Raw genomic sequence first — 72,089 nt, forward strand, 5'->3', positions numbered from 1 at the left:
AAAGATGATTTTGGGTTTGATGATAGTAATGCTCCAAGGGAGCCTTAATTTAGAGAAGAAAATATATTCATTCCCAGTGTTGTAGTTCCTGATTGAGATATTATTAATCCAGTAGTTAATGAACCAGTAGTTGATCAGGATGAACCCATCATTGAGGAGTAGAATATCCCAGCTATTGTAGATGCCGATGTGCCTTTGAGAAGGTCACAAAGGACTAGGAGGTCAGCTATTCCTGATGACTATAAGGTTTACTTGGAGGAGCATGATTTTGACATAAGTGATGATTCAGATCGAGTCACTTATGAGGAAGCCATAAGCATTTCGCACTTAAAATTTTGGTTGGATGCAATGGAAGATGAAATGAAATCCATTGCATCAAATGGTGTTTGGGATTTGGTTGAGTTACCATTGGGTAGCAAGTCTATAGGGTGCAAATGGGTCTTTAAGACTAAAAGAGACTCTAATGGTCAAGTAGAGAGGTATAAGGCTAGACTTGTAACCAAAGGATTTAGCCAGAAGGAAGGAATTGATTACACACAAACATTTTCTCCTGTATCCACAAAGGATTCTTTTAGAATCATTATGGCAATTGTGGCACATTATGACCTAGAGTTGCATTAGATGGATGTCAAAACTGCTTTTCTGAATGGTGATTTATTTGAAGATGTGTATATGATTCAACCAATTGGCTTCCAGCAAACAGGGAATGGTAATTTGGTTTGTAAGCTTAAGAAGTCAATTATGGTCTTAAGCAAGCTTCGAGGCAATGGTATCTTATGTTTGATGAGGTTGTCATCCAAAATGGCTTTAAGGAGAATGTTGTTGATAGATGCATATATATAAAGGTTAGTGGGTGCAGTTTTATATTTTTGGTGTTGTATGTTGATGACATACTTCTGGCTACTAATGACACTGACCTGTTGGCTGAGACAAAGTAGATGTTGTGCAACCATTTTGATATGAAAGATCTTGGAGAGGCTTCTTTTGTTTTGGGCATCACGATTGTTCGAGATAGGACTAATTATGTGTTGCAATTGTCTCAAAGAGCCTATATTGATGGAATCCTTAAGAGATTTGATATGCATAGTTGTTCTCCTGGAAGTGTACCCGTCACAAAAGGTGAAAGATTTTCTAAGGATCAATGTCCCAAGAATGATAAAGAGAGGATGGCGATGAGAAATGTTCGCTATTCTTCAGCAATGGGTAGTTTGATGTATGCTCAAGTATGTACATGGCCTGATATAGGTTTTGCTATGGGTGTGCTTGGTAGATTTATGAGCAATCCTGGTCCTATTCATTACCAAGTAGTTAAGAAGGTCTTTAGGTATCTTCAGAGTACTAAAGATCATATGTTGACATATCGACGTACCAACTCCCTAGATGTTGTTTGTTAGAGTGATGTAGATTATAAAGGCTGTGTGGATGATAAGAAATCTAACATTGGGTATATATTTATCATGGCAGGAGGTGCTGTATCTTGGCACAGTGCCAAACAGTTAGTGGCAGCATTCTCGACTATGGAGGCAAAGTATATGGCGTGTTATGAGGCTACTCGCCATGCAATTTGGCTTCAGAATTTTATTCATGACTTGGGAGTGGTTGACTCCATTGAAAGGCCTATTGTGATATATTATGGCAATACTGCAGCAGTATCTTTCTCCAATAATTTAAAAGGAACCCCTGGTGCGAGGTACATTGATGTTAAGTATTTTGTGGTTAAGGAGAAAGTTGAAGAAGGCCTCATTACTGTAGTTCACATGCCTACTTATAACATGGTGGCAGATCCATTGACCAAGACCTTATTTGTAGGCATATTTGATGAGCATGTGTCCCATATGGGATTGTTAGGTAGTTGAGACTGCTGTGGGTCAATGGGAGTTTGTTATATTTTCTACAGTAATATCCATGTTAAGTATTATTTATTATTTTAATGCATTGATGTCAGGACCCGTCGAGAATTCCTTCCCCGGAACCCTAGACAAGCCCTGATCCCAGGGAAATACCACCGAACCTTCCAACGGAAAATCCGGCAGCACCTCCCTAAGGGTAGGACTAACAAAAAATTACCTGCACTGAAAACACACTTCTATAACATCCCCTTATTCCTCCCACAATACTACAGATTGAATCCACAAATTTCAGCACTTCAAAATAAATACAGTAATCCAGTGCAAAATAAATGATAACTACATGTCCAATAGAGTATACAGAGCATTATACAGATACATGTGGAATTTATAAAATGACAGATAAAGAAGCAATACAGGGTCGAGAGGAAAAAGGGAAGAAAACTTCTTGAACCTTCGACAACGAACTGAGACGTTGGGCTCGCCCCGGACAATCAACGTCTCCAACCTGGACCTAGGGGAATGGAATTTAAGAGTGTGAGATGCTAATCATCTCACTGAGTGACCCTATCTACTGTACACCTTTAATATTAATAATATACCAAACAATTAAATAAATAAATAAATAAACATTTGAAGTAACATTTTCTCTCAAATCCTTCACTATTCACTCCGTTAGAAATGTTTCCCTTTTAAATCATTTTCACAAAACCCGATATTCGTACCTCCCGAAAACCAAGGGACCAAACCAATTGATAAACAATAAATAAATAAATACATACCCCAATATATAATTAAAATGTAATAAATTATAGTAAATAATGTTTGAACACCTTTGGGGTTTGAAACATTATTTGCAAATTACACCTGACGCACCACACCATATACCGGTGATGCCCTCCGATACCCAGCGTCCCGAGCACCGACTGGCGGGGGGGTTAAAGAGAGAAACCTGCAAACGGCACTTCGGCATCCCGACAGTACCACTGCTGAAACCATCTCCGACCAAGGAGGGGGGCGGCTGTGGCCAATAACAAACTTGCCTGCCCACGGTCCAATGGCAACAACGGGAGAAATAATAACCGCGCGCTAAACCATATAATACCTGCGCGCTACCACGTGTCCATACACCAGAACACCAATACTGTATGAGTGCGTCTAAAAATAAACATTAATAACCAACCGTACCGTTTTCCAAAATTACCGTGGAAAATACATTAAATTCTCACACTTACCATCCCACATATTTTTATTTAACAAACCGGTACGAGACATTGATAACCAACAAACCACAATTTTCTCGAAGTACGAGATACAACCATAAAAATACCGAGGGCATAATTTATAAAATTTAAACAAATATTTTTGTAAAATATTTAACCCAATTATGCCCGAAAAATTAATACTGAAAACCACGTGCAAATACTACCGAAATACACTTTGCTCATGCATAATAAATAAATTAAACCGCAATAAAACCATAATTAAATCGTACCACATGAGCATAATTTAAATACCACTTAAATATAATTAATTGCCCAAAATAATTTTGAAGGTGGGTCACTCACCTTGAGCGCGTAAATCAACTACGATCCTCCTCGGGATCAACTCCACCACTCGTACGCGCACCTAAACAACCACAGTGCACCAACCAAAAATATTAATATTTTATTCGGATAATTCCCAAATGGGTACCCGGGGAGCGAACACCAAACGATATCTAAAGGTTACGAGTTACATAGCGAATCGAAGCTGGAGTGATGAGGATCATTGATTCGGTCTTACTTTCGGGTGATCGGACCCGACGGGGTCAGAATATCGCCGGAAAGCTTTTTGGGTTTCGGCTCTGAAATTCTCCCAAACCGTCGCGAATTGGTGGAAACGGATGTCAAATTCAGGTTCAGGAGGTCGAACACAGTGGACTGGAGCCGACCGAAAAACTGGGTACTCGCCGGAACAGTAATTTCCGGCGAGCCGCCGCGGTCACGGGCAACCGTCGCCGGCGGCGGTGCGTGCGGTGGCCGTTGGCTGTGAGTTTTTGCAGATTTGTAGATCATGGGGAGAGCAATCTAATCGGACCGGCGGTGAGGCAAACGGAGGCCGGACGGCGGAGAAATCACGGTTTGAAGATTTCCGGCCCCTCGCCGGAAAACGCTCCGATCCCGGCACGTCGGTGGTCCGATGGCCGTGAAACTTGGTGGGTCGGCCGAACTTGAGGAGGTGGTGCTGGCTAGCTGCCACGTGTGGCCGGAAAATGGCCGAAAATGGGCCAATCGATGGTGGCCGGCGGTGGAGGGAAAAGGTCGCCGCCGATCTTCGAAAGTCCGATTCAGGCGCGTCCGGCGGCCGATCGCCGTGAAACTTTGAGGTTTTGCCGGAAATGGGGAGGGGAACCTTGCTGGCCGGTGCGTGTACTGTAGATCGATCGGAAAATTTGAAAAATTCTGACGCCGGTCGGACTCTCTCTCTTTCTCTCTCCTCTCTCTCTTCCTCTCTCTTCCCTGAGAATTTTATCAAATAAAAGCCACTGTGTGACACTGTTCATGCCATGTGGACCAATCAGAAGTTGACACGTGGCATTTCACTATTCATCGACTCAAAAATATTAAAATATTACGGTATCTGGTAAACTTCATGCGTCCATAACTTTTTAACCGGATGTCCATTTTAAGCGTGCCGCTAGTCTGTGAACTCGTATCGACGAGCATTTCACAACCATGCATGAGTCAAAGCTCATTTCCCCATAAATAAAAAGTCAACTCCGACACCCCTTGGACAGTTTGCACTTCAACTTGTTTTGCCCATAACTTTCAAACCGTAGCTCCGTTTTCAACGTGCTACTAGTCTACGAACTCGTGCCAACGTGTACTTTGTAACGGTATCTTAGTCAACCTAGAATTCCAATCGGATCAAAAAGTCAACTTTTGACCCCTTGGGTCAACGGTCAACAGTCAACCTCGGTCAGCGTGCAAAAATTCCGACATGGTTCGGGACGGGGTGTTACAATTGGTGTATGTGGATCATTATATATTTATGAGATGATTTATTACACATATTATTGCTCCTTATATTTACAGGCCTGTTTAGGCTATTAGTCTATGTATATGTGTATGTTGATCCACAGGTGCCATGGTGAGTCCCTACTACCTATTTTGGGTATATTGTTGTATCCTGTCGATACACAATGTGCTCGGATGAAATGGTATTGTGTGTTGGGGGATTGCACATGGTTTGGTAAATCTCTACTACCTAAACTAAGTTTATGGCATGCAAAGTGCTCAGTTGAAATGATATCATGTTTTGTGAGATTTACTGAGAAAATCTCTACTGCCTAGTCTATTATATTGTTGTGTCCTGTCGGCATGCTATATAGTTAGAGGAAATGGTATTATGGTTCGGGAGATTCTGTAGTAAGTGAGTTTGGATTATATATGATGATGATTATGCAGTCCAAGTGGGAGAATGTTAGATAAATAAATAATTTGTGAACTTAGCATAATCAATTACTCATTTACAGGGCCTATTTATGCCATTAATGGGACTAACTTATTTTATTATTTTGTAGTAGGGTCCTTGCTCACACACTCTCTATAAGATTCCAGTTGGCCCATTAGACTGGAGGACCAACTCTCTTTAAAAGCCCATTGACTTACCATATTTTTTCTAGTATTATTATATTATTAAATTATTAGTATTTTGTGTGTGTTAAAATTAATGGGTAAGTGTGACTTGCAGAGACTATAAAAGGTCTAGGGCAAGCAAACAAACACATGCCATATGATATTTTGATATTAGGGTTTTCAGAGATCTGAGAGTAGTTTGAGAGTAGTGTGTCCACAGACACTACTTTACATTGTTTTCTATTTTATAGGATTAAAGATTTAATTTATCAATGGCTGCGTTTAGAGGTTAGTAATTTATGATTTATGGAATTTATTATGTATGTTTAGATCCGTAAAAGTATAACATAATTGTTCCCAAATTTGCATTTATAGACTTGCTGGTGTATTTTGTGTAAGCTTTACTGGAATCCATTGTTGCATGGCAATTGGATAGGATCAATACGCAGTCTTGGCCAAATCTAGAGGTATCAGCACTTTCTGATTGCATTACTATGTTTTATACATAACAGTTTACTTATTGTGAGGCTTTTAATGTTTCAATGCCTTTGATTTCAGATACAAAAAAAAAATTTGTTGGACAAATAAACAAGTAATCTTGACTGCGATGTACTTGTGAAAGTCAACAGTTCCAATGCCTATGGTATTTAGATTTTAATTGAGTTGTTAAATATTTTGCTATTTATTCTCTTTTTACTTTTGGATGCTTCGTTTCTTCTTCTTCTCCACTTTATTCTCACATTTTACTTTAAAACCTGAAAATAGTGTTTGCAATTCCTTTACATTGTTTTCTTATGTTTGGTTTAGCAGGTTAATGATGGCAGTGATGCCGTATATGGGAAAGTAATGCCTAAGGTATTTAGATTTTAATTGGGTTGTTAAACATTTTGCTATTTCTTCTTTTTTTACTTCTAGGTACTTCATTTTTTTCTTCTTCTTTTCTATATTCCCTGAAAATAGTGTTTGCAATTCCTTTACATTGTTTTCTTATGTTTGTTTTAGCAGGTTAATGAGGGCAGTGATGCGGGTACTTTGTAAAGTAATGCAAGTTTGGTCAGGGCAGAGAACAGAAAACAATAAAAGATGTATAAAAAATAGTGGAAAAAGTAGATTTTGAGAGTTCTGAATTCTCTAGTAATTTTCGTAAAGAAAAAAATAGACCTCCCATACCAAGGCTCAGATGGAACTTACAAAGAATCAAAACTGTAATTCGTAAAAATAGATATGTGGGATGCATCAGCTTCCTACCACTTGATCCCCCCCTTGGGTGTGAATTTTCTAGTAATTTGATTTTCTTAATTTCTAGACCTTTTATGTTGTAAAGAAATTTTTAATCTTTGTCAACTTTGATGATATTCATACTGCTAACGGTAAAACTATTAATGTATTTTTATGGTTAAGACATTATTATTATCAACTTTAAACCCAAAAAAATAAATAAATTAATAAAAAATCCATCCGCTCATATCTACTCTTACACATCAATCATATGTATAAACGGTGAAGTAATTACAATAATAAATATGAACAATTTAGAAGGTTAAAAGGATAATAATAATAATAAGTAAAAATTAAAAGAAGTGAGTTACAAAACGTCAAACTCAAAACTCTCAGGATAATTTCCAACTGGCTAAAGGCATTTTCCAATTGATCTTTTCATTTCTTGGGTTGCTATAAGTTTAGTACATAAAAAGTTAGCTTATTTCATATAAGCTCTTGCAGAATCTCTTAAAAACATAGAATGAATCATAAAATTATTTGAAGCATATGCTAATTTACTATTTAACATGGTTGCTAATAAATTCAAGTACAAGAGCAATTAAAGAGCAATCTATACATTCTAAAGGTTATGGTTGTATAAGAAATGAAATGCATATTTACTTTCTATAAGTGAAATGCATGTTTGTGTTGTATTTCTTATTAAACTTTCTTTGTACAGAATGAAATTGAAAAAATCTAAAAATGCTTTGAGAAACTACATCACTACTTGCGTGCACTACAATAGAGACTCAACCGAAAAACAACCAAATTATGGATAGATATTGTTGCATAGGCTGGTTTCTACGACACTATTAAAGTGGAGACTATGTCTGACTTTGAAGTTGTCCTACAATTGAAGAAATTAACGCAGTTTGAACGGAAATTTTGGAAAATTTTCAACAATGTCCATCAAATAATTCGTAAGAAAGCTTATTAAATGGTATAAAAGTTAAGGGCATTAAAAACAAGCTGGAAAGTCCAAGATATCTGATTATTGTTTTAGTGGAATCATGGACAAAGAAAAAAATTTTACTTTGAAATATCTGATACTGGATGATATTAATGTTTGATTTTACCTTTTGATAGCATTAGTAACTATGTGGGTTCAAAATAGTCTTTTACATTTGCATAGTTCCTAATGCTATCAAAAGATAAAACCAAACATTAATATTATCCAATATAGAACATTCCAAAGTAACGCATTCTTCTTTGTACATGATTCTACTAAAACAAAAACCAAATCAACACAAAAACCAAATACCATCTTGGACTTTCCAATCTATTTTTAATGCCCTTTTAACTTTTATACCATTCAACAAAGCTTTTGTAACAGTCCAGACTACCCGCATGCGATATTGTCCGTTTTAAGCCTAGCCCTCACGGTTTTGTCAAAATGCATGTCAAGGGAAAGGTATTCATACCCTCTTATAAGACATGCTTCGTTCCCCTTTCCAACCAATGTGGGATCTCAAAATCCACCCCTCTTGGGGCCCAGCATTCTTGCTAGCACACTGATCCAGATACTGGCTTTGATATCAACTGTAACAGCCTAGTCCACCCGCATGAGATATTATCCGCTTTGGGCCTAGCCTGTATGGTTTTGTCAAAACGCATCTCAAGGGAAAGGTATCCACACCCTTTTATAAGGCATGCTTCGTTTCCCTTTCTAAGCGATGTGAGATCTCACACTTTCTCACGAATTACTTGATGGACCCTGTTGAAAATTTTCCAAACTTTCCTTTCAAATTGTTTCAATTTCTTCAATTGCAGCACAACTTCAAACTTAGATATAGTCTCCACCTAAATAGTGTCGTAGAAACCAACCTACACTGTAGCCCTATCCATAATTTTTCTTATTTTTTTTTGGCTGTATCTCTATTGTGGTGAGCACAAACTGACAAGAGCCACCCCGAGAACCTTCCTAGGATCCCCCAGGTGGCCCCGCCTAGTGAAGTCCCACTGGACAATCCCTAGAGAATATCCAATGGAACCTCATCTTAAAACGTGGACAACAAACACAAGCGATAACAATAATACCTCAATATGTATATAAAAAAAAATAAAAATAAATCCACAACAGCGTAAAGTCTACAACCGGCCTACTGTACACGCATAAATACCATGATCTTTATTGAGTCCCACATCTAAAATCAGAGCATTCTAAGAGTATCAACAATGTCCAGGACTACAAATAAGTAATAAATAAATCGAGAAGATAACAGTAGATAAAGGAAAGATAAATATGCTGCTGTCGTGGAAGGAACAAAATGATAAGCTGTGCGCCTAGGGGAACGAATTTAAAACAATAAAACGTGAGATAAAGAAATCTCAGTGAGTGGCATAGTATAATAAAAAAATAATCTTTCTCTCAAGACCTCTCGTTCCACCCGTTTGAAAAGTTCTCCATTTAAAAATCATTTCACAAAACCCAAACTTGTATCCCAATTTACTATATCATAAAACCGATACTCAAATATAAAATGAACAATCATTGTAATATTATAAAATGTCTCAAATCAAGATATAAATATTTGAGCATAAAATATAATAAATATAGTTTCAGCAAATAAATATGAAAATGCAGAAATCACTAAAATGTTTGTAAATCAACAATATGTTCAAACGTACACAATGTACCAAATGATGTACCAATCTGCAACCCGTGGGAGACACCCATCTCATGACGCTCAACATACGAAAGGTGTTGTGGAAATATCAATTAACAGTCAGGACATACCTAACCTCATGGTCCGTGGCAATAATAAACCGTTGGATGATACCAACCTCACGGCACCATAGTAATAATAATAAACCGTCAGATAAACCTGACCTCACAGTCCGTGGTAATAATAGATAACCATTGGATGAAACCAACCTCATGACACCGTGGTAATAATAATAATAAACCGTCGAATAAACCTGACCTCACAGTTCATGATAATAATAGATAACCGTTGGATGAAACCAACCTCACGGCACTGTGGTAAACCCAGCGCGCTGTAAAATAATATTGAACCAAACTCCGGTACTATGCGGTACATCAATTTAAAATAACTGATATAATATCCTACCGTATCATAAATTATAATTTAATATTCACATTTAACCGCTTGTCTAAATATTTCAAAAAAACTTCTAATCATTATTTCTTACTAAAAAAAATACCACAGTGAAATATATTCACCATAAACTAATTTTTAAGCATATAAAAATTTATAAAATATTTGAACATACTTAAAATCATATAATTTTCAATATGCCTTCTCAAATCGATTAATTTCCAAAGTGATTTAAAACCTCAATTTAAATACCAAAATATTTAAATACCACAAGTCATTCATGAACTCATTAGAATTGCCAAATGTTTAAAATATTGACAAAAGTCATATAAAACGATAACACATATACATAAAAGCAGATCCTCATGTATCCATAGAATAAACATTCAAATCAAACGATAGGTATAAGTAAAATACTCGAACCACATATATATATTATACTATATACCTAAAACATTTTTAAAACTAATAACCACTAACAGTACTGTAGATGCTCACGCCTGCTCCTCTACAGGATCACCTCCAGGCTCAATTCGAGTGCTTGTAATATAATAAAATATTTCTCAGGCTCCAAACAACTAAACCAGAGACACTTGTATAGCCCAAATGTCTCAAAATGATTTACAGTACCACAAAATTGCATAAATTAGACACCGGAGAGTCCAATTATACCGTGTGTCCTTAGGATCTGGCATATAAAATTGGGGATTTTCACCTGAAGCCTAATATTTCGAAATTGAACCACCTAATGGGTCCTAATCATATCCAATTTCACTAATTCAACTCCAATTTTAACTAATTTGACCCATTTTGTCCAAAACAGTCCCCAACTTATCCGAAAATTAACTAATTGACCCAAAAATGGAAAAATTATCAAACAACCTTCAAAATTCACAAACTTTATACTGATGGAAAGCCCAAGAGACAAGGAACCTACCAGTATGCTCACCTTGGTCCAAAGTTTCCTCCAGTGGTCGGAAAACACTGTTGAAGTATAGCCCGAATTTCCCATTGTCGGATCTTTCAAACGGTGAGGAATCTGGACAAAATAACCATGGAAATGAGCTTAGAGGGGTCAAAAATAGTGGAAAAGGTGTATGGGTTGGCCTGAAACGGCTAAGAAATGAGAAAATCTTGCGACCCACCTCGCCGGCCGCCGCGGACTTCGCCGGCCCGATCTGGGCGCTTCCGGCCGCTTCTTGCTGTGAAATTTCATGGATGAGCTCGCCTTCAAGTGACCTTTCTAGTTGGCTAGTTCGAGTAAGTGGTGGTTGGCTAGAAATGGGCAAAACAGCAGTGACCCAGTTCGACAGTAAACGGGTAGAAACGACCAAGTTCGAACCCACGGGTCTGAGGAGAGAATTTCTCGGGTTTTGGGGAACAAATGAGTATTTTGGACTTTTTTTTCCTGTTTGACATGCTTACCTAGGCTTATATAAGGCCTTGGATCACTAACAGACAAAACTGGGAACTTCTCAGAACCATAACTTTTTATTCGTAACTCAGAATTTGGCATGCCGCCAGTCTATGAACTCATATCGACGAAATCTACACAATGGTACCTCATTCAAACAAAAAATATTCGCTCTTAAAAAAGTCAACTTGAACCCATATATTGTTCGCTTGGTCAAACTTGGTCGAACTTAGTCAATTTAGTCAAACTTATTTAATCATGTATATATTTTGGTACGGGATGTTACACAAACAATAATGTAGTTTCCCAAAACATTTTTAGATTTCTTCAATTTCATTCTGCACAGAAAAAGTTTAATAAGAAATATAAGACAAATGTACATCTCATTTCTTATATAAGACAAACATACATCGCATTTCTTATACAATCATATCCCCTAAAATATAAAAAATATGTAGATTACTCTTTAATTGCTCGTTGTACAGAAGTTTACTTAGCAATCAATACTAAATAGTAAAATAGCATATGCTTCAATAATTTTATGATTCATTCTATTATTTCTTTACAAGATTCTACAAGAGTTTATATTAAACAAGCTAACTTTTTATGCACTAAACTTATAGCAACCCAAGAAGCAAATGGAAAGATTAACTTTTGTCCTTGTGGTTCTTGCCATCGAGTTAGAAATATATAGTCCACTGGTAGTCTCCTGCTGTGAAATTGTCGCTCATAATGTGCTTTCCAACCCCATGCCTTTAACTAAAGAATAGATTTGGATCACAAACTTGTGCAAGCCATCCACATTATTGATGCTCAACTTCACATTCCTCTTTCCATTGTCCACCATTAGATATTCAGTGAAACATAAAACATAAATTTTCAAAATGAGTGTCAGAAAATGTAACTACAATAGTGTAGACATAACATTAGCAACATAGCATGCTGTGTTCATGTCTGAGTACTTCCAGCACATATTTAGCCCCTAAAATTAATAGTTATTGACCTTAATTTCATATTGCTCTTACAATTGTCTGCATATGAGATATAGTGAAACACAGAACAACAAATTTATAGAAGGGAAAATTATAAAATAAATATAGCTTACGATGGCACATAACTTTAGTATGGGTTGCCACATTTCTTCCCACGATTTGGCTAGTGTAATTACAAACTCTTATCTAACCTAGTGACTAATATCTTAAGCAATTCAAACTTATCACATTTTAAAGTCATCATCAATAACAAATATAAGCTTATGCATAAACCCAAAAGCCCTGTAGTTTAACCCAAAAAAGGGAAGAAAAAAAAAGACTATAAAAAATTAATCAAATTCAACTTAATCGCAAATCCCATTTAATTAATCAAAGGAATAAAAAACACCTACCACATGCTGCCTCTATACTTCAACGTGTAAGGACCACTCTCGAGGGAGCAATCGAAATGGCTATGAACTTTGTGCTTCCTTTGCCGCTCAGATCAATAAGTGTGAGCTCAAAAAGGGCGCTAACATCCGTGCCCTTGCTAGAGAGCGTGATAAAGATGGAGACATAAGCTGAGTTGTCCTTGGGGTTCTTGCAATCAGGGTAGAAGTATATAGCCCACTGGTAGCCTTCCACTATGAAATTGTCGCTCGTAATGTGCTTTCCGACCCTATGCCTTTAGCCAAAGAATTATTTTTCAATGAAAGGGAGCTTACATTATTGATTCAAAAAAATTATTGTGAAAAAAAATTTCTCTTTGTTCTTTTTAACACCTAAAATATCAAATAGAGATCGAGTGTTTTAGTTTGACTTATCAATAGAACATCCATCACCTATTGTGGTGTCTTCATTATATACCAAAATTTCCAATCACAAGTTAATTAGGGGTCAAGGTGACCATTACAACATGAACTTAATTACAATCCGGGTTAATATAATATGAGTTTAGGAGCAAGTCGACTTAGATTCATATTACATTTAACTCTAAAGCCATTTGTTGAAGCTAACTGCTCTGAAAAGACTTCAGTCATTAAGAGAGCCTCTATGTATATTTAACCCACCACTGCTATGGACCTAAGTGATGTAAGATTGTATACCAGGTGGCCTTCACCAGCAAGGTAGCTTAATTGTTTTGTTCATTGATCTTACTCTTTCTTGCCTTGCAAATTCAAAACTCGCAAGTTTTACAAAATATTTTATTTTGCTATGAGATGGCTTTGGTAGCAAGTGACCATGCAGAAAAAAATAGTCATGTTTGTTTAGAATACATTAAATTCTACTAAGAAGTGTAACAACCCATACTACCCGCATGAGATACTGTCCTCTTTGGACCTGGAGAATCCTCTTACAACCCAGTGCTCAAGGTTTTAAAAGGCTTCTCAGTAGTTAGGGGTCCCACCCCTTCACTTGCCAGTCCCACTAGCCCGGGCCTCCCAAGCCCAATCAAGATATTGTCCACTTTGGAAGCTAGGTGGTGAGTCCAATCCTACCCCTCATGGTTTTGCTTCCTCACAAGAAGGCCCCTTAAGGGAAAGGTATCCATATCCACTCATATGGAGTGTTTCGTTCCCCTTTCCATCCGATGTGGGACTTTACAATCCTCTCCCTTTGGGGCCTAGAGTCCTTGCTGGCACACCGATCAGGGTACTGACTCTGATACCATCTCTGACAACCCAGACCATCCCCATGCGATATTGTCATCTTTGGGCCTGGGGAATCCTCTTACAATCCAGCCCTCAAGGTTTTAAAAGGCCTCGCAATGGTTAAAGGGAATCCTCTTCCAACCCCTACCTACCAGTCCCACTGGCATGGGCTTCTAGGCCCAATCATGATATTGTTCACTTTGGGCCTAGCCCGCATGGTTTTACGTTCCCTTATGGGAAGGCCTCGCAAGGGAAAGGTATCTACATCCACTTATATGGAGTGTTTTGTTCCCCTTTCCAATCGATGTGGGCCTTCAAAATCCTCCCCCTTTGAGGCACAACGTCCTTGCTGGCACACCGATCCGGGTACTAGCTCTAATATCATCTGTAACAGCCCAGACCACCCGTATGAGATATTGTCCTCTTTGGACCTGGAGAATCCTCTTACAACCCCGCGCTCAAGGTTTTAAAAGAACTCTCAGTGGTTAGAGGTCCCACCCCTTCACCTGCCAGTCCCACTGGCCCTGGCCTCCCAGGCCCAACCGAGATATTGTCCGCTTTGGAAGCTAGGTGGTGAGCCCAATCCTACCTCTCATGGTTTTGCTTTCTCATAGGAAGGCCTCTCCACATCCACTTATATGGAGTGTTTCGTTCCCCTTTCCAACTGATGTGAGACTTCACAAGAAGTAAGCGAAACAATTTCCAATATGCAAGGTTTGGCAAGACATGATTAGTATTTAGGTTTTCCTACAATTATTCATTGGAATAAACTAAAACATTTTGAGATATTGAAAGGTCAAATCTAGGCAAAGTTGAAAGGTTGGAAGGAAATGTATTGTCTTAAGTGGGAAATGAGGTATTGATAAAGGCTATTGTTCAATCAATCCTAGCTTATATTATGGATGTTTTAAGTTCCCAAAACTTTTAATAAAAAAATTGTAGTCTTATGTCAAAGTTTTGGTAAAGAGGTGTTACTAACAAACATGAAATTTCTCAAAAGAGTTAGGACAAAATGTGTGAACTAAAATATTTTAGTCGTATGGGGTTTCAATCTTTGGAAGATTTTAGTTGTATACTTCTTTTAAAACAATGTTAAAGGTTGATCCAAAACCTATCTGTTCACTTGTTGTGTTTTAAAGCATGATATTTCCCTAATTCTGATATGTCTGCTGCAGGGTTGGGCTGTTGTCCTTTTTTTGTATGGCATAGCTTGCCAAGGGGTACTGTTATTTTAGAACGAGGTTGTGTTTGGAAAATTGGGAATGGGGAGTCAATAAATGTTTATAACGATGCATGGATTTTTACTTCTAATTATGTGTAGATTTTATATTTTCAGACATTAAATCCAAATACTAGAGTATATTCTCTCGTTTCATTGTTTGGATGCTTGAATTTACATTTGGTCTGTACTCACTTTCAACAAGAAGAAGCCGATGCAACTTATCCCTCTCAGAGAAGGTCATAGACAGATAAATTGGCATGGCATTGTTTTGCCTTGGGTGTTTATTTCGTGAAATCTAGGTATTGGCTAGCTCGGAGACTAGGGAACGATGCCTACACATGTGGTTTAAGTGCTAGTAATTTGCAAATTTGGTAGAGAACCATGGAAACTGTGTATTCTAAATAAGATAAAATTTTCATAAAAGGGTCAATTTTTCCCCCAAAAAAAGAAAAAAAATTATAAAAAAATATATAATTAATTAATAATCATAAACATCCTTTTGTATGTTATCATTATAAAACAATTTGAAAATTGATTGTATATTATACCACCTAGATTTAAATAATATCAATTTCTCTATCATATCGAACAATCTAATTATAGTGTGAGTCCTAAATCCCTGATATCCAAAATTGAGCTTTTTCTCCCGAAGGCCCAATTTGTCCAATTATATCCAAACACAGTATAAATTTATGTGGTATTAAACTAATTGATCCAAAAATAGAAAAATTATCAAACGATATCCAAAATTTACAAACTTTATATCAATGAAAAGCTTATTAAATGGATACCAAGAATTTAATCTTACCTTGCTAAAAAATTATCAAACATTATCCAAAATGTAAAGCTTATGGAATGGGTAACAAAAATTTAAGCTTACATTGGTCAAAAAAACATTGCCAATGGCTAGAAAATACGTTAAAAGGTTTACTCAAACTTAATAGTGAAGAAGAATCTTGGTCAAAGAAGCTTAGAAATGAGTTCAAACGGTCCAAAAATAGTGGGTAGGGTACATAGGGTGATCTGGAATGGCTGAAAATGGTCGAACTCTGGCAAAACCCATGACCCAACGTCATCGGTGGTAGCTAGCCGATCCCGACACATTCAATGGTGGCCAGTCGTTGGATTCCGAGGCTTGGTCAAAAATTCAGTGGGCAAGAGCCTATCTGGCCCATATAGATAACCGACACAGGAATATGGGCCAAACTGATGTTAACTTTGTTCGGCTTTAAAGTAGGTTTGGTTAACTAAGTTTTCAAGTTCCACATGTCTACTAAAGAGTTTGGGATTTTTTTTGAATATTTTTCAAATTGTTTAATAAAGGCACAACTTTTTAGGTATAGACAAACCTTGAGTCCATTGAAAGATAAAGGCAAGATTGGTTGGATATAGATAAAATACTAACATTCAAAAACTTTCCAAAACCATAATTTTTTAACTATAACTCAGAATTAGGCATGCTACTAGTCTGCGAACTCATATCATCGAGCTCTATGCTATGGTATACCAATCAAATCAAAATTCTTGACCATATAAAAGGTCAAGTTTGGAACCCAATAAATAGTTCGTTTGGTTAGTCTTGATCAAAAATCCAAAATGTAAGTGTTTTTCTAGGACAGGGTATTATAAAATCCATCTCAAGGAGTAAAATATTTTCCAAAATTAGTGATGCTCGGCATTACACACATATGGCCATTAAGCCATAAATCCATATAATCCTCTAGCAACTCCATCTTGGTTGGATTTAAGGTCCACTTTACCCCTTTAAGTTGCAATTAAGTCAATCATCCTTTGTTGCAAGAATAAATGGTATGTTAAGAATAGATTGTTGTTTTCACTTTTGCATCCCTAATGCCTCATACATACCCAACATTGTCCAAATATTGTTTTTAGTTCATCGAAGCTAAGATATTTGGTAACTTTCCATTCTAATATCTTAGACATTCTCAGTAGCTGAGGTATTGAAACACCTGCCTCCCATAGACTCGGAGTAGCATCAAAAGTCCATAAAAACAACTCTAAATTATCAACAACTCTAAATTATCAACAACAATTATATAAATATTTAGAAATGCACACATAAAACTATATATCTTACCTAAAAAGCTAGAAGGAACTCCTTCATATTAGCGATGCCAGATGGATTGGGTAGTTAATCAGGGTTAGATTTGATAAGGATCTCCTTCAATGATTGAACATTTAGCTTGTATAAGTAGGCACTCCATGGATAATCATTCTCAATCCTCGACAAGCCTCACAAAATTCATGTCTAATGGGTTTTATAGGGCAATCTTAAAGGACCTAAGTTCAATAAATATACTAGGGCAGCCTTTACTACATCATGCTTAGCTTTGAAATTTAGATTATCAAAGCAAACTTCAAGTTCCTCTTTGGACATTGCATCCTTATCCTTGCCTTTTAGGTAAGTAATGTGGATATGATTTAAAGCAACTTTTCAAATATTAGCATCGTAGTTAGCAATATTACCACTAAACTTCATGCCAATTACGAATGCAAAATCTCTAGCAATGAAACGCACACTAGTACCACACATGTTGAACTCCAAAACATCCTAGTCATTGCACTCTACTAGTTTCAATCCTTAGTGGTGTATTAATTGGCCTTGTGCTCAACCTTTTGAATATTAAGAAAATGGCCAAAACATATTTCTTTAAGCTCCTATAGCCTATCCATGGTGAGTTTGCTCTTAATTTTTTCAATTGCCTTGAAGGTATTACCATATGATGACACTATGTTGTACAATTTGGCATCCTCCTTGTAAAGATGCTTTTGAACCTTAAGCATAACCTATGACAGTATTGCCAATTGCACATAACAATAACAACAAAAATAAAATAAAAAAAGTTAAACTAAAAAAAATAAAGTTTATTGTTACAAAGTCAAATGCTATATTTGTAATAGCCTAGACCATCCGCATGCGATATTGTCCGCTTTGGACCAGGCCCGCACGGTTTTGCTCTACGACCCCAATACAACGGTGGGTCCACAAAAGGCCTCGCAAGGGAAAGGTATCCACACCCACTTATATGGCGTGCTTCGTTCCCCTTTCCAACCGATGTGGGATGTTACAATCCACCCCTCTTAGGGCCCAGCGTCCTCGCTAGCACACCGATCCAGGTCCGGCTCTGATACCACTATAACAGCCCAGACCACTCGCATGCGATATTGTCCGCTTTAGACCAGGCCCGCACGGTTTTGCTCTGCGACCCCAATACAATGGTGGGTCCACAAAAGGCCTCGCAAGGGAAAGGTATCCACACCCACTTATATGGCGTGCTTCGTTCTCCTTTCCAACCGATGTGGGATGTTACAATATCTGTCTTTGTCCCCACCCCTAAGAGGCTATCCTGGTATGGATGGGGCTAGAAGGGTCCCCCACACCTTAAAAAGAACCCTGCACATGACTAAGGACCATGCACCCAAAAATTCATACAATGAATCGAATGGGGTAGGTAGATGTACAGGTTGTCACAAGACTAAGCCTTATGTCATGTAAGCTAAATTTCTAGCTAACTTCTAATGGTAAATATCAACTACAAACTATAAACAAATGTTTACAACAATAAAATACCTTACCTTGAATTATTTCTCATTAGTTTTCTCATTTGGTTCATCCATGTGTTTTTCCTTGGGTTTCTTCATTGATTCATCCACGGTTCTTTGTTTGCTTCAACCGTTGGTTTTTTTTTCATTGCTCCATGCATTTAATTGTTTGATCAGACATGGGGATGGGGATAGAGCTAAAAGGGTGAACTGAAAAATCGAAAAGAGAATTTTGGATGAGAAGGGTATAATCAGTAACTCGCATGGTACAATAAGTGGAGGGCGGGCAAAAATATGTGTTTTAAATGGCATGGGCATTTTTCCCTCATTCTTGCAAATGTGTGAGTATTTGCAGCTTTTCCCTTTAAATTTCTATAAATATAATGTCTAAAGTCTTTAACGGATTTGAAATGCAACAAAGTGTAAACAAGTTTTTAATTAACGGTCTGCAAGTTTTAATATATTCGCCAGGCTAAGTTCAAAAATCTTATGATTATCAAAATCCATATTAATTTATTGCCTAAAAAAATGAGACTGTTAATTCCAATAAATAATCTATTTAAATTAGTATATTGAGTAACAAATCAGAGATCCAATAAACATGGATTATGAATTTATTAAAATTAGGTCTTGAAGGATTGTTTTAAATTAAATTAAATTGTATAAGCAAGTAAAATAGACATTTTAGTTTAAAATTAATTGGCTATAAACAATGAAAATAAAAGGTTGCCAATCAAATTAATTTGTTATGCAATCAAGTTAGATGTCAAACAAATAAAAAAAATCCAATTAATTTTATAAGTACTATTAATCTCCAAATATTTTAATAATCCAATAAAATTAAAAGAATTATTAAATAACAATCCAAAAAAGGATTTAAAAACTTAATTGCTATTAAATCCAACCCAAATAAAAGTACAATTGTTTTTAAATATCAAACGATGATTTTGTTATTTGGCATATAATTCAGCCAATTCAAGAGTTGCTAAATAATATTAAAATTGTTTGATTACTTTTATAAAGTTAAGAGTAACCAGGAAATACTAAAAGATTACATGTAATTAAACTTTGAGGGGTGTTAACCTAGTTGGGATGTGTCTTCATTTTTCTATTGCATAAGTCTTTTAGTTGAAAATTTAATAAAATTATTTCTTCAAAATTTCCAAATCAAATAACCTAAGCAAATATTTTTCGGTTATTAAAATCAAATAATCAAAATTCTAAGGTTTTCAAAATCTTTTCAATAAACTACAGTTGACGTGATTCTGCATACAACACATAAATAGCCCAGTTCAATGTCAGGTGCAGTTCAAATTCTCAACTAAATTATCCAACATTTCCAAACTTGCAAATTTTTTATATCACATCTAAATTTTCTAAAACAAACAACAAAATCTTTTTAAGAACTACACATGGCTTGATCTCTTAGAAATGGGTATGTAGGCAGCTCAGTACTTCCAATTAAGTGCAGCTATATACTATTAGTAAGATATTTTTTTCCCAAGATATAATTGGAAAAAAGGTATTTTGTGACAACCAGTGTGCGTGGGTGTTGGGTACTGGTAGGCTATCTGGTCTCCAATCTCATATTGCTTGGATATAAATCAGGAATGATTCAAATATAATAATACTCACTCGCATAATGCTGATGCCTTTTTAGAGCTGTTGATTTCAGAATTCAAAAGAATTTTTTGAAGTTAAACATGCTTAGGATGGTTGACCTCCTAGAAAGTTTTGAATTAAAATACCATTCCGAGTGTGATGGCTGAATTAAGGATAATATCTGTAGAGAGTGACAAGTTCTCCAGTAAAGGGGAGGTGTTATAAATGGTATCAGAGCTTGTACCCGTCGAAAGTGTTGGAGTTTGGTGTACACAAAGTGTTAGTCTTGTACACAACATTTAATCTAGTTTTTAGTTTGGTGTTTAGGTGATTTTTGCGTTTTTTTTTAGTATGGTGATATTGAAGTTTATTAGGGTTTTTGTTTGGAAGGAAGAAGAAAAAGAGAACAAGAAGAAAAGATGCTAAGAGTAGGCCACACAAACTTGACAGCACACTAATATTGTTTTTTCATTTCATTGTTATATTATCTTGGTATAAAACTTGGCTCACACATGTAGTATGTGTGAGATCAAATAAAGTATTTAAAAAAAAAAAACAAACAAAATTTCCACCCAATAACATAATACAAAATCGTTCAACCACCAGCTTATATGTGAGTGTATAAATATGGCAAAGGTTGGTGAGATTTTAAACTTCAAAAAACAGTCTCCACCAAATCGGATAATGCTATTTTGACCTAATGAAAGGCTGGGATATCTTTGTCCAAATTTTCTGATTTTTACATGTGGCATGTTGAAATGTTGAGGATGGAATTTGGAGAAGAACAAGTCCAAAGGAATTGGGTAGAGCCTCCAATTTATCTTAAACCCATGGGCCATAACTATTGGAAATCTCAGCAGTTATGCCAAATTGTAATATGCATATCTTGGGCTTCCCAAGTCTTTTTTGAGTCATTGTTTTTGTTATATTTTCATTTACAAGTCTATTACAACATATCAAAAATTTATAACCGAGTTCAAATAACATAAAACACACCAGCCTCCACGATGGACCTATGTTGCTGAAAACACAATTTCTAGCACATAGCTATTTCATAAAACAAAATCAATACCCAATAAGAGACAATTCCTAAGCTCAAGACAATAAAACTTAGGCATTCAAAAAACATTTAAAAGAGCATACAACATAGATATAAATATTATTTTAAGACATTCAACAAAACTTTTCTTATGAAGAAAGAAAGAGGGTGCAAATCTTTAGCTTACACAAGGTGGTAAAAAGGTGGCAAGATTACCACATTTTCAACAAGAAGTGTGCCAGCGAGGACACTGGGCCCTAAGGGGGATGGAGCGTGACCAGTGGGGGCGGGTGTGGGACATTGGTAATCTATCTAGTGTCACCTAGATGTAGATAAGAAGATCATTCAAATGTAGTAATAATTATTCTTATAATGTCGATGACTTTTCAGAGTAGTTGGCTTTAGAGTTCGAAAGAACTCCAAAGTTAAGCGTGCTCAGCGAGAGCAATCCTAGGATTGTGACCTCCTAGAAAGCTCTTAACAAAATTTTTTTTATCGAATAAGATGGCTAAATTGGGAACAATATCGTTAGAAAGTGATAGGTCCGCCAATAAAGTAAAGGTGTTACATATTTTCCCTGTATAAAGGTATTATAGTTAACAGTCATATAGCTTTGAATGGGTCAAACCATAATTTAATAAACTTTTATACCCTTTGACAATATCAGTAGAGAATGATAGATCCACCAATAGAGGTGGAGTATTATATATTTTCCTTGTACAAAGATACTGTAATTAAGGATCATATAGCTTTGAATAAGTCAAACCATAATTTAATAAACTTTTAAATCCTTAATAGAGTTGGGTCATTTATCTTTGAATGGGTCAAATCATTATTTGATAAACTTTTATGGCATAAGTGAAATATTGATTTATAAAGATTAAAATTTTCGACATAAATGTAAAAATAATTGTAAAATTATTTTTCAATGGTAACATGTAAAAACTGTAACACCCCGTCCCAAACTGCATCGAAATTTTTTCACGTTGACCGAGGTTGACCGTTGACCGAGTGGGTTAAAAGTTAACTTTTTGTTCTGGTTGAATTTTCTAGTTGACCATGGTACTGCAACGAACTACATGATGCCCCAAGTTCGTAGGCTAGTAGCACGTCGAAAATGAAGCTACGGTTTGAAAGTTATGGGCGAAACAAGTCGAGGTGCAAACTGTCCAAAAGGTGCCGGAGTTGACTTTTTATTGTTGTAGAATTTTGTTTTGACTTTTGTATGGTTGTAAAGTACTCGTCGATACGAGTTCATAGACTAGTGGCACGCTTAAATTGGACATCTGGTTAAAAAGTTATGGACATGTGAAGTTTTCCGAATACCGTAATATTTTATTATATCTGGCTTAAGTGCACAGTGATGCCGCGTGTCAACATCTGAGAGGTCCATGTGGGTGAACAGTATCACCCACGATAGTTTTTATTTGGCAAAACGACGGGGGGAGGAGAGAGAAAGAGAGAGAGGGAGAGAGAAAATCGCCGGCCACCGGAGTTGTCAAATTTTCGGGCGATTCTTGCCACACGCGCCGGCCAGCCAGGAGCACCTCCCCATTCCTGGCCAAACCCCAAAATTTCACGGCCAACCGACCGGCGACGCGCCCGGATCGGGGCTTTTTCCGGCGGCGGCGGCGATTCCTTCAACCGCCGAGATCTCCACATTCTGGCATCCATTCTTGTCACCGCTAGTACCGTTGAGACCCTCTCCCTTCAAGCTACAAAACCTCCAAAAATCTCGACCATCAGCCACCGCACGCGCCGCTGATGGTGACGGATGCTGGTGACTGCGACGGTTCGCCGGAGAAATTCCTATTCCGGCGAGTATCCAGTCCCATCTCCTATCCCTCCCCACTGATTCCGACCCCCTGAATCCAAATTCTCCTTTTCCTCCAATTCGCGACGGTTTGAGAGGATCGAAGAGTTGAATCCCGAAAGCTTTCCGGCGAGATTCCGGCCACCACCGGTCCGATCTTCGGGAAGTAAGGCCGGATTTGTAATCCTCGTCGCTCAAGCTTCGATTCGGTATATTACTCACCAATTTTGGTTGTCGTTTGTGTTCGCTCCCCGGGTACCCATTTGGGTGTTACCCGATTAAAATATTAATATAATTTGTTTTATGTACTGTGGATATTTTAGGTGCACGTGGGGGTAGTGGAGTTGATCCTGCGGAGGATCTTGATTGACATACGTGCTTAAGGTGAGTGACCCACCTTAAAAACTATTTTCGGGTGATGATTTATATTTATTTGGTGATATTTGAATATTTGGAAAATATATGTATGTGGTTGGAATTTTATAAAAATTGGGTATTTATTTTATAATGTCAAATTTTGGATGTTTGGTTATATGCATACATATATATATTTTGATGCCATGATTGAATATTGGAGAAATTCAAAGAATTTATGATTTAAATTCTGAATTGTTATTATTATTATTTTCACCGAGAACTTTCATGTACAATCAAGGGCTTATGAAGAGAAAATATATTTAAATATTTTTGTGAGCCTTATATATTATTTTGGAGGAAAAAAAATTGATTTAAAGAATTTGAAGAAAAATATTGGTATGATGGTACTGTATGTTTTAAAAAGGTAATTATGCATTTATAATGCGAGATGGTTGATTTCATGGTTTTGAGTAAACCATATTTCTTTTCTATATTGATGATTTATGGTGAGAAATGCAAGGAATGTGGGATTGGAGATTTTTATAACTCCCAGGTAAATTTCGGAAATTTTTGGTAATAATAAATCTGGGCTATTGGTATTTATTTTATTTTAATTATTTTGGACGCACTTATACAGTACCGGTGTTCTGTACTGTACATGAGATTGTGATTAGCGCGCAGGTTTTAGTCTCCCATGAGTTACCTATGGACCTGGGGGCAGGCCGGTTTAGTATAATGCACATAACCACCCTCCTCCTAGGCCCGGATGACAGTCTCCCGTGAGTTACCTACGGACTTGAGGGCAGGCCGGTTTAGTATAGTACACATAACCGCCCTTCTCCTAGGCCGGGATGACAAGTTTTAGCAGCGGTGCTATCGGGACGCCGAAGCGACCGTATGCCGGTTCTCTCTTTAACCCCCGCCTGAGGGTGCTCGGGACGCTGAATACCGTAGGGCATCACTGGTATATAGTGTGGTGCGTCAGGCTATTTTCGATCTGAATTTTTAAGCTTATTATTTGGAAATACTATTCAAATAAAATGGTTAATTTATTTAAGTTTTACCGTTTATTTCAAACAAATAATTTTATGGCATTTTTCTATATGATTTATTAATTGTTATTCAAAAATTTACTTTATTCCGGATTATTTTTCTGAGTGCATTGGGTTCCAAAAATTGTTGCATTTTATTAGTAATTATTGATTAAACATTTTCATATAAATTGTGGTGGTCTATATTATTATTTGCATGATTTTGTATTTTAAATGTTGATATTCCATTTAGTTACTATTTAATTAATTATTTATTGGCTATCTTGATTTTGGGGAAATATAATTGCTGGGTTTTGTAGAATGTTTTAAAAGGGGAATTTTTCCAACCGAGTGAACCGTGAAGGTTTTGAGGGAAATTATTATTTTTAATTAATTATTATTTATTTGCTCATTTATTGTTAATTATTCAAATATGCTATAGTTTTCTTTACTATTATAATTGTACAGTAGATAGGGTACGGGTCCTGACACAAATCATATTTATAATATTAATTAAATATTTCAATAATTTATTTTTTAAATAAGTGACTTGTTAAAAAAAAATTACTTTTTAAAAAATATCATCATGTTTAAAAAATATCAAAATTTTACGTAATAGTATTTTTTTTTTTTTGGCTATATAAGCAAAATATGATATTTTTAATAACTATCTATCTTTTGGTATGTTAAAAATATATATATATATATATATCCTAATAATGGGTCACAAAGTCGTTAAAAATGCTCTTAATTTAGCAGGTATTTAAATAATGTTTTCGAGTAGACAGACAATCTTTTTCTCACTGATGTAGACACCCCCTAAAGGAAATTTATTTAGGTCCCCCCAATTTACGCTCCGATTGAGGTGGATGGTTAACTACTACCGTTTAAGCAATCCTACTTAATATTTCTGGAGGAAATAATGTCACTCATCTGAATTCTGACATTGGACTTTATTGCAACATTTTGCTGCATTGAGTTTTCAAAAATAATTGGACGCGACACGTGTGTTTAGTTTAGAAAATTCCAGTTTTGAAAATCAAGTGATTCAGACTGAGATAATCCAGCGGTAAGGTCTTTAAATGGGTGGTGTAGCGTGTTCCATGCTATGACGGATGGAGATAGTACGTAAAAAATCCAACATGTTGTTCATGCTTTTTTCTTATATTTATGGGCATTTCCAGTAGCAATTGTATAACGAAAAAAAAAAAAAAGAAATGTTACCTTTTTTCCCCCCCTAAAACTCTATTATTTTCTTGTGTGTTTGTATCCCTTTTTTTTTTTCTTTTTTTTTTTGTTTAGCTTTTTATATTCTTTGAATTTGTGTTTTTTTTTTTTTTTTTTTTTTTTTTATAATATTTCACTGGAATTTAGAACCTGGGTTAGAAAACTATCTTGCTCAACAAGTTCCGAGAGACAACAAAGGCGTCATCATGTCAACTGAAGGAGTGCGTTTGACTGTTCAATCCGATTATGTAAGTAATTTTGAGCTTTATTATTTAAAGTCAAAAAGGGGAACATAAAAAATAAAAAAAAAATAAAAAAATAAAAAGCTTTATAAGTTTCATATAAGATCATATAGAGGCTAGAAGCTGTTGAATTGATTTTGATTGCCAGATAGAATAACTTTGTGCCTTCACATATCTTGTAATTTGATGCCAATGCACAGGTAACGGTGGATAATGGCATACTTGAAGTCACCTTGTCGAATCCAGATGGAAATATTACTAATATAAAATACAATGGTATTGACAATCTGCTTGAAGATGGCAATGACGAAGATAACAGAGGGTAAATGTGTGACAACCAGTTGCTTTATCTCTTTCTACAGCCCGTAAAATATCTAGTCTTGGTTTTCGGAAAAAGGCTCCCAGGTTTTGTTTCCATTAATATAGTCAAATGAATATATAAAGATAAAGTTACTCGTTTTATTATTTGTTGAAATACACATTTGAACAGCGTCAGATTAGTGGTTTTTTTATTTATTGTTTATTTTATTTTCTGAAAATAGATTAGCTTGTTTGATAGTGCTTTTGAAACTACGTATTTGACAAAAAAAATTAATAAATAAATAAAAATTAAGTGCTTTGTTAATTAAAAAAAAAAGGGAAAAAATGCGAAGTCCAATAATGCTCATACAAGAACTAATAATGTTGATGCTTCTTTAAGAAAACAAAAATGTTGGCGGATGAAAAGATAAAAATAATTGAAATATTAATATACCAAACATAACCTCATTACTTTTTAGCAGTTTTTTTGTTTTTTTTTTTTTTAATATATTATTTTGTAACTGAATACTCCATTTTTATATTACAAAATGAAGTGCTAAGGAAATAAATGAAAAAAAAATTATATATATATATATATAGAGAAAACTATCAAATACACCATTATGGTTTTCTTATTTGTGTAAATACTGACTTGAACCAGAGTCGAGTTAAATAATGATGGAGGGAATTATCAATTAAATTTGAATGATGTTTATCTTCGTTAGTGTACTCTTAACCATGGAAAATTGTTGCCCCTTTTGAAAAAACTGAATATATATATATATTTTTAATGTAGGTACTAGGATCTTAGTTGGAATGTACCTCCACAAGAAAATGATGAATCAATACAGTTTGCGTATGCCCTATTTTGTTGTGGTTCTCTGAACATTTTAGAGAAGAAATATGAGAAGAAAAATAAAAAGAATTCTATTATTCTCTTGGAAATAGAATACAAAATACAAAACTTCTCTTTCTCGGATTCTCACGTGGAACCTTTCTCTATTTATTATCAAACTCTCTCCTGGAGTTTCAACTCTTCTCTTAAGCTCTCTCTGGAGTCTTAATGGCTCTCAACACTCCTCACTTGGGATGATATTGAGATTGCTCAACTTGGCTTGGAGATGCAATGGGATGGAGCCTATTTATAGGCTCATAAGGTCGGTTTATGGCCACCATTTTTAACCGGTTCTGACAGTCAGCACCGACCTCTACCACTACCCACAATTGTTAAGCAAGTTGTATTTCGGTGTTAAATGCAGCAACCATTGTCAACAATGGTGAGCTATAGCAGTCTTCATATTGTTGGTACGGTGGTGCGGCTGGACTCACAATTCTCCCCCTCCAGCCGCATTTAAACTGATGGTCATCTACTATCCATTCCGGCTATGTCTCTGAACAGCTTGAGCTTCTCTTGAGCAACAACTTTTGTTAACATATCTGTTGGATTCTCCTTTGTATGGATCTTTACTAGTTTCAGCAACTGTTGATCTATTACTTCACGTATCCAATGATAGCGGATGTCAATGTGCTTTGTACGGGAATGATACATTGAGTTCTTACTTAAATTTATGGCATTTTGGTTATCACAATGTATCTTGTAGTCTTCTTGCTTGATGCCCAGTTCTATGAGAAAACGCTTTAAACACAACATTTCCTTACCCGCTTCCGTTACGGCAATGTACTCTGCTTCAGTAGTGAATAAAGCAACACACTTCTGCAATCTTGACTATCATGACACAACTCCCCTGATGTAGGCTTTCTATTATCAGGGTTTCCGGCCATATCTACATCTGTATAGCCTTCTAAAACTGGATCACCTCCCCTGTAGCACAAACATAGCTTTGATGTACCTTTAAGATACCTAAGAATCAACTTGACTGCTTCCCAGTGTTTTTTTCTAGGATTTGAAAGAAATCTGCTCACGACATCTACTGCATGAGCAATATCTGGTCTGGTATACATCATAGCATACATCAAACTTCCTATCGCTGAAGAATAAGGTATGGACGCCATCTCCTCTATCTCTTCTTTGGATGAGGGGCATAATCTCTTGCTCAACTTGAAATGATTTGCAATGGAATGTTGACCGATTTGGCTTTATTCATGTTGAATCTCTTTATCACTCGTTCAACATACTTCTCCTGAGTTAGCCATAACCTTCTATTCTTCCTGTCTCGAATTATCTGCATTTCCAAAATTTGTTGAGCTGGTCCTAAATCCTTCATATCAAAGGGCTTAGATAATTCCTTCTTCAGCTTACTAATTTTCATTGCATCTTGTCCAATGATCAACATGTTGTTTCTATATTGCAAAAGTGCAATGAAGTTTCCATATGGAAATTTTTGCATATAAACACAATAGTCTGCTGCAGTCCTCTTATAGCCTTGACTCACTATAAATGAGTCAAACTTCTTGTACCATTGTCTTGGTGCGTGCTTGAGGCCATATAAACTCTTCTTCAGCTTGCATATGAGGTTTTCTTTCCCTGATACCTCAAATCCTTCTGGCTGCTCCATGTAGATTTCCTCATGTAAATCACTGTGAAGAAATGCTGTTTCACATCCATCTGTTTAGGCTCCAGGTTTAGACTTCATACTAAACCAAAAATGACTCGAATTGAAGTCATTTTTACCACTGGTGAAAAAATCTCGTCAAAGTCAATTCCTTTCTTCTGAAGAAATCCTTTGACCACTGACCGGGCTTTGTGTTCCACCACCCTTCCGCTACCATGAACACCCATTTATTCTTTAGTGCCTTCTTTCCTATTGGAAGCTTAACCAACTCATACGTATGATTTTTCTACAAAGATTCCATCTCATCTTGCATTGCTTGCAACCACTTTTCTTTATCTTGATGAGAAACAGTTTCCTGGACACTCTCTGGTTCCTCTTCTTCAGTAAGCAGAATATACTCAGATTCTTAAAATCTCTTTGATGGAATTCGGCCTCGCTCAGATCTCTGAACTTGTAAACCACTGGTTTTAGGAGGTGTACCATCATCTGACCACTGTGATGGCCCTGCAGCTTCTTGAGAGGATTGAGTTTCCCCCTGCTTAATATCCCCTTCTTCCTCCTGGTCTGCTTCTGGCATATCTTCATGCACCTCGTTATCCTCTATGGGTATCTGTGCGGGTGCTAGATTAGGAATAAAATTCTCGGCACTAAAACTACAATTAGGAGACATTCTGGGCTTTTCAATGTCTTCCATTGTCTGGTTTCCATGGAATACTATGTCTTTGCTTCTAATAACTTTCTTTCTTTTCAGGTCCCATAACTTGTATCTGAATTCTTCATCTCCATATCCTATAAAGATGCATAGAGTAGATCTTGCATCGAGCTTTTGTCTAAGCTCCTTGGATACATGTTGATAGGCTAAACAACCAAATACTCTTAAGTGAGAGTAGGAGGGAATCTTACCCGACCATACTTTCTCTGGAATTTCAAAATTCAATGGTACGGATGGTGATTTGTTGATTAAATAGCAGGAGGCACGAACAACTTCTCCCCATAATGGCTTTGGCAGCTTAGCCATACTGATCATACTTCTGACCTTTTCCATAATTTTCCAGTTCATTCTCTCAGCTACTCCGTTATGTTGTGGGGTGCGAAAAACCGTCTTCTCATGTCGAATGCTATGTCTTCTGTAGTAGGCAACGAACTCCTTGGAAGTCTACTCGCCTCCATTATCTGAGCGGAGACATTTTAGCTTCTTTCTTGTTTCACGCTCTACCATGGTATGAAACAGTTTCAAGTAATCCAATACCTGGTCCTTTGTCTTCAAGAAATATACCTACACCTTTCGAGAAGCATCATCAATGAAGGTTAGGAAATACCTATTGCCACCTAATAATTCCACCTCCATGGGACCACAAACATCAGAGTGCACCAGATTGAGCAACTCTGATCTTCTCAATGCAAAGGAACTGAAAGAGACTTTATGTTGCTTACCAAACAAGCAGTGACTACAAGGATCTAGCGCAGCATCCTTGCAAACATTGATAACCTTCTTCTTTGCTAAAGTAGACAATCCTTTTTCACTCATGTGACCGAGTCTCTGGTGCCACAGATTTTGAGATGCCTCTCCTTCTGCAATGTTGAGGCTATCTGCACATATCTTCACATGAGTCTTGTACAATGTTCCAAAAATATTTCCTCGGACGACAACTATGGCACCTTTCGTCATTTTCCATAGCCTTGCTTGTCTAAGGCTGCTTTCGAAAGTAGATTAAGCTAAAGGTCTGGAACATGACGGACATCCTTCAGAGTGATTGTACAACCAACATTCGTTTTTACCTGAATATCATCAGTTCCCACAATCTTTACGAAACTGGAGTTTCCATCTTTATCGTACCAAAGACTCCTGCTTTGTACGTTTTGAAGAAATATCTATGTGGAGTGATATGGTAGGATGCTGCAGTATCAACTACCCACTCAACATCTTGGGTTGATATATGAAGGCATGTCTTTTCTTCGATGGAGCAGAGCGCCACTTCTCTTGTAACAGTGACTAGTGTCTCTCCATCCATCTTCGGCTAATTACCTTGGAGTCTCTGCTTTCTCATCAACTTTCTACAATTCTTCTTCATGTGATCCTCCAGACCACAATGATAGCACTTATATGATGATTTTCTACCGTCTGTAGATCTGCCTCTGCTCTTGCTCCTGCCTCTCCCCCTCTCTCGATCACCTATTTGCTGTCTTCCTCTTTCTGTGACGAGGGCATGTGACTGGTCCATGCCAATGTCCTTTTTCCTGGCCTCTTCATTAAATACGGCATCCTTAACCATAGACATAGTAAGTTTGCTATCCGGGGCCGAATTGCTGAGAAAGACTACCAATGTCTCCCAACTGTCTGGAAGAGAGCTTAGAAGTAGGAGGGCCTGATCCTCATCCCCCAGTTGGTAATCCACAGGAGATAGTTGATTTACCAAGCTCTGGAACTCACTAGTATGCTCAGCTACAGAAGTTCCCGTTTGTAATTTTAGATTTACCAATCCTTTAAGCAACAGGACTTTGTTCCGAGCAGTCTTGGCCTAGTATATGTCCTCCAATTTTGTCCAAAAGGCATATGCATCCGTTTCCTTCGCTACATGATGGAAGGCACTGTGGTCGATCCATTGCCTGATCTGACTAATCATTTTCTTGTTTAATTTCTTCCATTCTGCTTCTTTGCTGGGATCGAAATTTACTTCTTTAGCTTCTATAGGATCAAATAGATCTTTACAATTGAGGAGATCTTCCATCCGAGATCTCCAAAGTATATAATTTGTGGGAGTGAGCTTAACCATAACTCCCGAATATGATTCTTCCATTGACATAATGGCTTGACCAAAAACGGAGATGAATTTGGCAAAACGGAGTTAACCGTTGCGTCCAGAACAGCCGAAAATGGTGGACTTGACTCTTCTGGGGTCAAAATATAATTACCAAAAATTTTGGGGCAAAAAAGCAATTTCCTAAAATTCTGATGTCAAACTGTAAATACAGAAACTATAGGGGTCAATCTGTAATTTCCAAAAAAGGGGCTGTTTCGTAATTTCATAAACCTTTGCTGACATGGCATATTGTGATGATGTGTCAACACATGGCAGATGATGTGTCGATCACATGGGAGATGACGTGTCAGATCGTGTGGCAGATGACGTGGCTGCATGTGCTGATGTATCGGATGACGTGGTTGATGACATGGTCATCTTCAACCTCCAAACGGCACGTGCGGTGCGTGAGGTGCATGATCTGCTGTAAAAAATGTCAGGCGGTGAGTGCGGCGCATGATCTACTGCAGAAAATGTCAGGGGCGCTTGTCATTGCTCTTCGGAGAACTTGGTTGTTCTCGTCTGGTCAATTACTTTCACCTGGTGTCCTTAAATATTTGATTCGAGCAACTTTTTGAAACACCAACTTGAAGAACAAAGGATCTGTTTCTTCAAATTTGGAACCCAAGCTCCCAACCTGGAGCTCTTATACTACTTGTTGTAGTTCTCTGAACACTTTAGAGAAGAAATATGAGAAGAAAAATAAAAAAAAATTCTATTACTCTCTTGGAAAAAGAATACAAAACACAAAACTTCTCTCTCGCGGATTCTCATGTGAAATCTCTCTCATTTACTATCAAACTCTCTCATGGCGTTTCAACTATTCTCTCAAGCTCTCTCTGGAGTCTTAACAGCTCTCAACACTCCTCACTTGGGATGATATTGAGATTGTTCGGCTTGGCTTGATGATGCAACGGGATGAAGCCTATTTATAGGCTCATAAGGTCGGTTGCATGGCTACCATTTGCAACTGGTTTTGACAGTCAACACCGACCTCTACCACTGCCCACAATTGTTGAGCAAGTTGTAGTTCGATGTTAAATGCAGCAACCATTGTTAACAATGGTGAGCTGTAGCAGTCTTCACATTGTCGGTGTGGTGGTGCGGCTGGACTCACATATTTCACCATAATTCATTTCTTTCTCCACTACCATTAATCAAATCTCTTTGTCCAAGTTGTTTAAGGTTATGATGAATATATAAAATCAAGCTCAGAATAATTTGTTTATGCTAATTCCATGAACTGACTTTTATGCAGGATTAATGGTAGTAGTTTTGAGGTTATAGTGGAAACTGAAGAACAGGTTGAACTTTCATTTGCAATATTATGGAATTCCTCGCTTGAGGGGGTCCAACCTCCCTTAAACATAGACAAAAGGTCATTGTTTATTATAAGTTAAGCCTACTCTAGTTACCTTTGATGAAAATTTTTTACCATGTTTTGTCTAGCTAAGGGTGTAAATGAACCGAGTTGGTGGAGCTTATTTAGAGCTCTAGCTATTTTTGTCTGTTAAATTACCATTAATTTTAAAAATTTATTCTGTTATAATGTAAATTTATTATATATATCAAACTATATTTATTATGTTTCCAACTTATAGTTCATTTTAATGTCAATTTTAATAGGAGATTTTGAATTCTAATATTATATTAAATTTACCATTAATTTCCAACGCTTAATCAGCTAGAATGTGAATTTATTACATTTATTAAGCTATGTCTAACAGTGTTTAAATTTTGAAATGCTAATCAAAAAGTTGTTATACCTATCCTTTCAGGTTTGTGATGCTAAAGGGTTCCTCAGGCTTCTACTGTTATGCAATTTATGAGTGTTTGGAGGGATGGCCTGAGTTCAACATTTATGAAACAAGAATCGTTTTCAAATTGGCAATAGACAAGTAAGCATATATCACATATCTAACTCCAATAATATCTATTTTATATTATTACGAAAGAAACTCTGATATATATATATATATATATATAAATATATATGTTTGAACGGTGGAATTCAAGCTAATTAATGGGAATTGTTTGAATGGATTATTAAATAGGTTTCTATACATGGCAATAGCGGACAATAGACAAAGAGTCATGCCCCTGCTTGAGGATCGAGAAGTACCAGAACACAGCGAAAAACTAGCCTATCCAGAAGCTGTCCGATTTACCAATCCCAATGATCCCAATCTCATAGGAGAGGTACTTATTGGAGAGGAGTAACAGTAAATTCTTCCCAGATAATTAGAATATAATAATACTGCGCTGTGTTTGGTATTATCTTTTTGACCTTACCAGGTGGATGACAAATACCAGTACTCGATGGAGAACAAGGATAATCAGGTTCATGGATGGATATGCACAGAGGACCAACCAACGGGATTCTGGCAGATTACACCCAGTAATGAGTTTAGAACATGTGGACCAATCAAACAGGACCTAACTTCTCATGTGGGCCCCATTACTCTTGCTGTAAGTTACTGTTGAGTAACCCAAAAAAAAAAAAAAAACAACTTAAGCTCATGTGGATCGTAATTACGTTATATTAATTTTATCAGTTATTGGTCCAAGAATGCTATATTATGATTTTGATACCTTTTGACTGCTTATGTTCACTTTCTCTTGTATCATCAGATGTTTGTTAGTACTCATTATGCTGGAGAAGATGTATATTTAAAATTCAGAGATGGTGAATCATGGAAGAAGGTTTTCGGACCTATATTTATCTATGTTAATTCTGTACCCCAAGGAGATGATGCCACACTTTCATTATGGGAGGATGCGAAAACACAAGTGAGATATAGAAGAACTTGTTAACAGTATCACCTCCCCCCCACCCCCCGACCCGAAAGAGCGGGTGGACCCTTATTCATGTTATTTTAATACCCTCCGTTTATGTTAGGCCGCAACAGGGTGTACCCTTTACGGACCACATATTTCAGGCCGCTTAACTTTGAATCCCATAGCTGAACAACAAATGACGAGTAACACATGAAAGTTAAAGAAATGGCTCTAATATATTAAAAATAATCTGGGCAGTGACAAATGAAAGATTTTGGAACCTAAGACCTGTAGATCTGTACCATGATAAAGTTCCAGTTTTCTTAAAAACTCAAGCATTTAGGCGTTGGACCCTCACGCTTTTATTCTCTCCTTGTAAAATGGGACAAAAAGGTGTTAATGAATACATACTGATATAAACCGATATTCAGATGATGACAGAAGTCCAAAGCTGGCCATATAGTTTCCCAGAATCTGTGGAATTCCAAAAGTCTGAGGAACGAGGCAACATTCTTGGTAGACTACTTGTATTAGACAGGTACGTGTGCAAGAACACAGATGAACTATTAGGCCATCAGATATTTTTTCCGTATTACTATTCTTAATGTACATGTAACTTACTAATCTAGCTTGTAGGTTTTATGCAAATATGCTTGTATATTTGACATGCTCTGTAGTCTGATCATTGTTTTTCTCAATTACAATGTCTAGATATGTTAAAGAAGACTACATACCAGCAAAAGATGCCTGTGTTGGTCTGGCCCCTCCAGGAGATGCAGGATCATGGCAAACAGAATGCAAGGTGCCTTTGCTTAACATCTCTGCATATAATTACCGTTTTATGCTACATTGAACTCAATGACAGTCTATCAGGTGTATGAAGAAAAAGTATATCTTTTCCTTTCAAATTTAGAATTCATTTGTCGCCAAGGGAAGAGCTTAGACTTTATATGGTATCGCTCTAGATTCTACAAAATCAACTCTAGCTTTGCTGCGTAAAGAATCAACACTACAAAATCAATCAAATGCTTGGTAAATTATGTTGATAAAATAATCAATATTTGGTTTTTTATATGGTAGGATTGTTGTAAATTGTGCACTAAAATGGGACATGATGCATCAAATATATATATATATATATATATTTATATATATTTTTAAAATGTTTAACTAAAGAAGAATCTATAAAAATATCAAAATATTTTTCTAATTTGTTCATAGAATATAAATAAGTATATAATTGAATTATAATATTTAATGAATGGTGTTTTATGACTACGAGAGAATGGGATTTTTAGAATCAGCTTTGTACTTAATTTTTAAATTTGCTTTGTAACTGTCAAAATTATTTAAGAATCATGATAAAACTAGTTTTATCAAACACTTATATCTTCTAAAATTATTGCAGAATCAACTTTAGGAACCTTAAAATCAATCCCAGATTGGCCTTTTGATAAGAGTCACTCCTCCCATAGTGAGGCAGTCTGAGTTCAATGCAATCTAATAACGAAAAAGGGAAATTAAAATATATTAATCTTTATTATTATTATTAGTATATTGGGAGTTGGGGGATTTGAACTCCGATGAAGTAATTATTTTTATCATTGAACTGTTCTAAAAGGACAAATGTATTAATCTTCATTGATAGGAATGTGGGTGAGCTTTCTATGTTATAATCTGGTTTATGACTTAATTCATTGATCACTAGGATCGGAAAATTTTTTCATTGATCACTAGGATGTGAAAATTTTTTGTCCTCTAAAGGATGGACATGACTTGTCATCATATATTGTGTGTGTGTGTGTATATATATATGTAGTATATATTAGGCGCTTTGATTTTGAACAATGTCATCATCAAGCATTATTCATTGCAATAATTGTAACGAAACTGAAATACAAAATTATCAAATTATTGTAAAAATTATTGAGAGTAGGATATTAAGTAAACTAAAGCTTTTTTAACTTCCGTATTGCATGAAAAGGGAAGCATTAGTATAAATAAATGATATATATATATATATATATATAATAGTAATTGTTACATCAGCACTATATTGACAGATTTTTAGGACCTACTTAACCAACTTTTGTATTATATTAAGGATTAAAATTTAAAGATACATTTGGAGTTTATTAAGGTTCATTTTACTCTTCTAATGTTTTAATATATGGCTAAATCCATATAAATTTAAAATACATATTTAAAATTCAGTTCTTAAACTAATTTAAAAGCTAACAATAAAAGTTTTGTTCGAAAGCCAGCAATCCAAATGATTTTAATAGGAGAATTACTTTTGGTATACAATATATATATATATTGTATATAATTTAGAAATGATGATTTGTGTAGCAAAATATGCAAGAAATCTATCCATGCTAATCGAATCCTTTGCCGAAGCATATGCATTAAGTAATCATGATTATTTTATTTACGACATTGATTGGAAATCTGAAAACTTAAGTCATTGTTGAACTTAAATGAGTTGGTTTATCTGTATATTGAATGTTCTCTTTATCTTATATTTGTAACTGCACAATATATATAAAACGATAGTAATGGCTTAAGCGGGAATGTAAATATAGCACAAAGCATAATGACACTGTCAGACAGGCTGAGTTTAAAGACTCGTATGAGAGCAGTATTCAGAAGAATTAGGACTTACTTGTATTGGGGTTTTGCTTAGTGATCTTCTTCTTTACATATATATATATATTGTCTATCTAAGAAAATTAATTAGTGTGTAGTTTGTTATCTCTAGTACATAGCAATCTCCCCTTTTCATGGACATAAATCAAATTATAGATGGAACTATGTAAATTTTGGTGTCTCTCATTTTATGCTTATTTATACTTTATTATTTATTTCATTTATCAATCTGGTGATACAAGAATTGATAGTTTTCTTCAATAGGAGTTGACCAAGTGCAGTTGACTAGGGAATCTCCAAAGCACGTACTTTCGCCTCTTCATTTTACATGATACGCGTCTGAAATATTCAGACCGAAAGACCATCTCCAAACTTATATGCCAATGCCAGCCTAATCCACACACACACACACACAAACACGTGTATATATATACATATATTATTTTATTTTTCCTTCAATTTGTTCCAGATGACGTTAATTGTTAAATTAGATAGTTACTTTACTCCATAGGGCTATCAATTCTGGACAACGGCAGACGAGGATGGATATTTTTCTATTTACAATGTACGTACTGGTGACTATAATCTTTATGCATGGGTCCCTGGTTTCATTGGAGACTATCTCTATGAGAATATTGTTACCATAGCATCAGGTTTTCTGTCAACTTCTATTTTAATATATAGAGAAATTGCTATTATTTCACAAAAATAAAATAAAATAAAAAGGTTTATTTTTTCTTTGGGGATTCATTCCAACGACTTGTACTCAGGATCTTCGAATGAGTATGTGGATCTTGTTTATGAGCCTCCAAGAGTTGGGCCCACGTTGTGGGAAATAGGCATTCCAGATCGTTCTGCTGCAGAGTTCTATGTTCCTGATCCTGATCCAATGTATATCAACAGCCTTTATGTCAATCATCCAGACAGGTTAGCTAATTTTTGTTCACATTCAATAAATTATTAGAAGAAGCATATGGGAGAGAATTTCAAACATAAGTTTGGGTGATAAAACCCTTATCATAATAAACAAAGATGGTTATTGTGATCTAAGCAATCATTCAAGAAAACTATTAGCATTTTTTTAATATAATTATAATGATATTTTAAAATTATTAAATTACTACTACCCTCTAAAGTTTAAATTATTAATATGTGGCTTTATCATGTATACGAAGCTAATATCTAACATTCCTCCTAATTAGTCATTTTGATATTTTCAAATATTAATTCTTTAAATAAGTGATAATGTGATCGTAGTAGAATATGAGATTTTGTGTTCTGATATCATGTTAAATTACCAATAATCGCAAAAAATTAAACTATTAAAATGTACGTTTATTATGTATATAAAACTAATATGTAACAAAAATTAATATTTTGTACAAAGAAGAATTATTACTGATAGAATAGTAATAATCATTCTAAGGAATAAAATATAAGGAAAAAGAATCAATCATTTTGGTTTGTTTGGTTAAGTCAATGAATTAGATCTAATGGTTAGCATAAAAAATTAATCTAATTTTAATATTTATTTACATTTATGTTTATGTTTTTTATATTTTATTAAATTACTTTGTTTATGTTTAATTAAATATATTATTTAGTATTTTTAAATTTAATTTGTGTATATATAGTTTATTTTTATATGATGTTTGAAATATTTTTATGTACATATTTTAAATAGGCAATACATCAAATTTAAACATTCTTAAGAATTATAAACTTTATGTTTACCATATTTGTAGTACAAAAATATTACCATATTTGGGTCAAAAAATGATTATTTCTAAAATTTTGATAAGAAATGGATATCCTTTAAAATAGGGGAAGCGTTAATTCGTAGAAAATATATATTCTTTGATATAGAATCTAACTAAACATAAATCTATTTAATTTTATGGACAAGGTGTAGAAAAAGGCTGTCAACTCTACTTTAACTGTCTAAGGCATGAAAAGGCAGAAACTAGATGCCAAAAAGCATACCTTTCATTTATTTTGTAATTTTTTTTTCAAATATTAAACATACCATTGAAGTTAATATAGACATTACTATTTTTTTAAGGTTAAATGCTTTTGTAAATTATTAAGTAATTGTAATATTTATAATTTTGAGATTTACATTTTGTTGGAATTAAACTTAGAATTTACGTAGTTTCTACAAATAATATATTATGATTAGTTGTTGCTAACTTATTTTTATCGCATACACTTGGTTGATACATACTTATAGGTCCTGATTTCTAAGGTATGCATTATATTATTGACTTTGCTGCCGCACACGGCTTTTAGAACTTTTCTTGAAGCAAGACCTCAAAGGTGTTGGTGCTAGGACAGTACCAATGTGCCAACTTTATTCGTTGAAAAAATACTGATAATAAAATTAAATTAAATTAAATGTAGTTTAATTTCTTTAAATGATGCTTGACATAAAATCTATAGAGCATCTTCAACTGGCAGATTTAGGCAGTACGGACTATGGAGCAGATATGCAGATGCAGACTTGTATCCCAGTGAGGACTTGGTTTACACAGTTGGTGTTTGCGACTATACCACAGACTGGTTCTTTGCACAGGTAACCAGGTATGTTGCTAGCTAATCTGTAAATCATAATATGCCAATTTATCTGCTTCTACTTGTTTAAAAGGAGACAATCCATTTACTTATGATTTGTAACATTTGGTTTGACGGTGCGAACCTAATAAAGATGTCTCTTTCATTCATTTTTACAAAAAAATGGGAGATTTGTCTTAGCTCATAAACTTCTCTTCCAGGAAAATAGATGTTGGTAATGAGGATAATGATGATGACACTTACGTTGGAACAACATGGCAAATCCGCTTCGAAGATCAAAATATTGACGTGAGCGGTACATATACACTACGAGTGGCCATTGCATCTGCAACTCTAGCTGAATTGCAGGTTGAAAATGATCACATCATGGAACTATTCTCTTTTGTAATTTTCTTATTATTTTTTTTTTCTCATTATTATTATTTTTCTTTCCCAGGTTCGGGTTAATGATCCGGATGCAACGGAGCCACTATATTCGAGCGGGTTGATAGGGAGGGATAATGCGGTTGCAAGGCACGGAATTCGTGGGCTCCACTCGCTGCACAGCATCAGTATAGACGGTTCTCTTCTTATTAAAGGGGTGAACACTATCTTCCTTACCCAACCAAGAAACGATGACGAATTCCGAAGCTTCATGTATGATTATCTACGGTTTGAAGGCCCTCCAAATTGGTCTCTCTTTCTCTAGCTTTATTTCAGCTTTTAAGGATTCAATAATATGTAGTTATTAATGAATTGAAGTATTAGGACTCATCTTTTATAATAAAGGTGCTTGTAATAAATGTGTATGTTATTTATTTATTATTATTATTATTATTTTTTAAAATATATATATTTGTCATTGGTGAATGATCATCAATATAACATATATACCAAAATGCAATTTAAATGATTATTATTAAAACATTCATTTTTAAAATTTCTATATAAAAAATAATAAAACTAAATATTTCAATTAAAATTTGCCATATAAATTAATAATCATCAATTATAACAAATAGCAAATCTCTTTCTTTTATAGCAAATAAAAGTATGTAACTAAATGATCATTAATTATGCCACCTTAATTGGTTATTTCTTGTTTACCATGTTTTTCCTTTTCGTAACTCCAAGAATGACATAGATACGTAACAAAATTCCTTTGCGTGATATAGTGTACTCTCATAAAATAAAATTTTAAATTTAATGAAATAAAATATGACTAAAAATGGGTACCCAAATAAAATAAGCAAACATTACGGATGTTAACAAACAAAAGTAATATTAGAAGTACTAACTAGACTAATGTGGCATAGTAACATATTTTTATTCAAATCGGTAGCAGCCAGTGATGAAAATATCAGTATCAAAGGAAATGTCGAAAGTATGATTTTATGGAAATATCGAAAGAAATATCGATATCGATGGAAATATCGATAGAATTACAGAATTATATATTTAATTTAGAATATAAACTTTTAAATATAAAATAATTAATATAGTAAAATAATATAAAAAATATAATAATTAAAATGTAATGATAATAAAATAGTTTATAAATAATGTAAAAAAATATAATATTTATAATTAAATTGAATATGTTATATGATATTTGAAAAATGCATGTGAGACAAAAGTTAGAAAAGATAAAAAAAAAAAAAAAAAGTGAAAGAAGCTTGATCCAATGGCAATATAGTAATAAGTTGCAAAATTAATGGGTAACCTTTTATGTAAATTCAGTTTTGGAAATGTTAAAGAGACGTGTTAAATGAAGAAGTGGGTGAGTGAATTGGGTGAGCACTGCTAGCATTTCTCAAAAAATAATAATAATAGTAGTTAAAAAAAAAAATTTTTAAAAGAAAAGGGTATGGACGATCTTACGCCAAAGAAAATTCCAGAAGCTAAGTCTTTTGGTCTTATAGTTATATTGTTTTTCAATCTTAGCTTAGGTCTTCTTTTCTATCATTGATAATTCATTGCTCAGTCTGAAAAGTCTTGATTTTCTTTGTCCTTTGAATCCTCAGAGCAAAAAGGTCGGTCTACATGGTTTTGAGATAATTTTCTTTCTTACCTTTCACACAATTCTCTATTTCAGTTGGAATGTGGAGGGATCGGCCTCTGTTTTGTGTAGTAAGTAGGATTATTGGACATGGGATCGTCCGTCATAAATTTGTCATTTCCTTTTCTAGTAGGATTATTGGACATGGGATCGTCCGTCATAAATTTGTCATTTCCTTTTCTAGATTTACGATTTGCAGCTGGTTTAAGTCTTTTTGTGGATTTTTCTTTATTTTTATTTTCCTTTTTAGGTTTGTGTCTAAGTAATTATGGCTTCCAAACTATAACACCCCATCCCAAAGTACGTTGAAATTTTTGCACGTTGACCTAGGTTGACCATTGACTGAGAGGGTCAAAATTTTGACTTTTTGTTCTGGATGGAATTTTGTGTTGATCAAGGCACCATTTCAAAGTACGTATCATCTCAAGTTCGTAGACTAGTAGCATGTCAAAATCGGAACTACCGTTTGAAAGTTATGCGCAGGGCAAGTTGCAGTCCAAGTTCTCGAAAGGTGCCAAGTTTGACTTTTTATTTATGTAGAATTTTGATTTGAATCTTGTATGGTTGTAAAGTACTCATTGATATGAGTCTATAGACTAGCGGCACATCTAATTTGGACATCAGGTTAAAAACTTATGGACTCGCAAAGTTTTTCAGATACAGTATTATTTTATACAATTTTTAATTAAATGGTATTATTGTGAAAAATGTGCGCCACGTGTCAAGCCCTCAGCCTGTCCCATAAGTGCACAGTGGCACCCATAGGATGGCTTCTTATCGGCTCAAACCCGTGTGTGAGCTGTGTCACCGGAGAGAGAGAGAGATAGCGGGGAGGAGAGAGAGAGAGAAGCCACCACCCATGGCCACCCTCCATTCACCGTCCTCTTCCCCTTTCACCCATACATGTGCCCAACCACCATCTTGCTCCTTCCATTTCTGGCCAACCAGCCAAATCTTGCAGCCACCTGACCATCGATGCGCCCAGATCGGGGCATTTTCCGGCAGCGGCATCGAAAACTTCCCACTTAGATTTCTTCCCAATCCGGCCTCCGTTTGCCTCAGTTGTCAGGACCCGTCTAGAATTCCTTCCCCGGAACCCTAGACAGCCCTGATCCCAGGGAAACCCTACCGAACCCTCCAACGGAAAATCCGGCAGAGCCTCCCCTAAGGGATTTACTTACCACACATTACCTGCACTGAAAACACACTTCTAACAACATCCCCTTATTCCTCCCACAGACTACAAATTGTTTCCACAAATTTCAGCACTTCAATATAAATACAGTAATCCAGTGCAAAATAAATACAACAAGAGTGAAAGAAATATTACAACTGCAATAAAAGAATAAACGGGTACTGCCGAACTAAAACAGCGAGGAAGATCAAGTCCGCTCCGAATGAACACCGACAACCTGGTACCTAGAGGAACGGAATTTAAGAGTGTGAGATGCTAATCATCTCAGTGAGCGACCCTACTACTATACCATATAATACCACGGTAATAAGTATATAAATACTAATTATTTGGAAATAATAATTTCTCTCAAAACCCTTACAATTCTCTCAGTTGGAAAGGTTCCCCTTTTAAAACATTTTCACAAAACTCTTTATTCATATTCCCCGAAAACCAAGACATCAAATAAATATCCGAACAGTAATAATTAATTTTATTTTTCCAATACAGTTTCCAAACATTTTATTTTTAAAACACAGTTCTGAAAATCATTTGATGCACCCACTATATACCAGTGGCGCCAACAGTACCCAGCGTCCCAAGGTACCGCCAGACAGGAGGTTATAGAAAGAAACCGGCATACGGTCGCGTGGCGTCCCACTGCGCCGCTGCTAACCTGGTGTCCCGGCCAAAGGGGGGTGGCCGCCCTCTCCGATGGCATCCACAGGACACCCTCATAATATCAACCGCGCGCTACTCACACCCACCTGCGCGCTAATCACATCACCTGCGCGCTAATCACAACCGTGTGCACACTAACCATATCACATATACCATATCACATAATCAGAACACCAGTACGTGCACGGTGCATCTAAAAATTATCAATTCCATAAATTTAAATCATAAAACAAATTTCACATTTTTCATAAGCATAGCGGGCATAATCCATCCGCTTGAACCGGGAAATTCTCCACAATTTCCTTATAATCCATACCATAAATTCCATGATTTTCAAATCCACCAACTCCCAAATCCATCAATTCAAATATCCACATTTTTTCCAAGCATAAATAATTTCTCGAAATATCATAATCAAATCCCATAATATTTTATGGGCATATTTCATAAAAATTGAAATCACCAACATAACCAAATATTTTCCTTGAAATATTTGAAAATCAAATCGTGCCCAATTTACCATTAAAACCACACCAATTTCAAAATCCTCAAAACCATAAAATAATTCCACACGGCATAAATTTGTAGAATTCGCATTTTCTTAAATCCAATAAATTCATAAATAATTCTACAATAAATCCAATAAATATTTGGCACATAGAAATTAAATTCCAAATATTTAATTCACACATAATATATTCATCAATTAAATTCCCCAAAATTAATTTGAAGGTGGGTCACTCACCTGGAGCACGCAATTAACCCATGATCCACTACGGGATCAATTCTACGACTCACCAGTGCTCCTAGAACAAAATTCACAGACAGTCAAATAAATTAATATTTTAATCGGGTAAATAATACCCGGTACCCGGGGGGTCAAAACACAAACTTTAACCAAAATGGTCGAATGATATACCGAATCGAAGCTCGTGGAACGAGGATCACCAATCCGGTCTCCGTCGACCCCAATTCCGCCGGGGGTGGCCGGAATTTGGTCGGAAAGTTTCAGCCGGTGTTCACTTCCCCATATCTCGCAAACCGTTTCGAATTTCTGGGATTGGAGGCCATTTTTGGATTCAGAGGACCCAAAATAGGGGGATAGGAGGCTCAATTGGGAGTGGGCTGGCCGGAAAACACAAGAAAAGAGGAGAGAAAAACTTGGCCGGCCGGCGGCTTCTCCGGCCCGATCGGCGCGCCTCCGGCGGCGGCTGGCCGTGAAACTTGGCGGCCGAGCTCGCGAGGTGGCGGGCTTCCTTGGTGGCTGGCGCGTGAGGGCTATGGGTGGCCGGAATTCAAAAACACGGGAGAGAGAGGGACGGTCGGGAGAGAAGAAAGAAAAGCTGCGTGTGTGTGTGTTTCGGGGAAGAAGAAGGAAAAAAGAAAAAAAAAGAAAAAGAAAGGATTGGTGTTTTCCCACGTGGGGAAAGAAAAAGAAAAAGAAAAAGAAAAAGAAAAAGAAAAAGAAAAAGAAAAAGAAAAAGGAAAAGAAAAAGAAATAAAAAAGAAATAATTAAATAATATTAATAATAATATTATTATTCAAAAATAATAAAATAATTTTATTTTTATTTTTTTTTTTTCACATGGTTGACATGTGGCATTTCACCATGGTGACACATGGCCACCTTCATTGAATCACACGTGGCACCTCGTTATGCGTGTAAAAAAATAATATTAAAATAATATAGTATTTGAAAAACTTTACAGGTCCATAACTTTCAAACCACATGTCCAAATCGGACGTGCCGCTAGTCTACGGACTCGTATCGACGAGCACTTCACAACCATGCATGAGTCAAAGCTCAACCTTGCATGAATAAAAAGTCAACTCCGGCACCCTTGGACAGTTTGGACCTCAACTTGTTTTGCTCATAACTTTCAAACCGTAGCTCCGTTTTCGACGTGCTACCAGTCTACGAACTCGTGGCATCGTGCACTTCGCCACAGTACCCTAGTCAACTCAAAATTCTCACCGAGTCAAAAAGTCAACTTTTGACCCCCTTCGATCAACGGTCAACGGTCAACCTCGGTCAACGTGCACGGATTCCGGTGCGATTTGGGACGGGGTGTTACAGCCTTCCCCCCTTACAAAAATTTCATCCTCGAAATTTCCGCGCGTCACTGGAACAAACAAGGGTTCTGATCACGCACCTGCGCTTCGGGCTCCCATGTCGCTTCCTCGACTAAGTAGTTCCTTGCCAACCAATCCATGCCCAACACTACTTCAAGTCCGGATAGATCCAACTGGATCAGGTCTGCTTCCATCACTTGATCTGTGAAATCGTCGGGCGTAGTCCTGGCTCCCTGCTGCGTCATAGCAAACACCCGGCCTTGACTTGTCTGTTGGGGTCTCCTTCCTCTACCTCGACTCGATCCTGCAGACGGCTGGACTGATCCCGAAGAAACTCCTACTGGCTGACTCCCCTAGGAACTCTGTCCTGGAAATATCCCCGTATGCTGTGTCCGTCGACCTGCTTCTAGCACACTGCTGCTACCATAAGGGCAATCCCTCCTTGTGTGGCCTGGCTGCCCACACCGAAAGCATAAACCATCCATCTGACACTGCCCAGAATGATTCCCCCTACAAAGTGGACAAATCCGCGGAGAACCAATGCGTGACTGCTGATACGAGCTTGCATCCACACTGATCGAATGGCGAGCTGGCTGGGGCATGCGATAACTCTCTCTCCTCTGGAATCTGCCTCGTGGGCTTAACCCATCATTGTCTGAGCCTGAGCTATGGCTCTTCTTAGCTGCCCCCTGTCGAGGTACTCCGCTATACGAACCTTCGAATGATCTGCGCCTCGCGGGTCTGTGTATCTCCTCCTGTCTCTCTAGCTCGAGCGCTGCATCCCTGGCGGACTGATAGGTGGGATGTACTGATCCAGAAAGGGTGTAGCTGATGCTCTCTTTCAATCCATCTATGAACCTCACCTTCTTCGTGTGATCGTCGGGAATTAGGTGCATGTAGAATTCTGATAGTTCTCGGAATCTCCTCTCGTACTCTGTCACTGTCATGTTCCCCTGTCGTAGTTCTTCGAACTCTCTCCTTCTTGCTTCACGGTAGGCAGGAGGACAAAACTCAGTAGAGAAGGCCATCTTGAACTGATCCCACGTATGCCTTGCACAAACAACTGGGCTAACTTCTCGGGTGAAAAACGTTCTCGCACCGGTAGGAAGTGTGCCGACTTGGTGAGACGATCAATGATTACCCAAATGCCGTCGTACCTTCTAGGTGTGGAAGGAAGCTTGAATACGAAGTCCATGTTGAGTTCTTCCCACTTCCACACGGGAATCGGTAAAGGTTGGAGTAGTCCCGAAGGCTTCTGTCTTTCTGCTTTCACTTGTTGACAAATCAAACACTTTGATACGAAGTCTGCCACTTCTCTCTTCATACCAATCCACCAATAATACTTAACAAGCGTCCGGTACATCTTGGTACTTCCCGGATGCATCGCATACATCGAGCTGTGCGCCTCCTCCAAAATCTCCTGCTTGAGTCCTGGGATATCCGGAACACAAAGTCGTCCTTTATACACGAGGGCTCCATCCCTCCTTATGGAAAATTCCGGATCAAGACCTTCTTGTACCTTGCCCTTAATTGTCCTCAACTTAGGATCTTCCATTTGGGTCTCTACTATACGATCCACCAACACCGGTCGTACCTAGAAGCTAGCCATGAGAACTCCTGAAGGATGCATATGCATTAACACCCCCATCTTCTTCAACTCCACCATGAGAGGTAGTTGGATGACTTGGATGTGAGCAAGGGATCCAGTAGCCTTCCTACTCAAAGCATCTGCCACTACATTCGCCTAATAGTGACTTTAACTTCCCTCTTGTGCAACTTTCCTTCTCATGCCCACTAATTAAAGATAGTCAAATTGGTCCACGAGAACACGATCTGCAAGTCTTGGTCATAGTCGAACGCTAACCATAAGGTGCTTCTAAAGCATGCATCCTTAAACCAACAACCAACTCTCGTGACTCGATCAGCACTTTAAAAGGTTAGATTAGAACTTAAGTCTAATTTCCTCAAATACTGGTATCACCAAGTTAAGGTTGAGATTAATTCACTTGTCTTCGATTACCCTCCTAGTACTTACAATTATAAAACCCTTGCTCCTCATTGATTAACCAATAGTCTTAACCTCGACAAACATCAATCTTTCTTTTAACTAAATTCATCAAGGTCATGAATAAAATTCTCAACATCCAAATACCATTCTTGAAAACCCTAAGTTTCCCCCATTTCAAATAGATTCCATGAATCCACACCTCAAGCAATAAGAAATTTAAATCTTAATTCTAGCATCACCACCAATACTATGAACAAATCACTAGATCCTTAACCCAATAAAGTATTCCACACTTCTTAAATTCTAACTCCGTCCCAAAAATCATACTCCTTATCATTGTAAATTATCACCAACAATATCAACACCTTGAATCGATAAAGCACCACCAATATGAACCTTAAATCTCCAAGGAAATAAGATATAAAGATCTTAGCTTCTAGAATGAAAATAACCATGCTTAAACATCCAACCATGCCTAAGGAATCATCCTCATCTCATTAACCTCATCAACCACCAAGTAGAACTTTAGTCGCTATCCGGAGCTTGCTTGATTCTCTAAACGCTGTCGTACCTTCTCTTTGTGAATGATAGTTTAAGCACGAAATCCATATTTACATCTCCCTACTTTTACTTATCGGTGACCTAAGTACCTTTATTCGGATCTTGCAACTTCCTTTATCGTGCCAAACCACCATGTCATCCAGTGAGCATTCCATACGTCTTGGTACCCTTGGGGTGTATCGCATACTTTGAATCGCGTGCTTCCTTTAAGATCTCCTTTTTGAACTCAACGATACCCTGCTTTGGATTCTCGACTGGCGATACTTAACCCTTAAGTCGCTCTTGGAAAAACCATAACATAAAACAAATAATAAAATATATTTTTCAAATATACCTAACTTGCATAGGCAATTGTTAAAACTCCACATTGAAACAATAATAAAAACACGGATAAATGCATAAAATCAGGTCTTAAAATCCATAGCATAAAATAAAATATGCACGCTTGTAATGGAGGTACGTACGACACCTTCTACATGTTACGTAATCCATGATTCCAACTGTCGCCGACACTCTGCTACCAATACAAACCAGGGTGGTTGCCTATATTGGCCGTCCAATTCCCCGGGCTCGTAGGCAACATGATCATGGGGCTAGCTCTACATGGACCACATTGGTTCGCCGCCTCCATATGGTGTAGTATAATATCAAACGATATAACATACAAATACATGTACGAACACAAACCAAAAATACTTGAATAAAACACCTTTAATTTCAAATACCACTTTGAAAAGCATTTAAATTTGATAATCGATCGGGAAAATATTTTGATGCCTTGAAATCGATCGACACACATCCTTATGCAATCATCATTCTTCTCCATGAACGAAATGGATACCATTCACGATGATAAGCTTGACCTTCAAAAAGAAAAGGCATCCTCAACCATCGACTAGGCCATAGGAATTTCCCGTTAGGCTAGATGATCCTAATTGACACCCTCGAAGATTAGAGTTATTCAAACTCGGGTAACGAATTTACTTCGAGACAAACAGAAAGAACGCTTTCACACGGGTAACACGAGAGATTAAACACGGATAGGATGCACAACAATGCACAGTCCCTTAGGAATACTAGAACCTAGAGCTCTGATACCAACTGTCAGGACCCGTCTAGAATTCCTTCCCCGGAACCCTAGACAGCCCTGATCCCAGGGAAACCCTACCGAACCCTCCAACGGAAAATCCGGCAGAGCCTCCCCTAAGGGATTTACTTACCACACATTACCTGCACTGAAAACACACTTCTAACAACATCCCCTTATTCCTCCCACAAACTACAAATTGTTTCCACAAATTTCAGCACTTCAATATAAATACAGTAATCCAGTGCAAAATAAATACAACAAGAGTGAAAGAAATATTACAACTGCAATAAAAGAATAAACGGGTACTGCCGAACTAAAACAGCGAGGAAGATCAAGTCCGCTCCGAATGAACACCGATAACCTGGTACCTAGAGGAACGGAATTTAAGAGTGTGAGATGCTAATCATCTCAGTGAGCGACCCTACTACTATACCATATAATACCACGGTAATAAGTATATAAATACTAATTATTTGGAAATAATAATTTCTCTCAAAACCCTTACAATTCTCTCAGTTGGAAAGGTTCCCCTTTTAAAACATTTTCACAAAACTCTTTATTCATATTCCCCGAAAACCAAGACATCAAATAAATATCCGAACAGTAATAATTAATTTTATTTTTCCAATACAGTTTCCAAACATTTTATTTTTAAATTTGTAGAATTCGCATTTTCTTAAATCCAATAAATTCATAAATAATTCTACAATAAATCCAATAAATATTTGGCACATAGAAATTAAATTCCAAATATTTAATTCACACATAATATATTCATCAATTAAATTCCCCAAAATTAATTTGAAGGTGGGTCACTCACCTGGAGCACGCAATTAACCCATGATCCACTACGGGATCAATTCTACGACTCACCAGTGCTCCTAGAACAAAATTCACAGACAGTCAAATAAATTAATATTTTAATCGGGTAAATAATACCCGGTACCCGGGGGGTCAAAACACAAACTTTAACCAAAATGGTCGAATGATATACCGAATCGAAGCTCGTGGAACGAGGATCACCAATCCGGTCTCTGTCGACCCCAATTCCGCCGGGGGTGGCCGGAATTTGGTCGGAAAGTTTCGGCCGGTGTTCACTTCCCCATATCTCGCAAACCGCTTCGAATTTCTGGGATTGGAGGCCATTTTTGGATTCAGAGGACCCAAAATAGGGGGATAGGAGGCTCAATTGGGAGTGGGCTGGCCGGAAAACACAAGAAAAGAGGAGAGAAAAACTTGGCCGGCCGGCGGCTTCTCCGGCCCGATCGGCGCGCCTCCGGCGGCGGCTGGCCGTGAAACTTGGCGGCCGAGCTCGCGAGGTGGTGGGCTTCCTTGGTGGCTGGCGCGTGAGGGCTATGGGTGGCCGGAATTCAAAAACACGGGAGAGAGAGGGACGGTCGGGAGAGAAGAAAGAAAAGCTGCGTGTGTGTGTGTTTCGGGGAAGAAGAAGGAAAAAAGAAAAAAAAAGAAAAAGAAAAAGAAAAAGAAAGGATTGGTGTTTTCCCACGTGGGGAAAGAAAAAGAAAAAGAAAAAGAAAAAGAAAAAGAAAAAGAAAAAGAAAAAGGAAAAGAAAAAGAAATAAAAAAGAAATAATTAAATAATATTAATAATAATATTATTATTCAAAAATAATAAAATAATTTTATTTTTTATTTTTTTTTTTTCACATGGTTGACATGTGGCATTTCACCATGGTGACACATGGCCACCTTCATTGAATCACACGTGGCACCTCGTTATGCGTGTAAAAAAATAATATTAAAATAATACAGTATTTGAAAAACTTTACAGGTCCATAACTTTCAAACCACATGTCCAAATCGGACGTGCCGCTAGTCTACGGACTCGTATCGACGAGCACTTCACAACCATGCATGAGTCAAAGCTCAACCTTGCATGAATAAAAAGTCAACTCCGGCACCCTTGGACAGTTTGGACCTCAACTTGTTTTGCTCATAACTTTCAAACCGTAGCTCCGTTTTCGACGTGCTACCAGTCTACGAACTCGTGGCATCGTGCACTTCGCCACAGTACCCTAGTCAACTCAAAATTCTCACCGAGTCAAAAAGTCAACTTTTGACCCCCTTCGATCAACGGTCAACGGTCAACCTCGGTCAACGTGCACGGATTCCGGTGCGATTTGGGACGGGGTGTTACATCAGTGCTAGTCCCATCCGATCTACATCTCCTCCAAAAATCATGACAAGTGGTCACCAGACACACCACCGGCAGTGATGGGTTCCAGTGACCATGGCGGCTCGTTGGAAATCGATTTTCCGGCGAGTTCCCAGTTGCACCGTGTAACACCCCGTCCCGAATCGCACCGGAATCCGTGCACGTTGACCGAGGTTGACCGTTGACCGTTGACCGAAGGGGTCAAAAGTTGACTTTTTGACTCGGTGGGAATTTCGAGTTGACCAGGGTACCGTGGCGAAGTGCATGACGCCCTGAGTTCGTAGACTAGTAGCACGTCGAAAACGGAGCTACGGTTTGAAAGTTATGGGCAAAACAAGTTGAAGTGTAAACTGTCTAAAAGGTGCCGGGAGTTGACTTTTTCTTGTGATGTAATTGTGAGTTGACTCTTGTATGGTTGTAAATTACTCGTCGATACGAGTTCATAGACTAGCGGCACGCTTAAATCGGACATCCGGTTAAAAAGTTATGGACATTTGAAGTTTACCGGATATCGTATTATTTTAATGTTTTTGGGTCGTGAACAGTGAAATGCCACGTGTCAGCTTCTGAGTGGTCCACGTGGCATGAACAGTGTCACGCAGGGTTTTAATTTTGAAAAACTCTCGGGGAAGAGAGAGAAAGAGAGAGAAGAGAGAGAAAGAGAGAGAGGAGAGAGAAAGAGGACCCGCCGGCCGCCGGTCATTTTCACGTTTTTCCGGCCGAGTTACTGTACACGCGCCGGACAGAAAGCTTGCCCACCTCATTTCCGGTAAAACCTCCAAATTTCACGGCGAACGGCCGCCGGACGCGCCCGGATCGGACGTCCGAAGTTTGGCGGCGATTTTTCCCCTCCACCGCCGGCCACCGCGAATCGGCACTGTTCCGGCCATTTTCCGGCCACACGCGCCTGACAGCCTTGATCCTCTCCTCAAGTCCGGCCTACCCACCAAAAATCACGACCATCGGACCACCGACGCGCCGGGATCGGAGCGTTTTCCGGCGAGGGGTCGAAAATCTTCAAACGGTGATTTCTCCGCCGTCCGACCTCCGTTTTGCTCACCGTCGGTCCCGTTGGATTGCTCTCCTCACGATCTACAAATCTGCAAAATTTCACAGCAAACGGCCACCGTCGGAAATTACTGTTCCGGCGACGGTTGCCGGTGACGTGGCGGCCCGCCGGAAATCACTGTTTCGGCGAGTACCCCGAAAATTCCGGCCAGCTCCAGTCCGCAGTGTTCGACCTCCTGAACCCAAATCCGACTTCCGTTTCCACCAATTCGCGACGGTTTGGGAGAATTGCAGAGCCGAAACCCGAAAAGCTTCCCGATAAAATTCCGACCCCGTCGGGTACGATCATCGGAAATTAAGACCGGATCTGTGATTAGCATCACTCGAGCTTCGATTCGGTATATCATTCGTAAATTTTAGTTATCGTTTGGTGTTCGCTCCCCGGGTACCCATTTGGGGATTACCCGAATAAAATATTAATATTTGTGGTTATGGTACTGTGGATGTTTTAGGTGCACGTGCAAGTAGCGGAGTCGATCCTGCGGAGGATCTTGATTGAGATACGTGCACAAGGTGAGTGACCCACCTTCAAATTAATTTTGGGGAATTTAATTGATGAATATATAATGTGTGATTTAAATATTTGGAATTTAATTTCTATGTGCCAAATATTTATTTGAATTATTGTGGAATTATTTGTGAATTTATCGGATTTAAGAAAATGTGTATTTCACCAATTTATGCCATGTGGAATTATTTTATGGTTTTGAGGATTTTGAAATTGGTGTGGTTTTAATGGTAAATTGGGCACGATTTGATTTTCAAATATTTCAAGGAAAATATTTGGTTATGTTGGTGATTTCAATTTTTATGAAATATGCCCATAAAATATTATGGGATTTGATTATGATATTTCGAGAAATTATTTATGCTTGAAAAAAATGTGGATATTTGAATTGATGGATTTGGGAGTTGGTGGATTTGAAAATCATGGAATTTATGGTATGGATTATAAGGAAATTGTGGAGAATTTTCCGGTTCAAGCGGATGGATTATGCCCGCTATGCTTATGAAAAATGTGAAATTTGTTTTATGATTTAAATTTATGGATTTTATAATTTTTAGATGCACCGTGCACGTACTGGTGTTCTGATTATGTGATATGGTATATGTGATATGGTTAGTGTGCACACGGTTGTGATTAGCGCGCAGGTGGGTGTGAGTAGCGCGCGGTTGATATTATGAGGGTGTCCTGTGGATGCCATCGGAGAGGGCGGCCACCCCCCTTTGGCCGGGACACCAGGTTAGCAGCGGCGCAGTGGGACGCCACGCGACCGTATGCCGGTTTCTTTCTATAACCTCCTGTCTGGCGGTACCTTGGGACGCTGGGTACTGTTGGCGCCACTGGTATATAGTGGGTGCATCAAATGATTTTCAGAACTGTGTTTTAAAAATAAAATGTTTGGAAACTGAATTGGAATTAAAAATATAATTGTTACCGCTTCTGGTATTTAATTGATGTCTTGGTTTTCGGGAAATATGAATAAAGGGTTTTGTGAAAATGTTTTAAAAGGGGAACCTTTCCAACTGAGAGAATTGTAAGGGTTTTGAGAGAAATTATTATTTCCAACTAATTATTATTTATATACCTATTACTGTGGTATGATAGTGTAGAGTAGTAGGGTCGCTCACTGAGATGATTAGCATCTCACACTCTTAAATTCCGTTCCTCTAGGTACCAGGTTGTCGGTGTTCACTCGGAGCGGACTTGATCTTCCTCGCTGTATTTGTTCGTGCAGTACCTTGTTCTTCTTTTACTGCAGTTGTACTATTTCTTTCACTTTTACTGTATTCTGTATTTTGTAGTACTTCATAAAGCTCTGTATACTGTATGGGACACTTATGTATTTGTATTGCACTGGATTACTGTATTTTTATTTTGGAGTGCTGAAATTTGTGGAACCAGTTCGTCGTACTGTGGGAGGAATAAGGGAACAATTATAGAAGTGTGTTTTCAGTGCAGGAACTTTTGTGGTAAGTCCATCCCTTAGGGGAGGTTCTGCCGGATCTTCCACAGAAGGGTCCGGTAGGGTTTCCCTGGGATCAGGGCTTGTCTAGGGTTCCGGTGGGGAACTTTGGACGGGTCCTGACACACCGTCCATATTTTCCCACTAGTTCCGACCTCCTGAATCCAGATTTGAGGTCGATTTTCTCCAACTCGCGGCGGTTTGTGAGATCCAAGGATCCAAAATTTGATACCTTTCCGACGAGATTCCGACTACTTCAAGTCCGATCTCTAGAAAATGAGACTAGATTCGTAATCCTCGTTTCACAAGCTTCGATTCAGTATGTCACTTATAAATTTTGGTTGTCGTTTGTGTTCGCTCCCCGGGTACCCATTTGGGAGTTACCCGATTAAAATATTAAAATAATTACTTTTGTGTATTGTGGATATTTTAGGTGCACGTGTGGGTAGTGGAGTTGATCCTGCAGAGGATCTCGATTGATACACGTGCTTGAGGTGAGTGACCCACCTTTAAAATTATTTTGGGGTGATTAATTATATTTATTTTGTGTTAATTTAATATTTAGAAAATATGCTCATGTGGTGGAATTTATTTATAACTGTGGTAAATTGTATTATCAATTTCGGTGATTTCTTTTATATATATATATATATATGCTTATTGATGCTAAATGTAAGTTTGGTTTATTAAGAAATTCTTGATTATTATTATCGTGATTTAATTGAATTTATTACGCATGAGCAATGTGTTTTCATTTAATTAATTGTATTTGGATTTTAATATTATTTTTGGGCATGATTCGATTTTAAATATTTCAAGAAAAATATTGGTTTAAGTTTGGTGCTTTCAAATTATATAATTATGCCCTTGAAATATTATTTGATTGATTTTATGATTTGGGAAAAGTTATTTGTATATTATTATTGGTGGATTTATGCTGGAGATATTAAAGAAAAAAATGTGAGATTGTGAATTTGAAAAATGGTATGATTTCCACTGTGAGTTTTGAAAAAATTGTTATTTTTAAAATAATATGGTTATTTGTTTTAGACGCACTCATACAGTACTAGTGTTCTGTACTGTGTATGTGGATAAGCACGTAAGTTCTAATGTCTCCCTTGAGTTGTCATCGGACCGAGAGCAGGCAAGTTTGATATTGGCCATAAGCCGTCCCCCTCTGTGGCTGGGTTGACGGTTTAAGCAACGGCGCTGTCGGGATGCCGAAGCGACCGTATGCAAGTTTCTCTCTTTAACTTTCCGCCGGACGGTGCTCGGGACGTTGGATATCGTAGGACAACACTGGTATATAGTATGGTGCGTCAAGTATTATTTTTCAGATATAAATTTCAAATCCTAAAGTTTTAAAATCGTATTTGAAATAAATGTATTTAATTTGTTTTATCATATATTTCCAATTAGTATTTTCTAAAATGTTTTTGATGGTTATATGCAACATCTCCTCAAGATCCATGCATTGGTACCAATCCACTCAGTCAACAATGTTCTTATTCAAACACTTTAGAAAATAAGCCATTGTAGATTCCTCATCCTCCACCATATCAACATTAAGTATTGGAGACTCCATCTCTTGGTGGTACTCCTCCTCTACACTCCTTGAATCTTAAGAACGGGTTTAAATCTTTTGATAACTACTATGATAATATTGGTCAGGTATAAATCTCTTTCTCATTAAAGTTTTCATCTCTCCCCATGTAGAAATTGGTGCTTGGCTAGCCCTCTTCCTAGTAATGCATTCTTTATTCCACCAATTTATAGCATAGTTAAGAAACTACACACTTGCTAACTTGACATTCTTGATTCCAAGTAATCATGACAGTCAAAAACCATCTCAACTCTTTGCTCTCACTCAAGGTATGCTTCAGGATCCATCCTGCCATTGAATGAAAGTATTTTAAACTTAATACCCCTTTTTCTTTCCCACAGTTCCTCTTTCTTGTACTAGTTGAATTGACCTCTTCGTCTCCCAAACCATCTCCATTGATTCTACTAGTATGTTCATCTTTTTGCACATATTTTTGCCTATTTCTTCCAATTTTTGGGGTTGTTTGTTTTATCGACGTATATATCCTTAATTTGACTTCATTAATTTTTTCCTTAAGCTCTTTTATTTCCACCTTCAGTTTAGCCTTGAATTCCACCTTGAGCTTTTCCATCATGTCACCAATTAGAGCTTGTAAAAGTCTTGGATCAAAATCTATTTTTTATGCCATTTATTCTAGAAAAATATTACTAATAAAAGCACAATAATATAAAAGATCCTTAAAATTTAACCCCCTCATGTGTTTCACTTAGTTAAGGTCTCAACACTCGTGTTTGCACACTAATTTTGACTTTTACACTCTAATGAGCTTACACTCTCATCCTTTTCTCCTCACTTAGTCAAATATATTCATTATTTTCAAACTAAATCCCAAATAATACTAAAAAATTAGGTCCAATAACTTACCAACAAGATTGACTAACTTAGAAAAAGCAAGAAGCAAGCAAAAAAATAAAAATAAAAAATAGAATAACTAGTTTTAGCCAATCAAACAAATTAACCAAGGAACTGAAACAAAATGACCACAATAGCAAATATGGAAATAACAAGTGATTTATATAGGAAAAGACACTTTAAGATGACAAAGAATCAATTAAAGCTAAGAATCAAAGAGTAGGAAACCAATATCTTGAATTGGCCTTTATTATTTCTTTGAATCTTACAGCTTAGTGCTCCATTTTCTAGCCAAACATAAATAACTCAATTTGCAATATATATCTTAACCAACACCAGCAAGATCTCAATAATTTTTTCGGCTTTCACCTTTTTTTCTTTTTTCCTTTTTTTTTTGGTACTAAAATATCAGCAACAATATCACCGAATATCAAATCTCAATCCAAGTAATTCAACACAACTCACAAATTGCACAAAGGGATAAAGTTTGACTTAATTCAGTTCCGCTAATATATTATGGCAAGGATGCAATCTGATGCAATTTTTTTTTATCAAGATAATATGATGATAATGCAAAATTAATGACTAGAATTTACCAAGAAAAGATCACACAAAAACCAAATTTTTCAAAGACAACAATTGATGCAATTTCGGCCAAAATTCAAGATTAAGAAACAACAATTCTTTTTTTTAGTAAACTGATATAATGTTGCCAAAAGTTTTATACCCAAACAAAGTTTAATACTCAAGAAAACCTAAACAAGATTCAGACTCAAGTAAAACCTAAGGCAAGAATTTTTTTCAAATTTTTTTTTTCGGATTGTGATGATGATGGATAACTAACACAAATATATTGAAATGCAATCTAACCTAATGCTAAATTACAGCAAGAACACAAAAACTAAAATTGAAAAATAATCAAACTTGAAAATTCAAACCTTACTCTGATACCTAAATGATACGAGCATAAGCAATCCGACCTAGATTCGTACAAACTAATACTCGATCATGTAATCGATTTAGGTTTTGTTAAATGAATGATGCCATAAAAAGGTTGCGGAAATAGCCTATTGATAAGTCAAGGTTTGAGCTTTAATTCTCAAGTTAGAAAAGTTCAAAGGATAGTTGTTAGAGAACCATAAAGTTTAACTCTCACAGATATTAAATTTTGCTAAAGATTAAAAGTTATTATATTAATGAAATTGAATCCTTTTTTAGGCAAGAGCACATGCAAAAAAGATAAAATAAAAAAAAATCATCCAAAATTGTTTCCTAAATCCTGAACCTAAATTCTAACTTATTTTCTAATTTAAATTTGAATAGTCAATTCCTTTATAATTTAGGAAAGTGACTAATTACATGACAACTTTAGATTAGGAAACTAGTTAACAATTACTTGTCCAACTAAAAATAATTAAAAACAAAATAAAAATTAAAGGTTTCCTAAAATAAAAATAAGACTAAAATTGTAAAACTTGGAAAACAAGTAACTTAGTGATCAACTGAGCCACATAATTCAGCCTAAAAGGAAACCTGCTGATTTCTTTCTTTTCATGCCACGTTAGACAGCCACTTAGATAGCTCATGTCTAAGGCTGCAATTTCATCAGAGTGCCACATCATCATGCTCTTAAGAAATAATCAAATTGCCCCTAACATTGTCTTCCTTGATGCCCTCATATCTGTAGCCTTCAATGCTTAATATTATTGCCAATTTTGATTCTTCCTTAACAAAACTCTTGCACTCTTGATTGATAAACACCTTTTATATAAGATCATTCAATACTTCTTTTCTTTAAACCTTTTTGCACAAGCTCTTGAAATTGGTTTATTTGGCAACTCCAATGGTTCAAACTCCATATTTGAATGCTCCCATGATAATCCTCATCATGCCCGAAGGAGAAAGTACTTACCTGAAAGCTGCAATACTTGCCTGGAAGCTAATACACCTGCTTAATGGCTACAATATCTAGCCGAAGGCTAAAGTGTCAAGACCCGTCCAAAATTCCTCACTGGAACCCTAGACAAACCCTGATACCAGGGAAACCCTACCGGACCCTCCAATGGAAAATCCGGCAGAACCTCCCCTAAGGGTTGGACTTACCACAAATTTCCTGCACTGAAAACACACTTTTATATTAATCCCCTTATTCCTCCCACATTACTACAAGTTGATTCCACAAATTTACAGCACTCCTAAATAAATAACAGTAAATCAGTGCGTAATTAATAACTAAATGTCCAAGACAGTATACAGAGCATTATACAAATAAATGTGGGATTAATACAATGACAGATAAAGAAGTAATACAAGATGGAGAGGAAAAAGGGAAGAAGTGCTTCTTGGACTTTGGGCAATGAACTAAAATGCTGGGCTCGCCCCAAACGATCAACGTCTCCCAACCTGGACCTAGGGGAGCGGAATTTAAAAATATGAGATGCTAATCATCTCAGTGAGTGACTCTATCTACTGAACACTTTTAATATTTATCATATAACAAATAAAGGAATTTAATTAATACCAACAATTAAATAAATAAATAATAATAACAATTGGAGTAATATTTTCTCTCAAAATCCCCACTATTCACTCCGTTGGAAATGTTCCCCTTTTAAAACATTTTCACAAAACCCGATATTCGTATTTCCCGAAAACCAAGGGATCAATTAATTTAATAAATAATAAATAAATACCCCAAATATAAATAAAATATAATAAATAATTTTTCAACACTTTGGGGTTTGAATTTTCTTTCCGAAAAATTTATACTTGACGCACCACACCATATACCAGTGATGCCCTCCGATACCCAGCGTCCCGAGCACCGACTAGCGGGGAGGTTAAAGAGAGAAACTTGCATACGGCACTTCGGCGTCCCGATAGTACCGCTGCTGAAACCATCATCCCGGCCACGGAGGGGGGCGGCTGATGCGCAATATATAAGACTTGCCTGCCCTCGGTCCAATGGCAACTCACGGGAGACATAATACTTGCGCGCTAATCCACATATACAACCAGAACACCAATACTGTATGAGTGCGTCTAAAATAATTATTAAATTTCTTATTACCGTACCGATTTTCCAAAAATCACCGTGAGAAATATACCAGTTTTCAAATTCACCATCTCACATTTTCCTTTAACATTTCCGGTATGAAACCATCGATAACGATATACAAATAATTTTTCTCGTATCACAAAGTCCATCAAATAATATTCCACTGGCATAATTATGAAATTCGAAACCACCAATTTAAACAAATATTTTTTTTGAAATATTTAAACCAATTATGCCCAAAAAAAATAATAGGAAAATCCAAATACAATTAATTAATGAAAATACTTAGCTCATGTGTAATAAATACAATTAAATCACGATAATGATCAAAACTCCATTAATAAACCAAATTTTCATTTAGCAGCAATAAACATATACGTACTTATAAAATAATATTTTTTGCACAATTATAATTAAATTTCCACCACATGAGCATAATTCCAGATATCAATTTAACACCAAATAAATATAATTAATTACCCCAAAATATTTTTAAAGGTGGGTCACTCACCTGGAGCACGCAATTAACCTAAGATCCTCCATGGGATCAATTCCACGACGCACACGTGCTCCTAGAACAACAATTCACACACAGTCAAATAAATTAATATTTTATTCGGGTAAATAATACCCGGTACCCGGGAGGTTTAACACAATCGTTAACCAAAATTGACAAATTATATGTCTATGGAAAGCTTGTGAGATGAGGATCACATTACTGACCTCCATTGAGCTCAATTCAACCGGCGGTGGCTGGAATTTGGCCGGAAAGCTTCGGCCGAGTTTAAACTTGAGGGATCTCTCAAACAGTGGGGATTTTAGGTAATCTAACCCTGAAAATGGACTCAGAGGGGTCAAAAATGGTGGGATAAAGGTATGGGGTGAGCTGGGTTGGCCGGAAAACACACAAATCGAGGAGAGAGAAAAACTCCGGCCGTCAAGCTTCGCCGGCTCGATCTGGGCGCGTCTAGCGACCGGTGGCAGTGAAATTTTGCGGCCAAGCTCGCCTCCGTCCCCCGCCCCTCTCTGGCCAATGCGTGTAGCAAGGTGGTGGCCGGAAATAAAAAAAAGGCAAGAACCCGAGCGGAGGAAGGAAAGGAAAGGAAGAAGAAGAAGAAAGAAGAAGGGGCCCGTGGCCCTTTTTTCCCACGTGGGGGAAAAGAAAAAAAAGAAAAAAGAAAATAAAAAGAAAGAAAAAGAAATAAAAAAAATAAATTAAAAATAATTAAATAATATTAAAAATAATATTATTATATAAAACAACAATACTAAAATAATATGGTATTAAGCATGGTTGACATGTGGCATCTCACCATGGTGACACATGGTCACATTTATTAAGTCACACATGGCACATTGTTACACGTTTAAAAATAATATTAAAATAATACAGTATTTGAAAAACTCTACAGGTCCATAACTTTCAACCCACATGTCCAAATCGGACGTGCCGCTAGTCTACGGACTCGTATCGACGAGTACTTCACAACCATGCATGAGTCAAAGCTCAACTTTACATGAATAAAAAGTCAACTCCGGCATCCCTTGGACAGTTTGGACCTCAACTTATTTTGCTCATATCTTTCAAACAGTAGCTCCATTTTCGACGTGCTACTAGTCTACAAACTTGTTACAACGTGTACTTCTTAATGGTACCTCAGTCAACCTAGAATTCCATCCGAGTCAAAAAGTCAACTTTTGACCCCTTGGTCAATGGTCAACAATCAAAGTCAACGGTCAACCTCTGTAAAAGTTGGAAAATTTCCGTTGTACTTTGGGACGGGGTGTTACATAAAGTGCTACCTAAAGGTTAGTACTCATACCCGAAGGCTATGATACCTGTCCGAAAGCTAAAATACCTGCTCAAACTCCTACGTGAAGGCTGACCTAAATGTCTATTACCGATGTTGGACGAACCTTTCTACTACCATACAATGTCACACTCAAACTCCCAAATCCATTAAGTTACCATTTCAAACAAATACAACAAACATATAGTTGATAATAATAATAATAATAAGGTAAAATAGAACTAAAAGTGAAAATACATTATATAAACTGCATACTTGTAACAAAGATACACCAAAAGTACCATATGATATGCCAATGCACGATCCCGTTATATTAGTTGTTCGTAGGTATATACTCCCAATACGGCTACGGGTAATTACCTATAATGGTCAATCAACCCTCTGATCTCGTAGTCAACTATTCATGAGGCAAACCACGTCATTGCCTTGGTATGGTTGGTACACCCAACACATAACATAACATAATATATATATATATATATATGTCAAAAGGATACCTGATGCACTATACGATATACCAATGCTGGCAAGTGATGGTTGGCATAAAAATCACCACTAGACAAAAGATAGAGAAGGAGAGAACCTGTACATAGCCCCATTATCATCTCAATGGTGTCAGTGCTAAATTACCTACCATCTTACGGCTAAAGGAGTGGCTAATGTTATCACTGTAAAAATACTTGTCTACTCTCATCACCTTAGCACTTGTAGAAATGGCTAAACTTGTCATCCTTCGACCATGGAAAGGGTGACTAATACCACCACTACAAACTACCTGCCTACCCTCACCACAACTCACAAAGGATGACTAAATATCACCTTCATGCTGAAATCAATCACATGCATATCGAGAATGCCGATACTATATGGTACATCTACAAACCAACTACTAACATATAAATATATAAATATGAAAACATCAACTCTTCATAACTACATTTTACAACCGTAATTAAATATTTTAAATAAATAAATAACAGACAAATAAATACTTTTAGAAAATCATCTTAATATTAAATACTTTTATAACTCTTAATTCTTTAAAAAAAAACATTCAAATTAATAAATAAAAAGATAAATAAACAAATAATCTTGCAACATCATTCACATTCACTTAATAATGAACGCTCACACCTATATATTTATATATATATATTCCCTTATGAATAGACACATTATAAAATTATGATTCTTCTATCAAAATTAAAATTTATAGTAAACAACTCCGCATTTCAAACATAATTTATAATCAAAATTTAATGTACCAAAGCCTAAAAAAAAAAAAAAAAGCAGACCTACATTTAAAACAAATTAATGAATAAAATAAGTTTAATTAAACTTAAGCATCTAAACCCCTTTGGACTTTTATAAAGCACCCAATTAATAATAATTTGTTAAAGAACACAATTAAATTCAAATTTAATATTAAATAAATAATTCAAATTCAAATTTAATAAATTTAATACAGTCCACATAGAAGAGTGCTAAATATTTTATGTGTGGACTGCTTATAATTGTGTGACTCACTTACCAAGTTTATATGTGCTAGTAATGAGACTGTCTTATTTATTAATTTATGCAGTAAGGCCCTTAAGTATACACTTTTTATAATATTTCAATTGGTTCATTAAACTGAATGACTAATTCTCTCTAAAAACCCATTTGGCATATTCAGTTATTATTATTATTATTAATTGTATTTTATATTTGTTTAAAATTATGGATAAGTCATGTAACTTGCATATGGCATCAACTCTTTAAAGGATTGACTTGTCATGGTAGTGCAAGTGTTTGTATACAATACGGTATATCAGATAGAAAACTTTAATATCACTTTTGGTCTGTATTTGGGAAACCTGAAAAGAAGGGGTTAAAGAACTATATATTGCAAGAACGAAAATCTAAAGTTTTAAATGGCTACTTTTGGAAGTTAATGATTCTGATAAATCTTATTTTAAAATATAGTTTAATATTATGTGGAAGATTAATGGGTGTTTTATAGTACTGAACATATTAATTGATAATTTGACTAGTTGTGCCTATTAGATTAAATTACAATAACACTAACAAAGCACGCTTGATTTTGATTTTGCTTAATATTTTTTGGTGGTTTTTCCCTCTTATAGTTTAAATATATTAATGACTTCATTATGCCAAGATTTTTTATGCCACACCTATTTCTACACTCATAACAGTCATTTCTAAGTTTAATGGCGAACTGGTTTATGTTTATAATTATCGAAGTTTAACGGGTGCTTTCCAGTACCTCACTTTTACTCGACTGGACCTTCAACATTCAATGAACATGGTATGTCAACATTTCCAACATCCTACTCATCAAAATCTAAAAGTAGTTAAACAAATACTAAGATATCTAAATGGCATAATGAATTTTAGTTCGCGCTTTTTATCTAAATATAGCAACACCTTATCAAGATTCTTAAATGCGAACTAGGTTAGGTATCCCATTACTCGGTATAGTACTTTAGGAATTTAATTTTTGTTAAAGAAAATTACATCTCTTGGTCTTCCAAAAAGCAACTCATAGTTACTCAATCAAAGCATAGAAGCATAATATCATGCCTTGCCTTCTACCACTATAGAAGTTACAAGTAGTTCTTATTTAGTGCATCGTACCAAGTACATTAACATTCAACCTATGTAATTGTTTTGTGATAATATAAGTGCTTCAAGTATGCCTATTAATCCAATTATCTATGCTCGCACCAAGCATATTCAAGTAGACTATCAATTTGTTCAAGATAAAGTTGGAATAGGTTTTTTAATCATATGTTATTTACCATCTTCAAAGCAAGTAATAGATGTCTTTATGAAGACTTTAGATAAAGAGCCATTTAAGGATTTTTTTTATTTAAAATAGGAGTTCATCTTCTTCCACTTGCTAGTTTGACAAGACCTAATAAACCATGTATTTTAGACAACAAGCTTGATATATCTAATAAGCAAGAACAGCAGAGCAAAACTTCTAAGAAACTATTTGATAAAGATATAATATTCAAAGTTTAATCCATTCTAAAGCTAAGAGTTTAAAGTTATTATAATAGTTTTTATTTATCCTTAACAAACTATTGGTGTATATATAGTATAAATATCAGTCATATCAATACAAGTATGAATTATATATTCTCACAAATTATTTCCTGTCCTTATGCACTATGAATTCATCAAATTCAATAGTTCACTTTTTTATATTAGGTTTATGGTATTAACAAATAAAAATAAGGTAATTGCAAATTTAGTTTCCTTTAGTTTGGTAAAATTGCACATTAAGTACTTTAAAACATTGTAATATTAGGCTCTTAAGTTTCAATCTATTGCTTTTTGGTCTAATTGACATTTTGGCTAAAAGTAGTTAATAGTTTGGGAGTATTAAATTTCTTTTTTAACTAAAATGCCTAAATTACATCAAAGTTTAACTTTTAGGCAAAAATTTATATTTTAATATTGATTAAATAAAATCAAACCATTTATCATTGTTATCCAACATATATAAATGGACTAAAATATAACAAATTAAAACTTAAGGAGTTAACTTTGAATGTTTTATATTAAAGGGTCGAAAGTACAATTTCATCAAACTAGAAAGTAATAAGTGTAAGTAACCCTAAAAATAAAAATAAAAATAAAAATAAAATTATATGCTGTAAATTAATAATGTTATCCAAAAAATCTTGATGCTACCCATGTAGCTCACAATATAAGATGATCTACATGTATAATATATTAGATCATAAATATATATATATATATACACATATGTTGGTCAAGTTCAAATCAGATCCATAATATTATAACTGCAATTAGAGTCCTTGGATCACATTGCTGAGATTAAAATTACATTTGGCATATCAGAATCCTTTTCTTGCTTTTTAATATCCTTGTCATCCTGGCCTTCATTTCCAAGCTATTAAATCCAATGGCCAAATAGAAGTCACATCATTTAATATGCACATGATAATCACATGAATTTTCTAATTCTTTTAATGTGTCATACATGTGACTTTTTTATTCTTTGTTTTTCTCTCTTGTCTTATTTAGCCTTTAATAGAAGAAAATGGCATCTTTATTTTTTATAAATTTTTTTCTTTAATTCATTTAATGTACTTTCCACATGGTCCTTAAAAGCTCTTTTTCCCCTTAAAAGAAACATACACATGAGTTGGAGTTTTAACATATAAAAAATAATATTTTAAACTAAAATTTATTAACAATATCATTTGAAGATATAATATCTTGATTAATGAAAATTCATTATTATTTTTTAATAAAATAAAATATTTCATATTCAAAATAGTTTTGTATAGATGTCTTTTTTTTTTTTTTAACAAAAAGAAAGCAATTTTTATTTTTTTTCCATCCATAGTTTGTTTTAGTATAATTAAGCAGAGTTGCTTAGTTAATCACTTAAGGGTTGAATAATTTATAAAAGCTTTCAGATTGATGAAGTTTGTGTATAGGATTTTCCAAAAATTTAAAGAGTCTTTGCTTTCCTTTTTCTCTCTACCTTTTCTAAGTGTTTATTTTTCTTTGTTTTTCTTGATTTGTATCAATTATAGAAGTGCAAGAAAAGCATACTACATGTCTTCTCATCAATTTTAATCCAATTAATATCCATATAATCATGCTGTCCAGAAAAAAATAAGTCTTCATGTAATTAAAATTCTTTCAATAAATATCACCATTAGAAAAATGAAATTTTCATAATATTGTCTTCTTTGACAATTTTGCAATCTGTCAAAATTAAATCACTTGAACTTTCAATCAATATTTTCATTAAAAAAATAATAGTCTTCTTCATCAATCTTCCACCAATCAGCCCTATATAATAAAATATGTATAATATATATATATATATATTATTTTCTTTTTCATGTTATTTAATATTACAGAAATACTATATAATATTTGTATGTGTTATATATAAGTGGAACATATACCTTACTACAAGAAGAATTATTCGAAGCTTTTGAATTTGAAATAAATTGTATCCATAACTATTATTGTGTACTAGTTCTCAACTAGTACGTTGAGGATCTTGAAATAGAATCCAGGATGTTGAATGAAGCATCATAGGATTGTCTATTTATGGTAATAATATAATCAAAGATCACTTACAAACATGGATAATACATAATTAGAGGAATATGCTTTCATTTCATTCTCTGAAAATACTTGTATACTTCAAAAATAAATAAATAAATAAAAATTCAAAATCCATCAAAATTTGATTAAAATTACATTATCTGAGATAATTAAGAAAAGGATAAAGATCTTTTAATTTGTATTGTTGTTTGTGGTATAAATTTATATCCTAAAAGATATAATAAAAATAAGCTTATGTGGAAATATATATATATTGACATTTTAATGCAAATTGTCCATGATAATGAAGGTGTATGGCTAACACCCTTTTAAATAATGATTAAAGCTTCATCATGACATAGTTAATCTATTCAAGGAATCTTCAAAAGATTCTTGAAGACCTCTAAACTAATTTATATCTTCAAGATGATCATCACTCACTAAACTGAAGCTAATTTTACTAATATAGGATCCAGTTGTATCACCAAACTGACAAATAAGTAAATAAAAAAAAATACAAGTTAATTTATAGAAAATATTATTTCTACATTACAAAGTCAATGCATACCCAATGTAAAAGCAAACATGATTTTAAAAGATTTACCAATTTTTTTATGCAAAAGAGAGAAGAGGATGTACATGCATGTAAATGATATATATATGAGATTCATCCATTGTGGCAAAACTGTGTTAAAAAAAAAATGAATTATGTAATATAGGCAATGTTATTAGTGTAAAAGAAGAGGATGTACCAAATGTAAGTTCATTTTATAAATTAAAAGAGTTAATAATAACATTACCTATATTCTATGAGTTTCTTATAATTGTTTTCTATTAGGTAAAGTTTTCTCCAAAAAAACCTTCACGAACCTCTTTTTTTTTTTTTCAATCATTTTGCTTAAGCAGTATTTGTATTTACAATGGACTCCACCTTATCAACATCACATTCCATTGCAGGAGAGTATTCATCATTTGTATCGTGTTTCATATCTTACATTCGTAAACTCAACATGTTTTTAATAATATTGTTTAAACCATTTGCACAACCAAGAACTACTTGATATGTTTTCTCACTTTTATCAACTCTAGATGATGTTTTAGGAAAATAAAGCATAACGACCTATATCTATAGGTTTATTGCAATCTAGCATCCATCTTGATGGCTTGTTATTGTATATATTTCACACATTTTACCCTTACTTTCCTTGTCCAACTTCTTAGAATATATATGATAAGAATTTCTAGCAGATTCTTTATTCTCTTAAAATCATTATAACATGACTACATAAAATGCATTTCATCTCAAACAATCTACAACTACATGAAAAAAAGTCATTTATTTTCCTCCTAACGTGTAGCTCTTTTGACCTACCATACTTAGCAACCATGTAAACAATAATTTTTCCATCTTCTACTTTATTTTTTGTTGGACCATCTTCAACTTTGTTTTTCATGTACAATTCAAAAGACTTGACGTATTTATCATAAAATTCCTAAAATATTGCCTTTGTATAAATATTTCCTCCTTCAAGCACCATTTTAACCAGTATAATCATTCTAGGTCTTGTCTGGCATAAAGCATACTCAAATTTTAACTCCTAGTAGCGCTTATCATTGAGCACCCTTTCAAAGTGCATGAAAAATTGAACCAAATTAAGTTAACATTCACACTTTCACTAAGTTAACTGCTTTTCATATCTGCTAACTATCCCCACCTAACATATGTATAATATTATTCAACCAACTATTATAATGCACATTATATCTTTGAGCATTGAATTTCAAGTAGTTAAAGACTCATCTTCAGTCTCATAATGATAAAAAAAACTTTGATAATACACTTTTAACTCCACCAAGGCCCCTAACACATTATTTACCTATTTTAGAGCATTCTACATCATATGCCATATGCATCATATGTGGTATATGTTAGGCATAACAAGTGAAATGGATTTTTCCATAATCATATCTTGATTTGTAAAAATGGTTTTCAAAGCCCTTTTAAACATTGCCTTTAAAAATGTTTGAAACAACCATACTAATGACTCAATTGTCTCATCATACATTAGTGCAGCACCAAAAAAAAATAGTCTTTTGATAATGATTGAATCTAAAAAAAAATTACAAATGGACTATTTACTTTGTTAATTTTATTGATTGTGACAAAATTAATAACATCACCAAACTGACCATAATCAAGATTCATTCTAGCATCAACGCAAAATATATTTGTAATTTGCTCCTCATTGTCCAATTGCATGGCATAGAAAATTAATGGATTTTTCAAAACTTGATTTAGAAAATATTTTAACAAGCTTCTTGCTTCTCCATATGCCAATTGATTTTTCCTTTTTGATAAAAGGTTATTCTTCATATCTTGCTTTGCATATCAAAAATACTCTCTCCCACCAACATGCCTCCTCATCATCTCATAAGTTGATATAAAATGGATTCCAAATGCTTCAGCTAACATACTTCAATGGTTTGGGAGGTGGATATCTTTCATTGTAATGGTATTATGTGGGAGCACTCTTGCATTGCAAAAGAATTATTATAACTTTCAAAACAATTGTTCACACTATATTTATCATTCACTTTTAGTACCCATTTAAGCATCACAACATTTCCTTGTCCAGTCCTATGATTTTTAGTTAAATAATCTTTCTTATCATTCACTCAAAACCTTTATTTAGAATAAACAAAAGTTCTTGAAGTAATCTCACCTATTTTTATTCATGTTATATGACTCCTCTCTAATATTGAATCCATTTTCCCTCCATACTCATTTTAGAATTAAATCTCATACCATAAATAAGCTTCTAATCTAAAGTATCAAAATTAATTTGATCTCCAATATTTAAGGCATCCTATACTTTATGTGGCTTCATAAATTGCATCCTATACTTCATGTTTAGCATTTATACCCCCTCCATACTTATTGTAGAATTTATAAGCTGCTTATTAAGAATCAAATCCCATACCATATATAAGCTTCCAATCTAAAGCATCAAAATTAATTTGATCTCCAATATTTGAGGCATCCTATACCTTATGCGATTTCTTAAATTGCATCCGATACTTCATGTTTAGCATTTATGCCCCATAAACTTAACAATTTTTGGCAGGAACAGTCTCAGGCCTCAACTCTGTCAAATTCTCCCCATTAACTATTACATGTAGAGTGCATGACCTATGATTTCAAGGGCATTATGATAAAAATATCTATATATATCCTACTTGTTACTTTTTTAAAATAAAAAACATAAACTTCAAAAAATTCAAAAAAAAGTTTTTAAAATATATATATATATATATATATCAAATTTTCATGAAAGCCATCTCTTCTTACCAAAATCTGTATTTTCTTATTCAACTTCTCTTCAGGCTGCCACCTCAGCTTCCACTTCCATCATCGACTCTGGAACCACCATGCTATCTTGAACTGAAGCATTATTAGGTCCAATGACATCGATGGCTTGCTATAGCCATTAGATTCTAACTTGATCTACAACTTGATAGACTTTCCATTGCCAAGGCTTACATGGCAAAAGATTGATATCAGGGAGGCAGACAAAGAGGCCATAAGGGCAATAAAAGAGAATACACATTAGCTACCAAAGAAATAGATAGGAATCAAGGAGGAGACTAGGACCTACAAACAGTTGATGCGATCAAGGCATGTAGGGCGATGGTGACATCATTAGGGAGGTGGTTGAAAATCTAGAAAAGTCAAGTGGTGAAACCAAGCATGAATGTTGTGATGCACTTCTTATTAATTTTTTTAGTTTGATAAACAATTTTGGGGGTTAGGTTTTCCACATGAAAAATATCTTTACCTTGTTTATTTTTCAGATTAATTTTTCCTTTTTTCTTTAAAGCCATACACCCATTAGGAATCTTGATTGCAAACTAGGTTTAATTTGTAGGAATTGGAAATTTAAGGTATGAAAAAAAATTTTAAAATGAAAAAAATCACCTTCTTATTACCATGTAATTTTCTGTCTAACTTTACTTATTATCAAAAAATCTAGACAAAAAGGATGACACCACTTTCATATATCTTGATCATTTAATAAAGTACAAATTTTATATTTATTTATTTATTTTCTAAGTTTTCATAAATTTTTTTTAAAAAAATCAAAGAGAATATTGAAATGATGCTATTATACCCCTAAAATAAACAAAATATGTACAATGCATATGCTATTTAATACCAAAAATTAATGTTACTAAAGACTAGGATTTTTGCTGTCTATTAAGTTTAAAGTATTAGTTTTACCATAACATAAATAATTAAATATGTAGAAAAAAGAGCACTGTACATCACATTCTTCCATGGCTGACAAACCAAGAATGCACCACCACCACCTTATTCTCCACCTTCCTTAGTTGTGCCTCAAAATCCAAAAGTTAATCAATGTCCAAAATTTTCATCTACAAATATAATCTCATACGATGTTTTGAATGAACACTACTAAATATTTGGGCATCTGCTACACAGCTAATTTGTCACGTAAAGGCCACTTTTGTAGCCATATCTCATTTATATGAAAAAATTAGAATGTTACATGTTTGTCATGATAGACCCATCACATTGCCAGTTTGGTGATAAACTTTATAATTTTTCACTGAAAGAGTATCTAATTGTGACAAGATATATTTTCATCATAAATTCGAGCTTTACCATGACAACAATTTTTGTCATGTAAACCTCCTTTTTTTGTCATTGATTATACAAATATTGCCACCGATGCATATGTAGGATTTGGTCAAACTTCAACCATTAGTGATGATTAGCCACATTCGGGACAAAAAATATATATATGTATTTATCTCAAAACCTTACTACGGCAAACTGGTATTCATCACTTAACATTTAAGTGACATATTTAGAGTTTAACACAAAATGATTATATGAAAAATTTGATTTGTCACCTAAACAATAAATGACATAGTTGTAATTTGTCATTTATTATTTTAAGAGGCTAACTGCATTCGTCACCACAATCTGTAGTGACAACTTATGTATGTCATAAAACGATTGTGTGACATACTTTATATATCATGTAAAGCATTAGTGACACTTATGTTTTAGGCAAATTGTCTTTTGATGATAATACTATATTATCACAATGCACAACACTGATACTATATTGAGTTTGGAAATACTAATTGTGACCATTAAGGTTTGTCATAGAGGCTTTTTTTCTATTTTTGGTCTCATGTTCAATATTACATTATGTAATTTATAAACTACATATATGTAATGTCACATTACATTACATTGATAAAT

At 35.5% G+C, this 72,089-nt stretch overlaps 1 protein-coding gene across 2 annotated transcripts; it reads left to right on the plus strand.

Moving 5' to 3' along the window:
* The first annotated feature begins 25,427 nt into the window (after positions 1–25,427).
* LOC107421356 (probable rhamnogalacturonate lyase B) lies at positions 25,428–40,309 on the plus strand. Of its 2 annotated transcripts, XM_048475180.2 has the most exons (15): positions 25,912–25,926; positions 26,121–26,242; positions 27,017–27,076; positions 32,793–32,912; positions 33,313–33,432; positions 33,589–33,733; positions 33,830–34,003; positions 34,166–34,324; positions 34,744–34,850; positions 35,024–35,114; positions 37,473–37,614; positions 37,732–37,888; positions 39,419–39,541; positions 39,733–39,880; positions 39,969–40,309. In XM_048475180.2, the coding sequence occupies exons 5-15, from the start codon at positions 33,320–33,322 to the stop codon at positions 40,218–40,220; spliced, it is 1,611 nt and encodes a 536-aa protein (XP_048331137.2). In that variant the 5' UTR covers positions 25,912–25,926; positions 26,121–26,242; positions 27,017–27,076; positions 32,793–32,912; positions 33,313–33,319; the 3' UTR covers positions 40,221–40,309. The 2 variants fall into 2 exon arrangements, with proteins under 2 accessions (XP_060673019.1, XP_048331137.2); XM_060817036.1 differs by lacking the exons at positions 27,017–27,076; positions 32,793–32,912 and adding an exon at positions 25,428–25,575 and having other exon boundaries at positions 25,826–25,926.
* The last annotated feature ends 31,780 nt before the right edge of the window (positions 40,310–72,089 follow it).

This window comes from Ziziphus jujuba, chromosome 5, assembly GCF_031755915.1.
Source record: "Ziziphus jujuba cultivar Dongzao chromosome 5, ASM3175591v1".
In the NCBI taxonomy this organism is placed as follows: Eukaryota; Viridiplantae; Streptophyta; class Magnoliopsida; order Rosales; family Rhamnaceae; genus Ziziphus; species Ziziphus jujuba.

Coding starts and splice junctions, on each gene's coding strand:
- LOC107421356 (XM_060817036.1), top strand. Junction 35,115..37,472: donor CATGGCAAACAGAATGCAAG/GTGCCTTTGCTT, acceptor TTTACTCCATAG/GGCTATCAATTCTGGACAAC. Junction 37,615..37,731: donor TATTGTTACCATAGCATCAG/GTTTTCTGTCAA, acceptor ACTTGTACTCAG/GATCTTCGAATGAGTATGTG.